The following is a 64,590-nucleotide window of genomic DNA, read 5'->3' on the forward strand; positions in this document are numbered from 1 at the left end:
TCTTCTGCATGCAGATCGGGTTCGGCCGTGAGCGCCGGTAAGCGTTTTATGCTCTCCGCCGCGAAACCAGTTTTTTTAAAATCGGACACAGAGTACTGCATGTTCGTGTCTGGTTTAAAAAAAACTGGTTTCGCGGCAGAGAGCATAAAACGCTCACTGGTGCTCACGGTCGGACATCTTTCAAACCCATTCAAATGAATGAGTGAGAGAGTCCTGCAGGTTTCCGTCCCCTGCTCTGTTTTGTGCAGGAAACAGAAACCTGCAGAACAGAGACCGGGCACAGATGTGAACAAGCCCTGACATATATAGCACCCTACTACTACCCATATATAGTCCCTACTGGTGCTATTGCAATGTAATGCAGCTAACTGATTTAATTGGGAATTTGTGCCAATAATGCGTTTTATACAGAATTGAAAAAATATCCAAAATAGTCAACCATCAAATCTGAACCAGGACATGAATGACAATGGTAAAAATACCGATGCAAATTCTTTTATTTAGAAATTACAATAACATGTAAAAAAGAGACATTCAGATTGACCATGATCCCATAGACAGAAGTCAATGACACCCAGCATTGTTACAAGAATAATTAGTAATATTGCAGAAAGAGAGAATAACCATGTTCAGCATGGCCAAGCCCGACTGTCCCATCTCAGACCTTTAAGTTAGTGTTCATCTGGCCCTAAGCAGAAAACCTTGAGTAGTGATGTAGACTAGTGACTTGTATGGGGATGCCAGAGACAGCGGAGTACAGCACTCAGCCATCTCCTGCAGTCCCATAGAGAATAAATGCAGTGCATAAAATCAACCTGCGGTCCATTCAGACACTGTACAGGACTCATTCTTGTGATTGTTAAGGGTCCTAGCAGTCCGAAACCCCCTCCCAACCAGCGAGTTCCACGGCAAAGGGAGTAACTTGGAATATCCTTTTATACAATAGTAAAGAATACTGTTGCTCTTACATGCACCAAACTAAAGGCAACTACAAAAATGAGTGTACTAGTTACTAATATGGATTACAACCCCCTCCTCATACACATATATGCCCAGTGAGCCTGAGGGGGTTGTCTATCCACAGTCCTGTTTTGGGATAAGGTCTGGAATATTCTATACAATCATGCTGGGCTTTATATTCTGGGAAAGGGCATCTGTTACATTGTAATGTATATTTAGTTTTGTTCATCTCGGATAATACATAGTAATATAGGGTTAAATAAAGTTTCTGTTTCATGGTCTGGTCAGCACATTTTCTGTGCTAACGTTGATACATGGCGCTACGCCTTTCCAATACTGTGAAGATAGTCATGATCAGACTGTAAACCTGTCACTTATTTCATAAGAAAACTAGCTCCATGCACTGTCAATAGGTGCAGGAGAGAGGAAGCATGATACAAAAATATAAAACATTCCAAAAATAGATCTGACTCCGTGTCCCTTATACATAACCGTATACAAAAGAATGCACAAAATCCACCCCCGCTGTCCCAATATGAAGTAGGAGCCGGATAGAGTTACTGCGAGCCCCTCTATACACGACGAGGCTTCAAAGGATAAAATGCTTACATTCTGTAGGTCTATAAAAATATCAAAAATGCTTGTTTGGTCTTTAAAGGATTTTGGAAGATAATGGAGAAAGTGAATTATTTACAAATAAATTATCTATTGGTGACATTGAGAAATTAACCGAGTGCAATGCACCTATAGGAAAGAGACATGGTCGCTCCGTATGGAGGGCGGAATACTGAAGGAGGAGCAGGCAGCTGACAGATCAGTGAGATGTTCATTTATGGTTGCAGTCGCGTTCGTGTAAAGCTGTGGTCGGTCCGGGATTTATACTCTGGCCTTCTTGAGAGGCACGTCACCGAGGTTAATCTTGGGCATGTCAGCGGTCGGTGTGAAAGGGATCCTCTTGGTAGCCACCTTTTTCCCAATGGTCTCAACCTGTAAAAATAGAATTATTAGAAAACTGGACATGTAGAACATGAGTGACATTTTGGGCAAAATCCTTTTGTTTGCTAAACTATGGGGCACGGGACTGCGTATTTTGGTCCTGATTCTGATGCGGGAAGCCACGTCAGAATAGGACCAAAATGCTCCTGCCATGACTGTCGTTGGCTTCCGACAGTAGTTACTTCCCACTCCGAATGAATGGACCTAGTCCGGAGGGTGCTGTCGCGAGGCGGACGCCGGGGCTGACCCAGCTGTGGAATCCGCCTGAAGAAAGGGCAGCTCACTTCTTTTTTCCGTAAGTCGGAACATACCGCTCACGGAAAAAAGGAAGCTAGCGGTCTACATAGACCTCTATGGTGAGGGGGTGGATTCGGCATCAAAATCCGCCCCCTCTTGCCCCGTGTGAACGAGCCCTTAGGATGTGCTTTTTCCACTCCAGTCTGAATAATGCTTGTTCTATCACAGTTTGCTCCTGGTTTATGGACAACGTGCCAGTCTCATCATACAAGGTGTATCCTCCAGGGTCTGTGCACCTAAACAGATATCTATACCCGCTCCTTGCTCGCATAGATTTCTGGCATTATTTATACCTCCTTAGAGGAAAGTGGGATAAGGTGCACCGAAACTTAGGTTGTAATTTTTGTGCAAAACTTTGGACCTGGATTTTTTTCATGGCTTGTGACCCCTAAGCCATGATAAATCATCCCCAAAGTTTATTAATGTGAGCATGCATGTATATTCAAGTATGGCATCTACCTGTTTGTGCAGTGAATTAGAGATCCAGTAGCCTTTATATTATGAACATGGTCACCTTGACATTAAGCGAGCCTGTCAACTTGTTTCACGTCACGAAATCATTAACAATTGGATAGGTCACATAAAACAAGTGCAAACAAACTTAGGCACCTCAATAGCACTAGCATAGCTGAAGAAAGTAACTGTATCTCAGTCGTTCACCCCTCCCCTGGCTTTTTATCAGTAATCCCTTAACTCCCCTCTTCCAACCTGATTGACAGATTTAAGGCTTCTGACATCATACGAATGGCCGCGACGGGGAAAGTCACTGCTGGAATCCAGTGGCATTTGCACTGAGGTTATGAACAGTAAGCCCGTTGTTTATGTGATCTATCCAGCATTATTAAAGGTTTATTAGTGCGAATTATCCTGACGGACTCCCTTTAATGGCTAGCAGATGTTGGAGAATATCCAGGATACGTTTAAGCAGAGTTCCCATCTTTGGCCTCTAGGTGGCAGCGCATACAAAAGAAGTTTGTGCTGCTTCTCTGAACTAACTGCGACACAATTACGTTGCTTGAGAATCCTGTCCAAGATTAAAGGGGAAGTGTTTATATTAAAAAGTCACTAAATAATGTAAAATAACAAGTTTTTAGTGTTTTATTTGGATGATGCAGTGAAGGTTAGAACGTCATTAGGAGTCAATGTTCAGACTCTGGTGTGAGTCATGCTAAGAGGAAAGTACAGATCATTTCTGCTGATCCCTTCGGTCACTTATGTGCACATTTCAGAATGTCTGTACGGTTACACCCATCTAACAGGCTGCGTCACCCACAGGATACATTCCTTGCGTCTCACTAGTCACATTTTATGTCGAAAAATCTGTCTGTGCCTAAATATCATGAGGTTGTAGATAGGGAAGGTCAGCGATATGAACATGATACCATAATGACATGGACAAGGATACAGCCCAGCTTAGGTAGTGGCCTATTACATCAACTTTACAGAAAAAGCTTTAGCTACAGTGTACTCCTCTATGACTCAGGGGAAACTACGTAAGAAGGACATACTCATTCTATATCAGACATGAGGCACAGACAACAAATTTGGATAAATTACATGAATTACAGCAGAGGACTGCCAAGTATCAGCTCTGGCAGACCAACCCATCCTGCATGACATGGATAGTCATTCACTTTAAAGGGGTTTCCAGGCTTGTTAATTCTTAGGATAGATTGTCAATTGAAAATCAACGCCCCAGACCCCTGCAGATCAGTTGCACTCCTTGAGCGCCATATCTACTTCTCATTTAACGGCCACATGAGCTTTTCGCAACTCAGTCCCATTCAAGTGCAATACCAAGCACATTTGGTATACAAATATATGGCACTGTGCTTAGTATTCAGGAGAGAGGCCGCAGCGTTCACCCAAATGCTGAAAATGGGAGTCCCAGTTGTTAGAATGCTGCAGATCTCCAATTGCTTACCTAACCTTGGAAAATCCCTTTAAAATGGGCACTTCTCCTGGCAATAAGTTTAAAACGCACTCACTATTGCAGCCTGCTCTCTGACTACATAAATAGCCCTACCAAGGACAGAATATATCCCATAATGCTTGGTTATTCTATGGGGACTAATGTGTACCTGAAAACCAATGTTCTGCAGCTCCCAGTGAAGATCATCCAGAACCCGTCGGCCATCGAATATGAATGCAGGCTTCAACATCTTGGAATGGATGCGCTGGAAATCCAGTTCCTACCACAACAAAGACAAGATTATCAGCTTTCATATTTCCCTCTATGAGGATGTAGATGTACAAATCCTTTAATATTTTTTTGCAAATTTTTTATGGGAAGACTCACCTTAAACATGTCCCATTCTGTACAGATGACCATAGCATGAGCCCCCTCACAGGCCTCATATGGATCTGTGGAGATATGGACCAGCTTCTCCACTGAAAGAATTAAAAAATACATTAATCCTCACTAGGTATGGTAACAAATGTGAAAAATCTGGAAATAATTCAGCGTAATGTCCTACATAGTAATAACATGTGTACTAATGATGTCAGGAAGGAGCAGCCAAACACATGGGAAAGATCAAAGCCTTCAATAACTAGAAATAAACAGCAATCGTGACAATAGAGGGCTTCTAACCTCTCCCATATGTATGGCTTCTATATGGAAGAAGCAATTCTAGCTGCGGCAGTCCCAGATTACTTACCTCGGTCATCAGCAGACACTCCGGGCTGGGATAAGTCCATGACTATCTGTTCTCTTGGTACCTTGGGGTCATATATGTGCAGCTTGGCACCTTCATCCATTAAGTATTTACTAATGTAGATACTGGAAGACTCTCTGTGGAAGAATACAGAAACAAATTCAGACAATACTAGTTACATCAATTGATCCAATTATATGACCGGGTGCATCTATATACAGCCAAATAAAGGCGCTATACAGTCAAGAGGTCGGACGTTGGGTTGTCTTTCCTATACCTGACCTCAAATACCAATCTCAAAAATTTCAAGGGATGGCAAACAATACGTACAGGGACTACATAGAGATTTATGGTAAATTGCTTTAATGGCATGCTACAGCACTTGCCAGATAGACAAGGCCGGAGCCTTAGTGTCTAGTAATGTCACTTACCTTGTGTCGCCGGTGTCCTTCTTGAATGCAAAACCTAATACAGCAATTTTTTTGTCTGCTACCGTGTTAAAGAGACAATCAATAATCCTGGAGGTAAACCTTCTCCTCTGGTAGTCATTCATGTCAATGACCTGGTACGAAAAAAAGAATATAAATTGTGATGCAGGTTGTGGTGTAGACATACAGACACTGAATGCTGATGTGTAGTCCAAGCAGGTCAGAATGATACATTGTACTCTCCAAAGAACAATGTATAGTCATACAAAATTGGGTTTAAATTCACAATACTTCACTATAAAACTAATGGGAGTGAATGGCAGACATCTGTACGTACCTGTTGCCAATATCTTGCAACTTCGTGCAAATTTAAAACTTCACACAAATAAACTAAGTTCAGGACGTCTTTTTGGAAGCAGCTACCACCAAAACCTATACGTACACAGAACATTAGGTTATACATAGGATTACACAGAGCGGATATATATATATATATATATATATATATATATATATATATATATAATCATTATTCCATGACTGACAACAAGATCGACTATAGACCAGTGACCTATACCTACATCCACCTTCCTATCTAGTGGTCTCCTTACAGGATTTGGAACGCACTGAAGTTACATAGTTACAGGATATTCAGTATTATGGAGCTGGAGCTAAAAGGGAAGACTGGCCATTAACTTTAGTGCAAGTCTATGACCTGAATGAAGCCAATGGTGTGATATTCCGCAGCCCTGTTATTTAGCTATTGCTTGGGGGACAACAATGCAGTTTCTTAGGCCAGCCATGCACTGTGGTAGATGCTAGATGAATGACAACTATTCCTACCAAACCCCCAGTAAAGAATACATGTATTCCCAAAGGGGAAAGGAGAATAAATTACACCTCTGGTGGTGGCCATGAAAACAAAAGGATCAGGCATATTGAAATTTATCAGCCCGATCCTTCAATCCCACTGATATCTGCTGTTGAGGGAGAGCTGGTAAGACATATACACATCAGATGGTCTTCCCGTCTTCCCAAAATTTGCAGGTTTGGGCAGCATTGACCTACGGTGTACAACCACCATTAGAGCTTGTGCTATTGTGCAATCAAAGATCCACGTGCTGCCCTTCCACTCCTTCACTAGTATAAGGGAAAGGAGTCATATTGTGACCCTGAGGGTAACTTCTTCAAAAAGATTGAGCAATACTGCTGCATAGAGATGAGCGAACACTGTTCGGATCAGCCAATCTGAACAGCACGCACCCATAGAAATGAATGGAAGCACCTGTGACGCTGACTTTGCCAGCGGCTGGCCGTGTTCGCTCATCTCTACTGCTGCACTCTCAGGGTCACATTGCGACTCCATTCACTTACATTAGTGAGAATCACAGGATGACATGGTGATCTTTGGACACGTGACAGGAGTCTCCAGGACATGGAGTTCACAATAACTGGTAACATAACACGTACCCCTACAACCTGACACTAACTCTTAGTAGAATAGATTCCTGCATGGGATAACTTCACATTTTAAGCCTTACAATACCAGGATCAAAATCACCCACCTGGAAGTGTCTATTGTACAGAATGACTAATACAATATATACAGTACTAGCTGGTACCCGCGACTTCGTCTGCGGTGATTGTAGCAATGGGTATATACAGGCACGGGTAAGGTTTTCGTAGTGTGTATAAGGTATGGGATATGAAATGTAACTTTGTATCTTGTTTTTGCTGTAATTCTGAGAGCACATGAGACTTTTGTGTTGAAGTTAATTTGTATTAGAGCTGCTATACGGTGTTGTGAGAAACTTTACATAGTGACTGTGGGACAGAAGTATTTGAAGTTAACCCTTTCCCGCCAATGGCATTTTTTGATTTTCGTTTTTGACTCCCCTCCTTTTAAACCCCATAACTTTTTTATTTCTCCGCTCTCAGAGCCATATGAGGTCTTAATTTTTCCTGGGACAAATTTTTCTTCATGATGCCACCATTATTTATTCTATATAATGTACTGGGAAGCAGGGAAAAAATTCTGAATGGGGTGGATTTGACGAAAAAATGCATTTCTGCGACTTTTACGGGCTTTGGTTTTACGGCGTTCACTGTGCAACCAAAATGACATGTGCCCTGTATTCTGTGTTTTGTTATGATGCTGGGGATACCAAATTTATATGGTTTTATTTACATTTTGACCCCTTAAAAAAATCCAAAATTGTGTTAAAAAATTTTTTTTTTGAAAAGTCGCCATATTCCAACAGCCGTAACTTTTTTATACGTGTGTGTACGGGGATGCATAGGGCGTCTTTTTTTGCGGGACCGGGTGTACTTTTTAGTTCTACCATTTTCGGGAAATGTTATTGCTTTGATCACTTTTTATCAGAATCAAAACAGTGAAAAAACGGCGGTTTGGCACTTTTGACCATTTTTCCCGCTACGGCGTTTACCGAACAGGAAAAATATTTGTATAGCTTTGTAGAGCGGGCGATTTCGGACGCGGGGATACCTAACATGTATGTGTTTCACAGTTTTTAACTACTTATATATGTGTTCTAGGGAAAGGGGGGTGATTTGAATTTTTAATCCTTTTTATTTGTTTTTATTTTTTTTTAAACTTTTTTTTTTTGCATTTATTAGACCGCCTAGGGGTATTGACATGGGTGGGCGGTGTCGCGGATTGTCAGAGCGGTGGGGGTTGGCAAACATGGCTGCTCCGGAGCGTTAAAGAGAACCTCCTGGAGTATCGGTAAGGTGAGGGGCAAAGTGGTAAAGTATATGTATATGTGATTGTGTGGGGTTAGGGGCGAGGCTGCAGAGGGCAATATGAATTTTGTGGCTTGCTATGGTCCAAAGTGTGTGAGATTGCAGAGATGGTGGTGTGAGTTTGGGTTTTGTGGGGGTCCTGGCACAAATGTATGTGCGCTATTGTGACGAAAAGTAGCCTATTACGCAATCGGGTGTATTAGCTATGTTTGTGGAATATTTCAGCCAAATCGGTCGAGCAGGTTTTGCATGATTGAGTAACAAACATCCAAACACACAAACCCACAAACATCCAAACTCACAAACTTTCACATTTATAATATTAATAGGATTCTTAAAGGACATACTTACCGACACTGGCTTTAAGGAATTTATTTCCAATTCTCTGGTCCATTCCAATCGCCCTGGCCACTTCTTCCACATCTGCACCAGTTGCCTCACATAAGGCACTGATAGAGTTAATACTGCTGATCCTCTGAGCAAGGAAAGCATTAGCAGCCTAAAAAAGGAACGAAAATCAACTAATGACGTTAACATATCACAAGGCCCCCTGCCATTTTCTCATGTATGTGTATGCACTTACCAGCTTAGAAAGCTCAGAAGACCAAGTGTTGGTTGTTATGATCTTCTCAGAAGGGACCCAGTGTTCATAGACCGCACACAGAGCACGCACCGCTTTCTGTCCCTCAGGGGTCTCATCTCCTCCAATTAAGACCCTGTCAGGGTTTTTAAGATCCTTGATAGCTGTTCCTTCCGCCAAAAATTCTGGGTTGGACAGCACCTTGGGTGAAAGGGAGATCAAATGATTGCTACAGGCGAAATCAAAGAGTACTGTACTTGTGCAACCACTGAAGCTGGCGAAGGGTGTGACGCATATATGTATGCTAGCTTGTCGCCTTTGCCAAAGCCGCAATATTTTGTGCAAAATCATACTGGAGTGACATGCCACAATATGACATGCCCCTTCTACCCGCGGATTCCGTGGCCAACTCAGCCACAACATCTGTGGCGCGACATTCCCTCCCGATTAGGCCCAATCATTCGGGCATAATCTGGGGCGGGATGCCGTCGCGGCTAACAGCACGGTATGTTCACATGCAGAATCCATTTTCCGCCATGTGAACATACCCATAGAAGTCAGGGAAAACCTAGGAGGATGTATGCTGGATTTTAAAATAGTCTGATATGAGGATTCATTGTTAGGGTTACCTGGAGATTAAGATTGGGTTTTGTGTTGGCATCAAAGATCCTGCGTATGCTCTCTGCAGCTCTCACAGGCACGGTGCTCTTCTCCGTCACAATTTTGTACCCATTTGAGTTCTGCACAATCCTTCGGGCACAAGCTTCAATGTATTTAAGATCTGCGGCTCGCCCTTTTCCCATACCATATGTTTTTGTTGGGGTGTTCACCTGCCCAAGAAAAAGTTAAAGTTCAGAGCTATTCTAAATTATGCAAACGTCAAATAAATTTAGAAATATGGTGTCAGCAAATAACAGAGGAACTCGTCTGGCAGCATTCTGTCTTATATATTATTTCACCCAAGGGTTATGTACTTTTTTTTAAACTCGTCTTATTGAAGGAGAAGTAACATAACAAACGATGCAGACAGGCAAATACAGGCAAATAAGTTCAAAAATAAAATACAAAGAAAATTTCAAACAAACAAGCAAAGATCTGCCACGACGCCGACCCACCGCGGTCCACCACTAGTACACATACAGGAAAATGCAGCAAGGAGCAAAGCAACTCGACAGCTCCTACTCAAGGTGCAAAGGCGCCCAGCACATGGAGGGAGGAGAGTACTGGGTAGCAGGAGAAGCACACCATGCTCCCCAGACCTTAATGAATTTCTGGGGGCAGCCCCTACCCTTATATATAATTCGATTAAATGGGAGGATTGAATTGACCAGTCATCGCCACTAAGATACCGATGGAGAGGCTCTATGAACCTATGGGAAGCTCATGACATGCATGCTCGGTCTTATAACATTAACCTAATTGAAGAACCCAAATGATTCATTGCAATATGTACCTTATTAGAATAGAGGTCTGGAGGGGGGGGGGGAGGCAGGAACGACTCTGCTGGTATATGGATTTATATATCAGCGGGTTTGGCTTTTACAGATCTGCCTTCTCCATCCTCATCCAGGAACCCCTATGTATTCACACACCATAGCAACACTTTAACAGGGCCTATATAAAATTAATTTGTTCCCCCCCATCCTTGTGCATACACCATGTAACCTCTCTTATAGATTAATGTTGGGGCCCCCGTATTACTTACAGAAATGAACACAAGATCGGCTTCTTGTATGGCTTTATCAATGTCCGTGGAATAAAACAGGTTCTTCCCTCGGCAGGACTCAACCACTTCTTTCAGTCCAGGCTGCACAAAAAAATTTAAAAGAAAGTTATATAAAGGTAAGAAAATCCCATCTTATAAGAACGTTACAAAGAACAGACCGCGGCTCAGAATATCATTGAAAAATCTGGTTGAAATGTCACTCAGTTCAGTAGTGATCTGTATGGAGATTTAAAGGATTTATCCAGTTGTTTGGTTTTTTTTTAATATGGGCCTAATAACAGGATGCATCAATACAAAACACTTCCTAATGTATATCCTATTGAAATTCAGACCCATTTATCCGATTTATTTTATGGTCAATGAGGTTTCATTTACAAGCCCACTACTCCTCCCAGCAAGCAGTTCAACCAGCAAATGAAACGGCACAGCAGAAGGTGACACCAAATGTGGGAATAATTTATTAACTGTGTTTTCCTTGCAGGGGAGAGTGGAGAAGGGAGGGGTACACAGGTACAAGAATCATGGGAAATGTAGTCTGTCCACAGAGTCACTGCATGTAAATAACAACAATACAAGGAGCAGCAAGTAAAATAAAGCCCAGCAAAGGGTGCACAAGGGAACAGTGAGGATTTATCAGTATTTTGGAAGCTGGATAACCCCTTTATGAGGGGGTCAAATTCAAGGACAATGAATTGTGATCTGGATCGTATAAGCCTGGGTTCATATACAATGGTTATATTGTATGTGCAAGAGCCAGACACAACCGACCACAATGTTATGCACTGGTCCAGAGTCCGAGGTCAGTAGTAAAATGTACGGACACATCCAGTCTTTGGATATAAAACTGATCCTATTAGAAACTACGAGATCTGTAAGTTCTGTCCTCAGTTTACAGCTAGCATATTGCACTACACTGGCTGGATAGACGAGACACGGGCCTAGCAAAGATGTAGAATGCAACTGGGAAACAAAGATCTACTTTATGTGACTGTAACCTTATGACCTTTACTGAATGATGAATTATTCATACTGCCTGGAAACATAAGGTTCTCCAATGTGAACGTTTCTGCATCTACAGTAACTATACTATTTAACCACTAAACTGCCATCTGATCTGTCGGGAAACAATGTATTTGATGCTCTAGGACACTTCCTGTAATCTCTATGTGGGGGGGATTTACAGCTCTGAGCTCAGAAGTGCCAGCTCAGCAGAGGAAGTGAGGGATATCTGCCCCTAGAGGTCAGTGCCAAAACTGCAAGCTATTGTACATAATCACATCTACCGTGCTTCTCCAAAAATAAGACAGGGTCTTATATTATTTTTTTGCTCCGAAAGATAGGTTAGGGCTTATTTTTGGAGAAACATGGTAGCAGTGGATATATAAGGTACGTAAAGAGTAGCTGGGTGATGATGTAGAAGAATACATGCATCTTGTGTCACCCCCTCTACCTCATAGATTGTAAGCTCTTGCGAGCAGGGCCCTCAGTCCCATTGTGTGAAATGACTTTCTTTGTAATGTATCTTTTTGTCTGTATTTGAACCCTACAAATTGTACAGCGCTGCGGAATATGTTGGCGCTATATACATAAAATTTATTATTATACGTTACTAATAAGAATAGCAACATGAATAAATCACTTGTATCACGTTTTTTGTAAATGTGCAATTCCCCAACCTTAAAGCCGAAGCCCCATACTGCCGAAACACAATTTTTTTGTTGCAGATTTTGCCCCCCTTTTTTTTTTGGAGAAGTATAAGAACTTCCTATATATTTCCCGTTCCTTTTGCAGCCGTTCTTGGCCTCAGCTAAAAAAAACCCCACGCAACTAGATCTGCAACAAAAAAAGTTGCGTCTCCGCAATGTCAGGCCTTAGCCTAAAAAGGGTTATGGTGGGATAGAAAATTATTCTCAGTGCATTCCCTGCTGTACAGAGGAGGGTCTCCCATTAACCCTATAACTAGCTTTGTAGTGGCGCCTATGTCCAGACTCTTCTGTTGCGGGTCTGTGTGATGTCACTAACAGCGCTCTCCTCCTGCTGCTTGTACATACAGTAGTGCAGCGTCAATATGTCAGTGGGTGAGGCTGAGGAGTAAAGCCCCCTACCCTGCTGTGCTCTATAAAGCCAATTATTGGGGTGCTGGGACACCCTCTTCTATGCAGTAAGTTTACACAGTGCAGTATAGGCTCTGCAAAAAATGTTCTATCCCTATATTGCTCTTTTAACCTTATAATTTACATTACATGAGTGGTCTCCATACACTGGTGGTGATGGGTTTTATTCCCGTTATACGCTGATGTTAATCACTATCACAGCACATTACATGCTGCCATGCTTAGTCGGTATGAAGAAGCACATGAGCTATTACAGAGGCGTTTGGACAGAATTCATTAAGATTGTTTATCTCTTGAAAGATCTTGTGCCCTCTGCACCACAATGTACACAGAGACTATTGTGAACTGCTGTGAACTTCACCGGTACTTGCGGTGGTTTCCTGGCCTGTACAGGTGAAGCACGGCAAATGGCAGTAATATAGTGTAATATAGTAATATGTGTGGTTATTGCAACGCTGCCGCAGCATAAGAGACTACAGATTGTATAGCCAATGCTTTGTCCTGTACATCTAACATAACAGAGCATGTATATACAATGGCAGACGGTGCATAAAGAAGTGCTAAAGTTCACCCAGTGATCAGGTTACATACGCCTCCATATAAAGCATACAAAGACACTGCTGTATGTACACACATATAGAACAGAAAGCCAATGGAACCGTTGTACGGTAGATCTAAGGACATAAACCTCGCACATTGAAGAGTCCGTACCTCATAGATGGGCAGGGTGTCAGAATTCCAGGCATTTATTCGAGCCTCGTTCACATCCACCACTGTCACCCTGATATCGGGGCACATATGAGCGATGACACTGCATGTTGGACCCCCAACGTATCCGGCACCAATGCAGCAGATCTTCTTAATTTGAAACATTGTGATCCTGCAAAATAACCATCGACATCATATTCTTAGTACACGTGTACTACTGCAAATATAAGGATACTGTAAGTATAAATATAAGGCGGACAAGGACCTCTAGGACTGTACAAGTTAAATGGTGACTAATGCGATATTACTGCATGGGGCTTTAATACAGAATATTACTACAGCCATTCAGGTCTAACTGTAGGAGAAAAATCCAGATTGACTACCAAGCCCAAGAACGGGGAAGATTTCCCAAACTGATGACTGATCCATACATCACTGGGTCAATGATTCATGTAGAAGAAGAGACAGACGCTACCAAAATCTTGAAAGAAACTGATGGCTGAGTTTTGAGTCCCATAAGTGTGGACTTAGACTAAAGCAGACCCTACAGATTACAGTAATGTTAACCAAAAATGCTAATGTCTATGGTGGGATCCCAACATTAGGTGGTGATAAGCCACTGCCAGAACACATGCATTCTCATCCAAACCAAGTGTGCAAGTGTATGGGGATGTCAAGAAAGCTAGCCATCAGCCAAATGAACATTTTCACTCATGGGTTTCTACTGTGCATAACCAGCCTTAAAGAGGATTAAGCTATTTATGGTCTATCCTCAAGACAGGCCATAAATACGCCCACAAGCTGGGCCCCCAGACTGATCAGCGGCATAGAGCTGTCCTATACACAATACAGGACCAGAGACCGAAAGCTCTGTCCCCTGTATAGCGGCTAGTGCCGTCATGACAGCTCAGCGCTCATTGAAGTCAGTGGGACATGAGCTGCAGTGATGGCATCCGGTCACTATACAGGGGAAGGACGGGCACTCCAAAATACCAGTGCGGCTCTTGGCCCCCACCACCAATCAGGCATAAATAGCCCGGACAACCCCTTTATAATGCAACCACACAGCACCAAGCCTGTACTGAGATACTTGGGGCCCTAAAGGTGCCTATACACATTAGTCTAAATGAATAAAATTTATTAATAGGAGATGCACATGAATTATTAAGGATTAATATTATAGGAGGTCCCGTATACCAGAAGTGAAGTCTACGCTAGTAGATCTGTTGGGTGAATGTATCCGCGTCCCAGCCCTGTTCTCAAAACCGGCAAGTTGGCCAGAAAATTGAGTAACACATAACTTTTCTTTTTGGGCGAAAATGACCAACCATCAGAAACCTATGATTGTATATACACAGTTATACGAAGAGCTGTCAATCTCAGCAGGACTCTCATTGTCTGTACTAGGAGTCTGGTCAATTCTATAACCTTATATATCACAAAGCCTGGTGTTTCTTTTCTTCCTCTGTCCTATCCAACTATCAGATAGGGCAGAAAAGAAAAAGATATACATTATATCGCCCAACAGGTTCCTTTTATCTACACAAAGCATTGTCTTGAGACATGATCTTTATCTAGCAGTAAACCTTTAAGACTTAGCGAATAAACCTCCTTGGATTCCTGCTTGGTCTTACATTACCATTAATCCTATTACAAATGCAATCCTACATCAAGAGGTAGACGCCTACAGGGATTGTGGGACCCCATGCTGTCTATTACTCAAAGACCCTGGCCATTAGTACTGAGCCCCCACCCCCAGCTGATGTATACGTTACACTCACCAGTATCTCTATCATTGTGTGGGTTCAGTAGAAGGAAATGTACGTCATAAGAAGGAGGGGGGACCCTGGGGAACATTGTATACTGAGGCTGTGGTGTCAGCAGTCAGCGTGAGCGCTGTACTACAGGGCTTTCATGTCAGGGGCCTGATATATTACATGGTACATATGGTATGTGGCGTGATATCGTATGTAACTGAGGCCTTATAACACTGAGAAGTGAATGTGGATATGACAATTGTAATACAGAACATAGGGGGGGGGGGGAGACATATGGCTACGTAACCCCTGCTGTGCCACAGACTTATGTAGGAGGTACGTAAGGGGTCAACTCAAAGGTGGTGAAACATATGTGCGCTGCATACAATGAAGGCAAAGACTTCTCAGAACAATCTGGGGTGCCATAGACAATACTATTCCCAGTTGCTTAGTTTTCTCACTTTCTGGGAAAGCTGGGTACCTACTAGCATTCAACGTTTTAGAGTCGAGACAAATCTTATACAGAATCACCATGGCTGGATTTTGCATTCAGACGTGTAGGAAAGCTGGATGACAAAACAGGCCAAAACAGCGGTCACCCAGCTTTCCTAGTAACAGATATCTAATGGCTGACAGGGCCTATGTGTATAGCAAAATCAGAATTGTAGAAAATCAAACGCATACAAATAATACAATAAACTAGTATGAGGTATCACTACTAGTAAGATGGCGCAGTCATGTATAGGAGCATGAACACAGATGTAGTGTCAGGAGCCCCCAGACGTGCAGACGGCCTCGTCCGTGCAGGTAGTAAATGGCTCCTTTCATCCGCTCTGTGAATAGGAAGCATTCAGAGGAACATTGGGACCTCATCCAGTGTAAGCACATGGGATAAGGGACGCTATGACGGCAACTGATACCAATGGCTGGGCAGTAAAATACTCTGATAAATGGATGCAGGGTCACATTGCAGTCTGTAGAACTACAAGTCACACAACTGCCTGTTACTAGTGAAATCTCATATCACATAAGATATAATAAAACCCCAGAAGAATATCTTAAAGCCCTTGGGCCCCAATGAAGAATTTGTAATAGGGCCCCGCTTATCATGTATATTATAGTTCTAGGGTCTTCTTATTTTATGAGAGGCCTTTGGGTCCCGTCAGGCTCCAGGGTTGTGTAGTAATTGTACCTTTACACCCCCTACACCTATGTCCCTGGGTGACCCCATAGCAGTGATGACATTGGACAGCTTTTTGATTCGAGAAACTAAATGGTTAACTTATTAGTCTTTGATGTGGGTTGCATCACATTCCACCTGGCATATAGCTATGGCTGAGGTCAGGGCAGGGCATCATGTCAGTGGGCACATAGGAGGGAGAGCCGTGCATGTACCCCTGACCTCCAGGTCTAGATACCCTTCTATGCGAGTGGTTATCCTTTGGATGGTGGTAACTCCTAGTAAAAAAAATTAAGAAAAATCCTGACCAACCCTTTGGTACCCATTCCCTTCAATGGCTGTTGGCTATTCCTCCTGAATCCCTTATATACATACACACTTAGTTCATACCAAGAGTGCATGTGTGGAATAAGCCTCTGCCCCTACCAACAGCTTCCACCCCAAGAGGAAAAACATTGGGTGTTGAAATTCAGCATGAATGAGCCTTCAGTATATTGTTTGCAAATGCAGATAGTATATGAACCCATTGATTTCTTCGGCCCCATTCACACGACCGTGGTGGTTTTCAGTATATTATCCACTATTGCAGAGATAGACATCTCCATGGCCCCATATACACGTCCATAGTATTTAATGATCAGTGTCCTATCCATAGAAACCATCTGCAAAATATGGGCAGGTCCTATACTTGTCTGTACTCGCAACGCAGGCTCACAGATACAAGTGAAGGGAATCGTGCCGGTCTTTTAGTGGATCCGTGATCGCAGATGACATTGATGCGGAATACGGATCCATTTTGGCAGACAGTAAAAAACACCACCATCGTTTACATGAAGTCTTAAGGGAATGTCGGGAGCCCCCCATACACATTATAAAGGTAGTGATCACTTGTAGTGATGTACAGTGGTCCCTTGATGTTCGTGGGTCCGACCTTCGCGGAAGGGCTATACCACGGGTTTTAATATTAATAGAAGGATACTCCGTTGTTTTTTCGAACACCACCAATCATCAATATCATCAGAAAAGTGATGGTGAGTACCCATATCATTCATATCATATCATATTCTGTACTGTACTGTACGTAGACTATTTTGGATATGAACAGTATTGCAGGACATGAGATTAAACACCGCATCTCCACTTCGCAGAAATTTGACTTTCGTGGGCGGCCTTGGAACGTATCCCCCACAAAAGTCAAGGGACCACTGTACAGATAATGTACCGTCTGAACTCTGGCAGATACTAATCCTATACGTATAGCCAGTTTACAAGACGTTACTCTGCAGGGTTTATCAATAGATTCTACTGTAACTATCAGGCAGCCACTATTCTCCATACACATAACATACTATACCATCATGTCTTCTATACAACTCCCTATTCCGCTCTCTTAAAGGGACCAGTGACTTATAACAGAGACCTCATTGTAAGTACCGGATGATCCCTCATCACCTGGACCCCACACACCCCCTACTCTTAGTCACTGACTATGTCACATCCATTACACATAGCGGGGGGCACATATGGAGATTGTGCAATGTACAAATCAAGTTTCCAAAGTAAGTGCCCCCCTGTAAGGCCCCATTTCCTGGTGCTCATGAGGATGTGATCAGACAATCTGGAGACAATTATAAGTCACTGTAATACAGAACAGATGGAGAGAAGAACTTGTCTGTATCAGACTGTATCTGGCAGCCAGGTATATACACTACATGGATACAGTGTATACAGATGAGCATGTAGCAGAGCTGGAGCAGTGTGACAGAGCAGCAGATGAGTGCGCACTTACCTGGAGAGTGCAGTGCAGGTCCGGGCGCTCAGTCTCACTCACTGCCGGTGCCGGGTCTGGGCTCCTGCTCCTCATACCCAGATGATAGACCCACCCCTGGGGAGGAGAGGAGGAGGGCTGGGGGGCTGAGAAGGTGATGAATGGAGGCTCCTGCTCCGGATGTAGATGGCGGACCCTCCCATAGACGACACCGAGCATGTGTGCACTGCCCCCGGCTACGTCTGCTGCTGCTGCTAGACTGCAAGCTCCTGGGCCAAGTCACTGCAGCTCGTATTAGGACAGAGCTAATAAGAAGGAAGAATCTTGTATTACTTATAATATACACTCAGTCATTCCTTCTACACACTCAACTATCAACAACAAAATCACTGGCATATAGAAAGTGTAAGGGATTGTTCACACAGGACAGATAACTCTGCAGTGACATCACACCTGGTGGGGGAGATACAGTATTTGTGCTCTTGTCTCTGCATTGTAATGCTTCTTACTAGTGCTCGAGTCTCCTTAAGAGACCGCAGATTCCGCTTAAAATTGGCAGAAGTCTTTTCTCTCTAGCGGTTTCAGTAGAAAATCAGCAGAAGTCAGACCCCCATTATAGTCTATGGCAGTGATGGCGAACGTTTTAGAGACAGAGTGCCCAAACTGCGACCCAAAACCCACTAAATTATCACAAAGTACCAACACGGAAATTTAACCGTAATACAGTGCGGATCCACAATTGTGGAGAAATACGTCCCGCAAAATACAGTTGTGTGAATGGGGCTTTACAGAGCGTTCAATGATACAAACAATTTTGTATTGGAAGGTAGAGGTCTCTGCATTTGGTACTTCTGAACTATTAATGTTTTCTATTTACATCGCACAGGATCTGTTTTATAGTGAGCGTGCATTGTTATTATAAAACAGATACTATGTGATATAAATAGTGAAAGGACCCCAGACAGTACAATCTGCTCCACAGTGATCCCCAAACAGTACAATCTGCGCCACAGTGGCCCCTACACAGTACAATCTGCCCCACAGTGGTCCCCAGACAGCACAATCTGCCCCACAGTGATCCCCAGACAGTACAATCTGCTCCACAGTGGTCCCCAGACAGCACAATCTGCCCCACAGTGGCCCCTACACTGTACAATCTGCTCCACAGTGATCCCCAAACAGTACAATCTGCGCCACAGTGGCCCCTACACAGTACAATCTGCCACACAATGATCCCCAGACAGTACAATCTGCTCCACAGTGATCCCCAAACAGTACAATCTGCCCCACAGTGATCCCCAGACAGTACAATCTGCTCCACAGTGGTCCCCAGACAGCACAATCTGCCCCACAGTGATCCCCAGACAGTACAATCTGCTCCACAGTGGTCCCCAGACAGCACAATCTGCCCCACAGTGGCCTCTACACTGTACAATCTGCACCACAGTGGTCCCCAGACAGTACAATCTGCTCCACAGTGGCCCCTACACAGTACAATCTGCCCTACAGTGGCCCCTACACAGTACAATCTTCCCTACAGTGGCCCCTACACAGTACAATCTGCTCCACAGTGATCCCCAAACAGTACAATCTGCCCCACAGTGATCCCCAGACAGTACAATCTGCTCCACAGTGGTCCCCAGACAGCACAATCTGCTCCACAGTTGTCCCCAGACAGCACAATCTGCCCCACAGTGATCCCCAGACAGTACAATCTGCTCCACAGTGGTCCCCAGACAGCACAATCTGCCCCACAGTGGCCCCTACACTGTACAATCTGCACCACAGTGGTCCCCAGACAGTACAATCTGCTCCACAGTGGCCCCTACACAGTACAATCTGCCCTACAGTGGCCCCTACACAGTACAATCTGCCCTACAGTGGCCCCTACACAGTACAATCTGCCCTACAGTGGCCCCTACACAGTACAATCTGCCCTACAGTGGCCCCTACACAGTACAATCTGCCCTACAGTGGCCCCTACACAGTACAATCTGCCCTACAGTGGCCCCTACACAGTACAATCTGCTCCACAGTGGCCCCTACACAGTACAATCTGCCCCACAGTGGCTCATACACAGTACAATTTGCTCCACAGTGGCCCCCACACAGTACAATCTGCTCCACAGTGGCCCCTACACAGTACAATCTGCTCCACAGTAGTCCCCAGACAGCACAATCTGCCCCACAGTGGCCCCTACACAGTACGATCTGCCCTACAGTGGCCCCTACACAGTACAATCTGCCCTACAGTGGCCCCTACACAGTACAATCTGCCCTACAGTGGCCCCTACACAGTACAATCTGCCCTACAGTGGCCCCTACACAGTACAATCTGCCCCACAGTGGCTCATACACAGTACAATCTGCTCCACAGTGGCCCCCACACAGTACAATCTGCTCCACAGTGGCCCCTACACAGTACAATCTGCTCCACAGTGGTCCCCAGACAGCACAATCTGCCCCACAGTGGCCCCTACACAGTACAATCTGCCCTACAGTGGCCCCTACACAGTACAATCTGCCCTACAGTGGCCCCCGCTTAGTATTATTCGCTACACAGTAGGCCCTCCCACACAGTATTATATGGTCCAGAGTAGGTCCCCACACAGTATTAACTGCTACTTAACTAGTATGCAGTCCCACGAAGAGCGTCATCCTTTTTTTCCTTCTGACTGCAAGCACTGATGACTTATGTCAATGCACATGTATGCAGTCAGTGTAGGCCATGATCACGCAGACCCGCGGCCTACACATACAGCCAAAAGCAGCGATCGCTCACTGTGAGCAATTGTGATAGTGACCAATCAGGGTGACAGTGCATGTGTCTGCGCGCCCTCTCTGGCACATGTAATAAATTTAAAAAAAAATCACCTAAATATAACACATAGGTTGGAACAAAACACAATAATGAAAACGCGTGCCATAGGTTCGTCATCATGGGCCTATGGGTTCCCCTGAGCACACAAAGGACAGAAACCCAAACACTAGTGTGATCCTAGCATACAGTGTGAAATTCTCTATGAATTCCAAAAATTTCACAGGTTATAGTGTATTGTGGGACTGTGCATTTTGGTAGGGTCAAGATGGACCTGTAGAGGGGGAAGCTAGACGTCAGCAGAGAGGGGTATGTTGTACTGTAGGACAAACATGTAACTTAGGCCTAGTTCACATCTGCGTTCGGTATTCCATCCACTTGGAGACCCCGCAAACAGAATACCGAACGCATTAAAAAGCGATGAGCAATGAAAGCACATGGACAAAAAGGTGATATAAATGTAGACAAGACAGTCGAAAGATAGACTAAATTTATCCTCCAGTCACTGTGATAAATGTGTCAACTGTTTTCAGACTGTCCGTGTTTACATTGGCTAACTCTTAGTAAATCTGGGCCATTGTATTTCCTTTGGTCTACAGATCTACATATATTGTTGTTTAACTTCGTCAGCCCCCGCCTAGCCAAGACAAAAGGCCCAGAGAAAGTTGTGAGATGACAAATCGGCGGGTGGTAAGAGACTAAGGCCAGAACAATACAGTATGTTTAGCAATCAATAAATAAGACACAATGGGGCACATAGAGCTTTGCACTGTCTAAGGCCGGGTTCACACCTGCACCATAGTCTCCGTTTGGAGAAACCGCCGAAAAAATTGGAAGAGAGAAAAGTCTGGCCGATTTCAGTTTAAAAACAGCGGACCCCATTATAGTGAATGGAGTCTGCCAGTGTCTATGTATAACCGCTGTTTTAGCGGTCTGGTCCACTGTCGTTCGGATTCGAACAACGGAAACCACAGCGCCATTGTGACCCGAGTGTAAACCTATTTTGAAATCTATCATACGGACCTTCATAAATCAGTCTCACTTTCCGATACGCCAAAATTCTGTGTCATTTTTCTGATGCGTCAAAACAAAAATCTTACATCAAAAAATCTGTGCCCCTTGTGCATGCACGAAAATTCTCAATTCAAGTCTCAATTGAATCTTCAACTAACTTTACACCATTTTAAACTCGGTCTACTTTATACAAGAAAATCTGCGCCATATTTGTTCTTCTCCATTTCATAAATGTGACGTAAAGTGAGACTCTTCTAAACCACATCCTTGTGGGTGCCTGTTGTATCTTTCTGGTCTTTCTGGAGCATACTGTTCATAAATATTTGAATGGTATTGCCTGTAAATTTTGGGGCAAATGTAGACCAAGACCACTTGTGTCGCCAATAATACCTCTTAGTGTTGTTTGTGATGTCCTACAAGCTCAAGTGTGATTGCCGTAATGTTACAGAGTAAGAGGAGCACAGTAGTGCCCAGTAGGTGGTATGTGCACCTTGGAGCAACCCAAAAGATGGAGCAAATATTATAAATATCTGGCGTCTTGGCTGTTCAGTATAGACATGCATCAGAGTGGGGGGCAGGAGGAATCTAAGGCCCGGTTCACATCTGCGTTCAGTATTCCGTTCAGAGAGTCCGCTTGGGAACCCTTCTCCCGAACAGAAACCTATGTGCATTAAAAAGTGGTTAGCTAAGAAACCACATGGACCCCATAGACTATAATGTGGTCTGTGTGGTTTCCCCTTGGTGTTTGCACGAATCATACGGAGAGAAAAGTCCTGCAGGCAGCACTTTTCTCTTCGCATGATTCATGTGGAAACCATACGGACCCCATTATAGTCTGTGAGGTCCATGTGGTTTCTTAGCTAACCTTTTTTTTTAATGCGCATAGGTTTCCGTTCGGGAAAAGGGTTCCCAAGCAGACTCCCCAAACAGAATACCAAACGCAGATGTGAACCGGGCCTATGGTGTAAAGCAATCAATAATGTGAATTTACTTTACGTTGTCCATACAATTCCGATCACACATTATTATGCGAACCTCTGAGAATTAACTAGCCAATAAGGATACATATCATGTTCTCCTATAAGACGTATATTAGTGAGCGCTTAGTCTAGTCTGGGGCTGAGTTGTCCATATTGTAATTGTATTAGTGGGTCAGTAGATGAATACATGCGGTGAGGTCCCATGAACCACTTTAGGGTCTGCAGTACCACTGCTTGTTTTCATGTCCATATACCGTACATATATACTGTATCCATGAGGATCAGGTTCTACATCATGCATGTATCAGTCCTTGGCAGGCATCTTGTCTGCTCGTCTCTAGTATGTGCTTTTTACTCCTACTCAGTGTTGTCAAATAATCTGTCCGAGGGGAAGTGAGTAACGTGCTGACCTTTTCTGACAGTCATCCAGCTTCACCCATTACTGTTTTTTTGTTTTTGGGTGGAGATGGCCGTTACTATGATTTCTAAGGCTGGGTTCACATGCTGCAGTCTCTCTTGATCTTGCTGCAATCCATATAGTAACTTGGATTTCAGTTAAAGGGGTTTTTAGCGATGATGATGATGATGATTATATTTTTAAGGCTCTGTTATTTCAATGGTGCTGTACATGAAAGATGAACATTGATACATACAAGAACAATAGACTAACTTAGTGACGGACTGGCACAGTGGGGTAGAGGGCCCTGTCCGCAGGTGTTTTCCAATCTCGGAAAACCCTTTTAGACTGTGTGCATTCAGTGCAGTCTATAGTGGCAGCATAATGGGGGAGATTTATGCGTCTCCTACCCTGCAGAGCAAAGTGACCTGTGTTGCTGGATGTAAGGGCACACTATGTATATTATTGCTGTGTGGTCCAAGCGTTGCAAGCTGTGGGAAACCTACAAGTGAGCTGAAGCAGAACCACATGATTTCAGGTGACTTATTGCTGCAGCTTAGATTGGGGGGGAATAAGGTGCACTTAGGGGGCATTCACACGGAGGAAAATGGTGCTGAAGTTGGTGTGGAATCCACGTGAGATTCAATGCTGAAAAAAAAGCCTCCCATTGACTTCAATGAGATCCTTTTTCTGCTAACAGAATCAGACACAGATTCCACACCAACTTCAGCACCATTTTCCTCCTGGTTTATGTCAATGTAGAAATGATTACCCAACAAATGGACAGAGACTCCTGGTGGGTGAATGAATCAGTTATGTAAACAGGGCGATGTGCTGCGACAAATGCAGACTGTATCGGGGTAACAATTGGATCATCCCCGTGCAGTGCGGACAATCTGCTGCATTTAACCAGTGGGCAATGAATGTCCTTCCCCAGCTCCCTTGGTTGGCATGCGTGTAAAGGGGCCTTTAGTCTTTCACAAGTAGAATGTAGTAGGTTGAGAGAAAATATCAAAACGTGAAATAACACCCCAAGATTAAACACTTCTTTATGATGTTTTTTTTTCTAACTACATAAGCTCCGCCATAGGAACCTGCGTCCTTTGCTCCAGTTCTGAAATGGGAACTCTCCTTTGATGTTCACACGTTGCATAGACATCCCCTGAAGAATGTCATTATTTGGTGCAGTACTTGCACAACCAGTCTGACAATCCCATACATACAACCATGACATGAACATAATGTTTACTTGGTGTAAGGTACAAAATATCCATATATACTGTATAAACAGAGTACATTAAATAGTAGTTCCCTATTACATTGCATTATTAGGGGCACTTCACTTACCCATACGAGTGTAATTATACTGATCATACCTAGGGTTGAGCGATCGTGTTCGGAAAAGATCGGATTCTGATCGGCGATCGAGAAAATTTCACGATCCCGATCTGAATTCCGAACACGATCATTTTAGGTGGGATTGAGATCGGTGATTATTTCCCACAATGCTTTGCTACTGGCCAAGCATTGTGGGAAAAGCTAACAATGTTAGCCTTCACACTGAGTATACGTTCCGCTCATTCTGAGCGGAGTGTAAACTCAGTGTGAAGGCTCCGCTGCGGTTCCATAGGAATGAATGGAAGCAGCCGGCACACAGGCTTAACCCCTTGTGCGCCGGCTGCGTCCATTCATTCTAATGGGAGACTAGCTAACATCTCTATTAGCTACTTACCTGAAGAGATGGCTGGTCCGGTGCCCGGTGTTCTCGTTCTTCTTTGCCTCGCTGCCCTTCCTCCCAGGTTAGTGTTAAAGAGCTAGGAAGAAGGTGGGGCTTGTGGCTTAGAGTGTGGGCGGGTACAGGACGGGGAGACGTGACGTCTCCCCTCCCAGTACCCGCCCACACTCTTCTAACCTGGGAGGCAGGGGGCAGCGAGGCAAAGAAGAACGAGAACACCGGGCTGGACCATCTCTGCAGGTAAATGGACACCAGGGGGGACTAAGTAGCCAGAGGATTAAAAAAAAAAAAAATTCTCTGGTTACTTAGTGATTAAAAAAAAACTCACAGGGGCCACACGGTGGCTCAGTGGTTAGCACTGCAGCCTTGCAGCACTGGAGTCCTGGTGTTAAAATCCCGCCAAGGGCAAAAAACCATCTGCAAGGAGTTTGTATGTTCTCCCCGTGTTTGCATGGATTTCCATCCCATATTCCAAAAAAAGACATACAGATAGGGAAAAATGTACATTGTGAGCTCTATGTGGGGCTCACAATCTACATTTAAAAAAAAAACAAAAAAAAAAAAAAACTCACTACACAGCATGGATTCTAACAATTAAAGCGTTCAATTGTTAGATTCCATGCTGTATAGTGAATAGGATTGTTTTTAAAATCTGATCTCCGATTAGTAAAAAAATCCCATTGACTTGCATTGGGATCGGAATTGGGATTGAGATCGTGTTCGAATGAAAAAAGATCGGAAATCGGATTTCAAAATCGATCCTGAAAAGTCAAGATCGGCTCAGCCCTAATCATACCGCCATTGTATAAGTGACTGGTTTTAAACAATCCCAATATATTCTCCTACTGTCCCGATCTCGTCCTTTACACCAGAGCCCCATACTAGAATGCAACGCAACATCACCCAAAACCCATGTTTATGGAGCATATAACAAGTATACATAGATGATGCCTAATGTTTCAAATAAAAAAAATTCAATGTCTGTAAAAAAATTCAATTGAGACTGTTCATTCCTAAGGCTTTATGTTGCACAGGAGATTAAATTGTCTTGCCCACAGAAAAGCTCCTATGAAGTGTCTTGAAGTGACTTCTCTTCCTTTACTCATTGAAACATACCCACTTAGCAGAGTATGTTTGTGTGAGGATGAGGCCCCACGTTGCAGAAACACAGCTTTTTTTGTTGCAGATTTTGCTGCATTTATTTGAGCCAAAGCCAGGAGTGGATTGTGGAGAAGGCAGAAGAATAAGAGCTTTTTATATATTTCCCGTTCCTTTTGTAGTCATTCTTGGCTTTGGCCCCCCCAAAAAATGCAGCAAAATCTGCAACAAAAAAAGCTGCGTTTCCGCAACATGGGGCCTCAGCCTAAGGCATTGATACCCAACAGGGCTGCATTGGAAACCCGCTAGTCATAAAAAGTAGAATACCAGTTCCACATAAGCAAAGCTATGATGCTGTTGGTTTGGATGATGAAGACGGCCCTGAATTTCCATCCATATTGCAGCATATAAAGATGCCCATATTACATTCACATGAAGTCTGCCTCTGCATTTCTATATGAAACCTGCCCTATGCAGAATGTATACAGCCAGCATTGTTTGATCCATGGTTTATTGTGAACTAGCTATAACCCGCGACTTTGTCCGCTGTCCCCTGCAGCACGACCTGTGTCCTCCCACGGCCCTTTCCTTGCGGCCGGCACTGGGCCCTCCCACAGCATCATGGGCCGGGACCCAACGGCCACGCTGCTGCACCTCCGGCCCCCTTTAGAGATCACAGTCACCTCCTACATCTACCCCGTCCCCCCCACCACCAACCCGTGACCCCGGTTACCCTCCCCCCCCCCCCCTATTCACATGTGCAATCTGGCACCCCTCCCCCCTACTTACCTTCTGCCCTCTATCACTGGCACACATGCAGATGAGGTTTCAGCCACTTCTACATGAATGTGCACCCTTAGAGTATATCCTCATATACTGAATAGCACTAATAGTGAGCAAAATCATGCCTATAGCAAAAATCTTGGTTTTCCTACTGGCATTATTATGGATCACAAGTATTTTGCCAGTCGTCATGATGAACTCAGCATCTTTATATTTTTTAAGGACAAAAAAAGTCAGAAGAGCAAAGTGTAATGATTGTTTATTAAGTCAATAGAAAGTGCATAGTACAAGCCCTTTACTCTGTATTATTTGTCATCTACATGGCACAATCAGCAGGTTCGGTTTGGCAGAATTACTGGAAGCCACTGGAATCATCCATTAGATACTGTTCACAAGGATATATTTATTATTGAACACAGCGATACAGTTGCTACATACAAGGTGTGCAGATATGGTTGGAAGTAGACAATGAGGTGGGATCATTAGTTTTAGGTTTCCATAGAGAGCAATGATTCATGATGATACCAGAGAGCTGCGTCATCGGACCGGGACTAGAAAGGGATCGGTTACAGCCATGTTCTTCTGTTGATGGGTTCAGCCTTGGCTATACAGTAAGTGAAGTCAGCTCCCCGCTTACGTATACTTTCATCTCTATGGTCTTTGCTTTAGTTGGCTTGGTTTAGGCTAGTTATTAGCCAACTTTAGGGCAGTGGTCTCAAACCTGCTGCAAAACTACAACTCCCAGCATGCTTGTTATATTTCTACAACAGGTCGGGGATCACTGACATGAAGACTGTATACTATACTGTATATTTCCTTACGACTATACACATGTCAGGTTCAGGATTCATTGATAAATCATCAATATCTGATCAGTGGGGGTCCAACACCAGAGACCCCAGCCGAGCAGCTGTTTAAAGAGACCACCCCATTCCCTGTGCTGATGACATCATGGCACTCATTGAAGTAATGCCACGGAGATGGAATATCAAGCACAACCCTTACACAATGTGCATTGCTGTTCTTGGTATTCAATGGAAAGGCCATAGCACTCATTGAAACACTTGCAGCCCCTTCAAACAGCTGATCTGTAGCTGCCCCTGGTGTCAGACCCCCACTGATCACATATACTATATATAGATGACTTTTCCTTATTGTAGTCATCAATAAGTCCTGGAAAACTCTATCAAATAGACATTAGCCTAAAAAGCCAATATTGGCTTGTTCTCTATCGAGAGGATATCTGATGAAATGTTGGACGTTTTGTACAGGTAGGGTTACCTATACAGTTTGGCACGGCGCTGAAGTGTTGACCCAGTTTCATAACACCATTGGACCAGGCTATCATGTTCAAATGGCAGTAATATAGCCTCATTTATACTAAGGCCACAAAATCTGGACTCCCTGTGGTGCAAGTGAATGCATTTTAGATCACCATAGATCCTGATACTACGATCTGCTGGAGTTTGGAGGAGCCCAAGGATTAAAAAATAAAAAATATATGCACTTTTTGTTTGTTTTTTTACTGAATACCATTGTCTGGAGTAGCACATATAGACACATACAGGCCAAAGGGGACACTTTTCACCTTTGTCAGCCAGATGTAACACTATGGACAAGTTCTGGGTGTATGTTGGGAGGTTTTACAGTGTAGATTACAAACACTATGTGAACAGAACCTTCATATTAGAACAGCCAGGTAGGAAAGATGATTTCTGTAGTGCTACAACCATGTACGTTACAGTTTATGTAATCACAAAACGTACCAAAGTCATTTCGGACTCTCACAGTGATATGTATGGAATCAGAAGTTATATAAAAGCAGAAAATATAGTGGAAGAGGCCTCCACCTGTACAAGGAGTAGGTGTCGGGCTTACTAGCCACAACCAACATCCCAAAAAACAGATAATTCTTTGGCAGATCCTCTATAGTATATCACTACACAACAGAACCATTAGTAAATTCTGCTCGCTCCACAAGCTTGTAGGCTTAGAAGATTATAATATATATGGATTAATGTAAACATAATGGTTGTAGGTACGTGAAAAACTGTCAGTATATGGTCACACTAGAGGGAAGAAGACTTAGGGTTGCGAGTCAAGTCTATAACATCACGTCCTGGGTATGGGGTGTCCAAACTACTCCCTATGACATAGGAAAGAGGGACAGGCTGGTGGATTTCAGCATACCTGGTTATTTTTATTCCATATCAATACGCCCCTTACCCCATCCATAACACATGCAGGCTCAGTCAGGTCAAATGACTACGGGTGTACAAATATTCAGCCAACAGCTATCTAATGTCTATGGCGAGCTTTACTATAAATGGTGTGAATGTATAAAAATATATTTTTATTAGGGGTGACAACTACATGAAGCTGGTTTCACTATGTGATGCTTTTGGTACATGAGTAGATGACCACACTTGCTCCCCTAAATAATAACATATATGATTTTGTTCACTGACTGTCATGAGAGGGACAGATGTCCAAATAACCTTTGGTTGGAGGTTAATTCATGTCTACAGCCAACGACACGCTTGTCCCCTTCCTGATCTTTCTCAGATTACTGCAGGCCGCTGTTGCCTAACCTTGGTGTTCCTGAAGAAGTGTCTGGTCATGCCAATTACAGTTACCATTTTGTTCCTTCACCTCCATTGTTCATCATAGACAAACCTCTTTGTGTTCTTGGGGTACCATAAAGAACCAGCACATCTTAGGGGTGTTCAGCAGTGAGGGGGTGCATGAGGAGATATACGCCATAACGTAAGGCAGAACCTCTACCTATGGGACATTCAACACCCAATGCCTTGGCACTTCAGCTAACCGTATTTAGTGAAAATTAATACAATTATTTAGTAATAGGTTGTACAAACTAAACAATATGTAACAATAAAGACAGGATTTGGCAAATAACCAGGCAACTGGACTTGTCTGACAACTAGAGGATTACCACAATATTCAAGGTTTATGTCAGCCTGAGTCAGGAAGAAGGGGCTGGAGTTATATCACATATACACACCGTATGGACAAAAGTTTTAGGCCTACTACAATACTGGAGCCTTTATGCCACCCCATGCTATATTGATTTGGTCCCCCTTTACAGCAAAACAGCTTCCACTCTTCTTAGACTGATCCATGTCCGCCTAAAAATCCTGACCAAAGAGACGGCTCCCATTGAAATCAATGGGAGCCGGTCAGTTTAATGGACATGCTCCTTCTTCAGACAGAGTCGCCTTGCTGCATCCGCCTGAAGACAATCCCTCCTAGGCCCATTCATTGGGCCTAATCCGGAGTGGAGTGCGCGACCGGATACCGCAGTCGCAGTTACCCGTTTATCTCTATATAAATAGCTCTGTTCTATATACACTCACCAGCCACTTTATTAGGTACACCATGCTAGTAACGGGTTGGACCCCCTTTTGCCTTCAGAACTGCCTCAATTCTTCGTGGCATAGATTCAACAAGGTGCTGGAAGCATTCCTCAGAGATTTTGGTCCATATTGACATGATGGCATCACACAGTTGCCGCAGATTTGTCGGCTGCACATCCATGATGCGAATCTCCCGTTCCACCACATCCCAAAGATGCTCTATTGGATTGAGATCTGGTGACTGTGGAGGCCATTGGAGTACAGTGAACTCATTGTCATGTTCAAGAAACCAGTCTGAGATGATTCCAGCTTTATGACATGGCATTGCATTATCCTGCTGAAAGTAGCCATCAGATGTTGGGTACATTGTGGTCATAAAGGGCTGGACATGGTCAGCAACAATACTCAGGTAGGCTTTGGCGTTGCAACAATGCTCAATTGGTACCAAGAGGCCCAAAGAGTGCCAAGAAAATATTCCCCACACCATGACACCACCACCACCAGCCTGAACCGTTGATACAAGGCAGAATGGATCCATGCTTTCATGTTGTTGACGCCAAATTCTGACCCTACCATCCGAATGTTGCAGCAGAAATCGAGACTCATCAGACCAGGCAACGTTTTTCCAATCTTCAATTGTCCAATTTCGATGAGCTTGTGCAAATTGTAGCCTCCGTTTCCTGTTCTTAGCTGAAAGGAGTGGCACCCGGTGTGGTCTTCTGCTGCTGTAGCCCATCTGCCTCAAAGTTGGACGTACTGTGCGTTCAGAGATGCTCTTCTGGCTACCTTGGTTGTAACGGGTGGCTATTTGAGTCACTGTTGCCTTTCTATCAGCTCGAACCAGTCTGGCCATTCTCCTCTGACCTCTGGCATCAACAACGCATTTCCGCCCACAGAACTGCCGCTCACTGGATGTTTCTTCTTTTTCGGACCATTCTCTGTAAACCCTAGAGATGGTTGTGTGTGAAAATCCCAGTAGATCAGCAGTTTCTGAAATACTCAGACCAGCCCTTCTGGCACCAACAACCATGCCACGTTCAAAGGCACTCAAATCACCTTTCTTCCCCATACTGATGCTCGGTTTGAACTGCAGGAGATTGTCTTGACCATGTCTACATGCCTAAATGCACTGAGTTGCCGCCATGTGATTGGCTGATTAGAAATTAAGTGTTAACGAGCAGTTGGACAGGTGTACCTAATAAAGTGGCCGGTGAGTGTATATAGCTCTGTTCTACCTCATCCCAAAGGTATTTAATGGCGATGGGGCTGGCGTCAGGGCTGTGTGGGCCACTTAGGTTCTTCTACAACAAACTCAACTTGTAGAGACCTTGCTTTAGGCACTGGGCACCATCATGCTAGAACAGTAAAGGATCTTCATTCAATGGTTACCCACAAAATTACAGGCCTACAATTGCACAAAAAGTCTTGGTATACAGAAGCATTTAGATTTCCCTCTATTAAAACTAAGGGGGGGCAAACTCTCCCCATGAGACTACCAAATAAAGACGTGAGGTTCATCACTCCACAGATCACGTTCCCACCACCCCATTTAACGCTTGTTATTCTGCTTGGTGATGTCAGGCTTGCATGCAGAGTCTCGGCCATAGAAACACATGCTATAACGGCACAATCTTTGCACTGATGTTAATGTCAGAGGTGGTTTGGTACGCTGCAGCAATTGACCCCACTCTGTAATATTACATTGCCTGTTCCTTTATGGCAGAGTTGCTGTGGTCTGTAAACAGTTCCTCCACTTTTCAATAGTACCATGTTCAGGGATGGTGGAATATCTAGGAGGGACACCCTTATCACAATGGTGGCATCTTGTTACAATACCATGCTGGTATTCATTGAGTGACCCATTTTAGCCAAGACGTAGGGCTAGATGTTGGAATTTACACCCCCAAAGGAGGTGAATAAGAGCGGTGTCCTAAAACTTCTGTCCATACAGTGTGTATAGATGCACCAATATAACAACATTAAATGTTTTCATCATTTAGGAAATGTATAACCCTCAATCCTATGAGAAGTCACTGAAGAATATGTATATAGCTTCATAGTAAACAATGACATACATACGTGGTATGACAAAAAATCATTATAACGCATCTACAGAGTTATATTAAGGCTGATAAGTCCAGACACAGGTATTAGCGGGAGGAAGGTTGCAGTGTTAGATTTGGCCTACATGTAAAGGAAAAGAGTTATTGTACTGCAAGGAAGTCTGGAACAAAACAAGATGCTCCGAACACCCTCGATCTGCTAGGGATCTCAGGATATGGAATGCCGATAGGGTTGTCCGCATCGGTAGAAAGGAAAGAGAGAATAATCATCCGTTTCAGAGTAGTCTGGCCATTCTGGATTTATTTGGTCGTGCAAATCTAAGTATGGAATCTGGTGGAGGTGGTGCTAGTCTACTGGTGGTGGTGGTGCTAGTCTACTGGTGGTGCTGGAGGTTCATGGCCGCGGTCCTGGAAAGAAAAAAAGAAAAAGTTAACTGATTATACAGCGAATTGCTATATACTGTGTCACCCCCTCTCCATCATCAGTCACTGGTTATATGTAATATCTGTAGAAACATCACATTCTGTTGTCAGATCCTGACAACTATACAGAGATGATGGGTGCTGTATAACCATTGATATGTACGGTTCTCTGTTCAAGAGCTTCTTCAGCAGCTGCAGCATGTAGTTATGATGTATTCCAGCTGCTACAAAATAAGATTTTAGCCATTGTAGAAATATACATCACAACAAATTCTGTAGATAGTGTCAATGTAAATCACTTTCATATAATAATTAGAAAATTTTCCACTATCCGTTCTCAGCAACTGATAGAGAGAATGGAGCAGGAAGCAGACAGCTCTGTTCTCTATGTAGTGGCTGAACGGATGTACTGCAGCTTAGCTCACATTCTGTTCAGCAACTCCTGCTCCATACCATGCTGCCTGCAGATTGGGCTGTTTTTTTCAGGAGGACCTATGACAGATTTGATGGCCTATCAAGGTAACTCATGGTCGTGTTGTGGGCGCCCACACCATCACTGCCCTGGGACATTACAGGGTTACTGTAGTTAATAGTAGTAGCCTACCTATTTCTAGCACACAGAAGAAAGCAGAAGTGCATTCCAACACATTAGATGTGAAGTTACAAAGAAAGCAGAAAGGACGGACAGGAAAGTGTCCCTGTGATGTAGATCATGTGCTCTCTGACCACACCGTTCTCTGATATATCACACTGACTCAGTGGAGAAAGTCAAGCCCTGCATGTGGATGATCCTTGGAATTAAGAAGATCTTTCTTTTTCTTCCAGGAGTGGCAGGATGGGGCCCATAAACTGCTGGTGAGATACAGAAGATCACAAAGGAGAGGTATGGTGATCTAAATACAGCCACGTCTCAATGACTGTCATTGTCAGCCAGATACGTTCCACTTTACGACCGATCTAAGTTTATTTAAGCATGCACATTTTTCTCATAGCTCATGGTCATTTACCATAGCATTTAATAGGAAGGCTAGAGGAATAGATTCTACACAGATAGTTGTAAATACATTGCATTTCTTATTATATTCTGCTCCTGACTTAAGCTATGTTCACACGGCATCATTCGGATTCCACTTCAGCTCCAAGTTCCACCTTGTTTTCAATGAGAGGTAGAGATTGAAGGATGACGCTAAAAAAAAAAAAAAAATAAGGCCACAGGTTCTGCAAGACGCTCCTTTGATTCGTCCCATTAATCCAAGCCAGTGAAAACTGCGGCGGAAATCCTACCTCAAATTCCTCTTCTATTTTCACTGTGTGAACAGCCTCGTGCAACTAATAGGCTACAAGCAGACATAGTAGAAAGCTTTCCCCAGAATATAGCATTGTGAAAATAGGGCATGCTCCAGATTATTGTACTTTATTGCATCTTTACTACAAAGTGGGCACCAGAAAATTGGAAACAGATCTTCTATTACTGAAAAGGGCCTTGCAGAATAAATCCGCATTCACAGATGATACTAAAAATTGTAAGAGAAGCCATCATCTAACACAATGCCACAGGTTTGTGGTAAGAAGACACTTTTCAGAATGCAAATAGTCAGTTATGCAAGAAGATTTCAGCTCTGAAGTCTGCTGGATTATGAATGCAGCTAATGTTATCTATCAACGCCATTAGGCTCTAATGAAAATATCCAAAGTTCCTGATGGAGACTACAAATACTGATGTGAGCAGAACCAAAAACACTCAACGTAGGGTCCTGAACTTACGTTATGGGGACTAGTGGGTTTTCCAGTTGCTCTTGATCCTCGGAGACTCCTGGGTCTCAGTAGATATAAAGTGAGACCGATGACAAGCCAGGCCATGGCGATCATGGCAATACTAATTCCACCATCACTAGAAGGATTGGGTCCTGGTACTGGAGAACAGATAAAGACAATTGGATTAAATCAGTTCTTGTAACAATAACCATTAAAGGTTTCAGCCAATAGTGTAAGAGGTGACATAATAGAAAGGCAAAACAGGCTAAAACGTAAGAGAGTAAAAACCAGAGCGGCTTCTGTTCTAGTAGATTCATCCTTGTAGCACATGAACAGCCTACTGGTCCGAATGGTTGGCAGGTAATACTACAAGAACCAGACTCCACAGGGTATTGTGCGGCTCATCTCAGTTTTATATATTATGCTGTTATATACGTTATTCAATAAACTTTATATATTTGTTTTTATGCTTTTCTCCATTTCTGTCTTTGGTGCTGGCACACAAAGGGCATAATGTTACGTACAGGAGGTTGCTAGTTTACCAGATAGAGTCCGTTTTTGGTACAATTTACATCCATATGCTGTTGCATTTATTGTGCAGACCTCCTTTATCTGGTCAATAAATAATGGACACCGCTGTTCGATCTAGAAGATCAAGAGTCAATATGGTGTTTGGAGACCTAGAAATGTAAGCTTTACCCCCTGGGGATACTCCCAAGTCTGGGGGGAACTAAGGACTTCTGTGGCCTGGTTCTGCAAATCTCCTTGAGCTTTATGAGAAGAATAGCTCTGGACCAAAAGTCACCACCTACAGCAATGTGCTGCAAACTGTAAAAGGACTGTGCCGATTGGCTAAAATAGCATTTTGGAAATGTACCTGTGATGGGCAGTGTATGGGCTGGGCAGGTACAGCCACACACAAAGTTACCTTATAGGTCCGATGTTTGGAAGCTCCTTTTTGAGCTCCCCCTTCCAAGCAATGCCTGTGATATCAGATTCAGACTCCTGAGACGGAGGACACTTTTCCCATTCCTTTTTTTGACTTCTACTGTATTATTTTATCCCGATATTCTGTGATCCTGCCATGTATTCTATACACTCGTTCGGTTCCCATTTCTGCATTTCATAGTAGGGTCTGCGAGTTCCTTCCTTTTGTGGCAGTGACATCCCTAGAAAGGTTACACCGGCATTGTCTCCTTCCAGTTAGCCCTTGCCATCTACGCAGTAAGCTACTTATTACTATTTGGGGTAGACCAGATGACACACAATGTAGTTTGTGCTTTTACCTAGTTTAGGACACTTAGATAGATTCATTGCTGTATTTTTCCATCTTGATGTTACAGATTGTTCTGACATACCTTGACTTGGTGGAAAAAAAAAATAAAAAAAAAAATACACACACACACACACACACACACACACACACACACACACACCTCACAACATTTCCAAATACACCTTTTTTGAGGTTTTAGAAACCTATCCCTAAGGGCCTTGGCCGTGAAATCATTAAAATTGACAGGCAAAGAGTAGCGTGTTCACATTCCTGGACGCACCTACACGGCCAGACACAAACCTGTCACCAACATTCACTACATAGATGGGCAACAACAAAGGCCACTTCAACATAGGGCTTGTCCACAAATAAATCAGTTCCAGTCTTTAAAAGTTGCACTTTGCAGCCGCAGGAGATGAGGGCTAGTCAGAAGGACATCACTTGCCCAATACAGGCTACTATTGTTAAACAGACCCAGGTCAGCTCTCAAATATAAGGGCAAAGGCAAAAAAATAGGTGCAAGATAATAAGGATAATCATAACTGGTATTTTAAGACCATAGTTGTGTGTGGGTCCATGGAAACCGAATGGATTGCACATGGACGTTCTCTCGTCTTCCTCACTCCATTAATAGAATAGGACCTGCTCCATATTTTGTAGCTCAGACCAACGGCCCACCCATATGGACCTGTAAAAACTACATAGGCAGAAATGAATGGGTCCATATGCCATCCATTAAAGGGATTCTACCATTTAAACCTCTTTTTTTGTGGATAAGACATCGGAATAGCCGCTATTCGTCTCTTACCTTTAGATGTGATCTCTGCCGCGCCGTTCCTTAGAAATACTGTTTTTTACTGGTATGCAAATTAGTTCTCTCACAGCAATGGGGGCGGGCCCTAGCGCTGAAAATGCGATGGGGGTGTCCCCACTGCAGCTCGAGAACACGATCCTGCGACGCCTCTATCTTCGGCTGGATCCTCCCCTTCTCTGTCGTCTTCCTCCTGCGTCATCTCCGACGCCTGCGCAGTTGGCTCTGCCAGTGAGACACCAGCAGAGCCAAGTGCGAATGCCGTCTGGCGGCCATTTTTGGGAGGCCGCTCCTGCATTGAACTACAAGAGCAAGAGTGGCCTCCCAAAAATGGCTGCCGGCCAGCATGTGCAGTTGGCTCTATGGCAGAGCCAACTGCACAGGCGTCGGAGGTGACGCAGGAGGAAGACGACAGAGAAGGGGAGGATCCAGCCGAAGATAGAGGCGTTGCAGGATCGTGTTCTTGAGCTGCAGTGGGGACGCCCCCATCACATTTTCAGTGCTGGGGACCGCCCCCATCGCTGCCAGAGAACTAATATGCATACCGGTAAAAAAAAAAAAAAAACAACCAGTTTTTCTAAGGAACGGCGCGGTGGACATCACGTCTAAAGGCAAGAAACAAATAGCCTTTCTAAAGACTATTCCGACGTCTTATCCACAAAAAAAGAGGTTTTAATGGTAGAATCCCTTTAATACAGGCTCATAACGGATATCACACCAGACTAAAATTATGATAGTAAACATCAGGCCGAAAGTTGTACGACATGTCTTCCAGTCAGGAAGAGCCATTTTAATGTAAGACATGGATAGCACTGAGGCAGAGGTATCCCACCACCACTTTTGTACATTTTCTCCCTATAAAATTTGTTAAAAACAAAAAACGAATGTATATTTATTTATATTATATAAAGATATACATATTTAATAAATTATATATTTAAAATATTTATATTTAATACTATACTAATATAAATAAACACACACTTTAACAACCCATCTGTACTAAAAATATGGACATTAATAAAAATAAATAAATAAAATCCTGGCCATGAGGTGGTTAAGATAAAAGTATAACATTTCTATGTGCTCCGTACATACAAGACCTAGCCTGCAATTTTTTTTTTAACCAAAGATAGGAACCAAAACAATTCAGACAGAGGAAATCAAGGAGGAATTTCCCAGAGACATCTTCATATCTATACTGGGGCATAGAGAAAATAATACAAATTGCATAGAAAAGGGTAGTGGTATCTGTGTAGTTACTCAGAACAAAGACGAAACAATTTTTGTTATGTGTGTCATCTGGCATTTATACAGTCATGTTCTTTTAGTAACTATTATTGACTCTTTGAGCTTCACATTCGCTGTAGATGTCATCCCAGTCGTGTAAGTACAGGTATAAGCTGCACCCCTGCAGACTGCTAGTCATGGAGAACCCGTTATAAAATGGTTAACAGCCTGACGACAACTACCGATTATTTCTATCGCCTGCCACCATCCACCTGTACCCAGGAGACAAAAGTGAATTTACAGTCAGCTCACGGGTATGTCAGTGATGTCACTAATACAAGGAGTTCCTACCACGAGATTTCATAACAGGCCTGGAAACCAGTAGATCTAGTTTGCCCTCCATTCTGGTGGAAGGTCTTACATTCTGGAGCGCACCTTTATTCTGACAAATATTTGACTAGTATCATCCATGCCCTCCACGAATGACACATGAATGGGCACAGAATGGGCAAGGAAGGTTTCAGCACTGAACTAGGACTAACCCCAAGAAGAGACATTGGATGACAATAGACACCTGTAATCCAGCTTGTACATGTAGGAACGGCGATCGTAATGCTACCAGATTTTTGTTACCCTGTTCACACTATGACAAAACAAGAACAATTCAGATAATATGGGTGGGGGTCATAGACAAACTGCCAATTTTAGAATCCCCCTTTGGTTAATATAAACCAAAGGGGGATTCTAAAATTGGCAATATATCTTCTTATAATATACGATTTCTAATATTTTCTAAGTATCTGGTGTATAGTTTGTTGCATCTAAGGTTCTATTTCAGACAATAGAAAAAATAAATCTATTTAGGTTTCCTCAGTGTTCTACAGTAGGAGAAGGGATAATACCAGCTTCCCCAATGCTCACAGGTAGGGGAAAAAGATCGGATTCCGATCGGCAATCGAGTACTGTATATACTCAAGTATAAGCCGAATTTTTAAGCACAGTTTTTGTGCTGAAAAAGCCCCCCTCGGCTTATACTCGAGTCAAGCAAAAAGAATTTTTTTTTTTTTTTTTTAAATATTTTTTTGGGGTGAGGGCTATGAGCAGCCGCAATAGTAATGTATAGAATCTCCCATAGAATAGTGAAGAAAAAAAAAGAAGAGAAGCTTTAAAAAAATTAATAGAAAAATAAAAATAAATAAAAGTTGTAAATCCCTCCTTTCCCTAGAATATATATAAAAGTAGAAAATGACTGTGACTCACAAACACATTAGGTATCCCTATGTCTACTGAATATAGGGGATCTGCAGTGCTCCTGTTCCGTCCTGAAGGGGTTAATAGGAGCACTGCAGATGCCCTCTATTCAGCCAGGCTAAATTCTACGTGGGGGAAAAAAACCCAAAAAAACTCAGTCTTTAAGCTCAGGGAAGGGGCAGACAGACAACCAAAACACCCCCTCCCCTTCCCCAGCATCTACTGCACCCAAAAACCATTTTAATTTTTGAAATTTTCCAGTAGCTGCTGCATTTCCCCCCCTCAGCTTATACTCGAGTCAATAAGTTTTCCCAGTTTTTTTGTGGTAAAATTAGGGGGGGGGGGGGGGGGGGGTCAGCTTATACTCGAGTATATACGGTAAATTTCACGATCGCGATCAGAATTCCAACCCGATCTTTTCCAGCAGGATCGAGATCGGAGGTTATCTCAAGATCGGCTCAAACCACAAGTGACTTTTCCCATAGAGAAGCATGACTAGGGTTGAGGATCGGGATCGGAATAAATCGGATTCTGATCGGCGATCAAGCAAATTTCACAAACGGGCTGGAAAATGATCGGAAACCCTACTCACAGGTGCTATGGAGGACAATGCCTGCCTCCATGATGGGTTAGGGTATTTAACTGGGCTATGGAGACGGAGTTGTGGAGTCAGGACCGATTTTGGGTGAAATGGGAAAATAAAAAAAATGTTACAGTCTCCGGCTTCAGAATAAAATTATTATACAATTATTATTATTGTAGAACTAATGATATACATAGTTTGTTCAATCACTGGCTTTTTAATGAACACACACACACATACACACACACACACAGTTATCCTTCCTTTTACATATATTATACATGTGGACAATCTCATGAAGTCAACTCCGACTGGCTTATTGGAACACATCTGGCTTGTTCATAGATCAGAGGTTATAAAAGGGAGTCTATGACCTCCCCAAAGCATATTCAACGGCCACCATTACCGTATTACAGAGCACATTACTGTGATAAACAACATACCTTTGTTATATATTGTCACTTTTGTCGATTTGGAGAAAAACAACTTCTGAAGAGGAGGCAGTAGGTGCACTGGGGGCGGGGCTTCAGCCCTGTGAGCACTGCACTTTGTGCTCAAATAGAAGGAATGATGTTATGATAGTGGAAGGATCAACTAACTAAACAGGCTAGTGCAGGATGCAGATGGCAGGGGCCTTTGTGCCAAGAGCAGTGCTCCAGGGAACTGAAGACCCGCCCCCAGTGCACCCACTGCCTCATTTCCATTAGATTTCGCAGTTGTTTTTCTCCAAATCTACAGAAATAACACACATAAGAGATACGTGCTCTGTAACACAGTAGTGATAGTGGAATATGCTTGGAGAAGGCGGTAAACTCCTTTAAATGGCAGCTGCAGAGTGTAGCATTACATGCTGGCTTTTCAAATATATATGTTACAGGCAATGTATGAAAAGCAGGTAGTCTATAGAATACCTAGGCATTGTATAGAATGCCTGGCGTTTTTAGGCAAGGTATGAAATGGGAGAATCGTTACATACTTTGCCTACGCATTATATAGAATACCTAGTCATACTATAGAAGGCAAAGTATGAAAAACCAAACCTAGAATGAGAGCGCCATTTCCCAAAAATTGCTGAAAATACAATGAAAGTTGTACAAAAGCCAAAATGTATTAAGGGCCAAAGCAAATGCTGTTTTTGGCAGCATTCCCTTTAATTTTGGACAGTTCCTCGTCGAATCATTGTTTCATGTCCTTCTCCAACCCTCCAGCTTGCTCCTCCTTCCACATTTTCATGGACAGTCACGAACAAAACTAAGTCTAAGCCTGAGACAACAGTAGAGACCGTCGTATCGCGTGTGCGCAGGAGGCGGCTTCATGCTAGAAGCGCGCGATCGGAGATGCTGCTAGTGCCTTGCCGAAGAGAGAATGTCACCTAGTTCATACTTTGCCGCTTTCTCATTTGGTATTGTATAGAATGCCTAGGCAATGTGTGAAATGACGAATAGTTTATACATTGCTGGATAGTTGTAGGCATTCTATAGAATGTCGGATTTCATACATTGCCAGTAATATCTTCAACCCCTTTGTCTGCATTTGCTCTTAAAAAGTGGATTATAATTTCAGACAGTCAGGTTTTTTTTTGCAAATCCAGTAATATACTCACGTTCTTGTAAGCATTCCGTGTCGGTGCAATAAGACTGAGACTGCCTTAGCTGTATGAAAGGAGGGAAACACAGGGGTTAAATAGGATCTAGAGAGTTGTAAATGATAGATTTAATAAAATTAACATAGTTCTGGAGAATAATATTGTTATAAGATCCTAGTGCACTTCCCAAAAGTAGTGCTCTACCTTTGAAGTACAACAAAAGGGGTTGTCCCAATGGGACACTGATCCCCAGACCTCTTAAAGGGAGTGGTCTTTTGCTTGGATTAGGTTTGGTCCTCAGCAGACTCCTAATGATCACCTGACCACATCGCAGCTTACTATAAAGCTTATCTACCAATGAGCCGCAGGTTACAGGCTTCATAAAACAGACAAGCTCCAGAAACTGCAGGGAATTTTTAGTTTACCTTCAAATTTACAGATTTTGCAAATTAAATATGAAAAAAAATATTAAATCTGATAATATGCTGGCGATAAAATAATAATAAAAAAAAAAAATGTGTGTTACCCTTACCAAATTTATCAGTCTTCGCATTGCATAGTCGTGGGAGCAAATGCACTCACAAGGATCAAAATTGCCGTCCGCCATCTTCACAGCGAATGTGTCTACAGGAACCTGCGAAAAGCAATGGAGGTAAACGCTTTATGATCAGAATGGGATGTGAAATTGCATACAAAATCTAGGATCTCCCCTGACTGATATTGACAGCATGCACCTAAACTTATCAATGGCTCAGATGTCCCTGACGGAGCATATGGAAAGCTGATGTCTTTAAGAGACGACCCCTGTAAACCACCCATGACCAGTGACAGCTGGCCGCTCTCACATCTCCTCTGGAAATGCTCTTCTTCCAGGAAAATTAAGGATTTGGGCAAGTTGGCTGACAGCGCTGTGGATTATGTTGGTGCTATACAAGTAAGAGAAACAAATAAAATGTGCCCAAGATGCCCGAAATGAAACTGCAATTTTATGAAACTGTGAGGTCTATTCAAACCCCAAAGTTTAATGAGCAGAGGCCCAGAGGAGGTGAGTAAAAACAAGGTTATTCCCCTCTCCTAGGCTCTTTCTTCTCTTCGGCACTACTACTTGTCATCAGCCTGTGGTTGGGTCTCAGCAGTCACGTGGTGTCGCAACGCTTGCATCTATGTACCACAACGCCACGTGACTACTGACACCCAATCACAGGCCTCAGCAGTACTGGACCTCAGTCAGAACCACCAAAGACAGCAGGGAATCTCACCAGAGCCCAGGAGAGGTGAGTAACACTATTTTTTCGTTGATCACTTCCCGTGCGGTTCTCTCAGTGATTAGTCATACTGTAAAAGGGTGTGGTTTAAGGGGGGGGGGGGTGTCCTAAATAATCACCATTAATTATTTTCGAATTAAAATACCCAATTAATCCCAATATTGATTTAGGTCACAAATTCTCAGCCCTATTGGTCATCACATGATCCTGTAGCTTTCAATGCTGAATCCTACAAATCGTACATCTGCAGCTGTACGTACAGAGATATTCAAGTTCAGACATTTCTTTATTGGTCATGTTTTTCTTTTTACTAAATTAAAAGAAAAAAAAAATTCTCTATTTTGCGGGAATATTCACATATTGTGGTTGAGTCGCAGAATACAAGCTCAACATTACACAGTAGCCAAAAGAAATAAAAATTCACATCCTGTTTAAATGATCTGCAAATCCTCCGAAACGTTACGACGTCACGAGAATTTAAAGAAGGAATCCTCAATCTGTGACCTGTATGCTCCCTCTAGTGGCAGAAATCACACATACACTGACTCAGTATACTGTATGTTGTCTACTGGCAACCAGGCTATAGAAGGCTATAGAAGCCCTGCGGCTAACACAACATTTAACCCCTGATGGGTACACGGATGGAAAGGTTTATAGTATGGTTATAGTTTGCATTGCATCCATGGGGTCTCATGCTGTATTTTCTATTGGTTTCGTACAAGTGGCTTATACGACTACTACTGGAACGCAAATTGATACTTGAGGAGTCATATAGTTTGCATAGGGATCTATAGCTATGTGTAGATACATATATGTATATAAACCACTCACACACACGTAGATGGTCCGCAACATTAGGATAATGGAGAATTGTCATAATCCTGGGGGCCTGCAAGTCCCCCTGGAGCCTCCTGTACGTGTTCGGTGCTCCATTCATTGTTATGGGGCTGCTGAAACTGCAATATCTGGCAGCCTCCTAGAAGTGAATGGAGCGGCGGCGCCATTTTTTGAACCTTCATCATCCTGATTGCTGGGGGTCCCAGAGGTCGGACCCCCATTGGTCTGACGCTTATTCCCTGTCCGTAGTCAATAAAATCATAGACTTCTATCTGGAGAACATTTCTGACCAAAATCACAAATCCTTGCAGCTATTAAAGACCTAAGCGCCTGATCTGAAGGGATTCTCGGAGTACAGGACAGCAGCGCCGCGGCAATACTGTGCACTGCTTTTTAACAGAATCCTTAATCTCATTCTTCATAGTATATCTTATTTCTGGGTCATCTTCTCCAGTCCATCCGGAGACTCTGTGCCCTTTAAGATCCGCTCATGATTTCATCAGATGTTTCCACACTCGAAGGGTTTACACAGGCTGCTCCAATGAGAGACACATACGTGGAGGAGCACAGCACTGAGCAAACAAATGACCGGCCAAGATTTACCATCAGACTCACATGAGGAAATAGATGAACACCCAAATTTCCTGGTATAATGCATTTGTCTTATTAGAATAATAAACAGACTTTCTGCATCGTATACTTACTTATACTGAACTCCGTAAGGGTCTACAACGACTTGTAAATAAATCTATGCAAAGGAGGCAAAGTAGTGTGACCCTGAGCTGCAAGGAGAAGACGCTGGGAGAGATGGATCAGGGCTGAAGTATACAAAGAGTGGAGTAGCTGCCTATAGCAACCAGAGCACATCCTTCATATTCCCTCCTAACAAATAACTAAAATATATACACACTATGTGATCAAAAGTATCCAGACACCCCCATAAACATATGTTTTTCCTATTAGGTGCATTGTGCTGCCCCCTACTGCCAGGTACTCCATATCAGCGACCTCAGTAGACATTAGACATGGTGAGAGAGCAGAATGGGGCGCTCCGCAGAACTCACGGACTTCGAACGTGGTCAGGTGATTGGGTGGCACACATCACGCAGATCAATGCCAAACGATGCCTCGCTTGGTGTAAGGAGCGTAAACATTGGATGACTGAACAGTGGAAAAACGTGTGGAGTGACGAATCACGGTACACAATGTGGCGATGTGATGGCAGGGTGTGGGTATGGCGAATGCCCGGTGAACGTCATCTGCCAGCAGTAAAATTCGGAGGCAGTGGTGTTACAGTGTGTTCGTGTTTTTCATGGAGGGGGCTTGCACCCCTTGTTGTTTTGTGTGGCACTATCACAGCACAGGCCTACATTGATGTATTAAACACCTTCTTGCTTCCCACTGCTGAAGAGCAATTCGGGGATGGCGATTGCATCTTACAACACGATGGAGCACCTGTACATACTGCACGGCCTGTGGCGGAGTGGTTACACCACAATAACATCTCTGTAATGGACTGGCCTGCACACAGTCCTGACTTGAATCCTATAGAACGCCTTTGGGATGTTTTGGAACGCCGACTTGGTGCCAGGCCTCACCGACCTACATCGATACCTCTCCTCAGTGCAGCACTCCGTGAAGAATGGGCTGCCATTCCCCAAGAAACCTTCCAGCACCTGATTGAACGTCTGCCTGTGAGAGTGGAAGCCGTCATCAAGGCGAAGGGTGGGCCAACACCATATTGTATCCAGCATTACCCATGGAGGGCGCCACCAACTTGTAAGTCATTCTCAGCCAGGTGGCCGGATACTTTTCATCATATAGAGAGTGTGTGCGTGTGTATATATATATTCTAATAAAAAAGAAAAGAGAACTAGAATCTGAATGGTTACTAAAGGCAATTGCACCAGTTTTGATAAATCTCTCCCATTGAATTTATCATATCTGAAAATATATTACATGCCATATATCGGGGTCATAAGTATGAAAATTCCATAAAATCTCCATAGGGAGCACAAAGCCCTGCTCATTGTAAGGATATGAGTGTAAAGCTATCCTATTTGTAAAGAGTTTTGCAGTAAGAAATCAGCAAAGAAGAAAAACAAAAGTATCCCAAACTGTGTAATATGATAAGACCCCTGTTCCCCTTTTAGTCTACAAATGTAACAGACCATAAAGGAAATTTACATAGCAGACAGAATTTGGTCACATTCACAAAGTGTCAAGTGCTACAAGCAAAAAGTATGAAAACTAAAGTCTGAATAAGGTAGTAACAATATTCCAGGAAAGTAGCCACGAAGGCTGTATATCCTGCTTATTCCCCATATAGAGAGTGTAAGGACCAGACAATGGCCCACATTTATTAGTCACTTTACACCAGTCTAAAGGGATCCTATCATTGGATACCCTTTTTTTTTTCTCCCTAACACGTCGGAATAGCCTTAAGAAAGGCTATTCTTCTCCTACCTTTAGATGTCTTCTCCGGGCCACCGTTCCGTAGAAATCCTGGTTTTTGTCAGTATGCAAATGAGTTCTCTCGCACCACTGGGGGCGTCCCCAATGCTGTGAGAGAACCCTCTCCAGCGCTGCCTCCATCTTCATCTGGAACGTCCTCTTCATACGTATTCTTCCAGGGGTTGGCTTGATACTTTTAGGCCTTGGGCAGAGCCAACTGCACATTCCCACGGCCACAAGAAAAATGTCTGCTTACACAGTAGGTAAGCGGCCATTTTCTTGTGGCCTTTGAGCACACACGGTCGGCTTTGCCCTAGGCCCGAGGCCTAGAAGTTTGAAGCCAACCCCTGGAAGAAGACGCGGTGAAGAGGACGTTGCTGAAGAAGATGGAGGCAGCACTGCAGAGTTCTCTCACAGCATTGGGGACGCCCCCAGTGCTGCGGGAAAACTCATTTACATACCGACGAAAAACTGGATTTTAACAGAACTGTGGGGCGGAGAAGACATCTAAAGGTAGGAGACGAATAGCCTTTCTTAAGGCTATTCCGACATGTCAGGGAGAAAAAAAAAAAATGTTTTTAATGGTAGAATCCCTTTAAAGCTGGGGATACAGTATACGTGTGGTGGATGGGATTTAAGCACTGCCCCCAAAAAATTTAAAAAAATACCTGCAACGCTAATTATCAAGTTAATTAGTGCTGCAGATATTAACCTTTCCAAGGCAAAGACTGTGACCCCATAAGAAAGTACCCCCATGCAGCTAAATTTTGCTGAGGGATGACTCAACTTAGGGTGTATCCACATGGAGAAAAAAAAATATGACCCAACCACACCATGTGTCCAAGAACCATGGAAAAACCACACTTGTTTTTTTGCCACAGTTCTGCAGTTTTTTTTTTTTTAAATGATCTTCAGGTATGCCGAGTATACTACTGCCGCACTATATCCAAGTTATATGCCAATTACAATATTATAACGCACTCAGCCTGTCTCCATATAAATCCATGATAAACAAAAGGAAGAACATTAGTTCCCGATCACTGCCCATTGTAAACATTGCCGTGATCAGCCATGATGCTTATATATAGGCATAAAACATAGCTGCACATGTCTACCTGTAACCAGATGTACCGCTGATAGTATGCATGCTATATGTGGGCATTAAAATCTAGCACTAAGATGTGTTAATGGGAGTCTGTCAGTGCTAACCTATGATAGTGCCAAGCAGGGGCCTTTACTAGGAGAAGACACGTCGTACCTATGTAACCAAAATAGTGCCATGTAGGGGCCTTTAATAGGGGCAGACGTACCTATGTCACCTGAAACTGATGAAGCAATAGAGAATCTTTCTTATGGATATATAAAGCAGCCTACAAGCGGACCAGGACTGGACTGATTTGCCTAAAGACAGATGCAACAGCTCCAAATGTTCTATGTCCCAATGCCACGATTACCATTTTCAGCCTGCGTTACATCTATCTATAGACAAATCTGACACAGGCCCGGCCTCATTTGCAAGCTGATTTGCAGAACCAGAAAAAGATGACGATCTCCATACGCATCATTGGTGTTTGGCCTGAACGGTAGGTTTATGCTATTTACTATTACTGGATTGGGAGCCATTTTGAATCTGATAAATTGCCTTTAAATGAACCTGGTAGTGACCAAAAAACTACAGAAGCAGCAAGATCAAAGTTTCTGCCCACTCAGGACTGGAACGCCAATCCTGTACTTGGCTTACTATAGGGCAGAATATCTTCCTAAACTAACCATTACTGGGACCCCAGCATATCCGATAGGTTAGGGTCACCGGAATCAAACAGTGGTTTTCCTTGAAAATCGCTGGCTCTGTTGTCGAGAAAAAAAAAAAGAAAAAGAAGTGACATCTCAGAAACGGAGGCGCCGATTCACAAGGGGAAACATTGTTAGGTGAGGGCGACTGAAATCGTGGGCCTGTGATGATATATTGGATTGGGGGGGGAGGGAGAGAGACTCCCTTTAATGTATAAGATGCGTCGTTATGGCTGACGTATAGTGAAAGTAGATTGTAATAATTCTCAATAGGCGCACATTACAAATATGGCGTAACTTTAGACACCAGTTAAACCACACTCCTTTTATATGTCAAAATTTGCACTGTGTGAAATAGGCTTTTCACTAATGAAACCGGTTCCCGGAAGATAAATTGCATCATTCTTATTCTCCAAGTCCAAACAATTGCATGCAATAAAACTTGACCAAAAGCAGTGAGGCTGGCTTCACACCAGGGTTGGCTCTCCGTTTGGGGATTCCATTCTCCTCTCCGCTTGAAAAATGTGGAGTGTAGAAACCGGGCAGACCCCATTATAGTCTATGGGGTCCGCAGGTTTCTGAAGGTAACCGCTTTTTTAAGCGAACTAGGTTTCCGTTCGAGGGGCCCCAAGTGGACCCCCGAACGAAAACCCAAACACATATGTGAAACTAGCCTCAAGCTCCTAATAAGCGAGTGATCTAATTTCTATGACTATAAATAAGTAACAAACTATGTATCTAATTAGATATAATTGTATAATGTAATTAAATAGGACCTTTCACCTCCTGGGGCACATGCGGTTTTATATAGTACTAGAAAGTCAACAGTGCGCTAAATTCAGCGCTCTATCTGCTTTCATGTTCTGTGTACCCGGTGAAGAGCTATCGTGTCGGTACTGTCAGAAGGGTGTTTCGAACAGTCAGTCAGGAACGCCCATCCTCACAGTAGCGTCTATTGACGCCAAGTCTATGGACGTCTAGTCTATGGACGAGTAATATCAGGAGTAGGGGAGGCATTCCTCACTGCTCAGCATCATCACTGGGCGGTAAGCAACGCTCTCTCTCACACTACGGTGCTATGACTGACTGTCAGAAATGCCCTTCTGACACTGAAGAGCTACGGTACCGGCACCAATAACTCTTCAGCGAGGGCACAGAAAGGGAAAGCTTTCTAGCGGTATATTACACCGCCATGTTCCCCAGGAGGTGAAGGGTCCTCTTTAAAATAATTCACCATTTTATTCTGGAACTGCAGTCAGTAACCTTTTTCCAACAGATTCCAACGTTCCCAAAATTGGTCCCTACTAAGAACCCCTGGAAAACAAAGCCTAAACAAATGAATAACTCACCTCTGGCCTCCTCTCACCAATATGGCTGCAATAATAACATATAGCAAATACTTATACATTTCTACATTCCTTGCCCCCCCGGTCACAGTATAACTTGGGGAGTCCTTGCCATTTAGGAGTCTCCAACCACGGAGTTCGCTGCTGAATCAGCTGTGGAATCCATAGTAAGATTGAGTAGGCTTATTTTATCCGCGTCCTGTTTTGATCATTGTTTTCAATGGGTGGAATCTGCAGATTTTGGTGCAGAATGCACCAAGTTGGGGCTAGGTTCACACTTAGGCTGGGGCTCTCCAGTGTTTGGGTCTGCTGGGGAACCTAAACAACAAAGAGCAGTCCGCTTAAACAGAGGTTACCCACAGATCCCATAGACTGTAATGGGGTCTGTTGGGTGTCCGTCAGGTTTTCGCCGTTTTTTTATTTTATACTGAAGCCAGCAGAGAGAAAATTCCTCTGTACAACTATAAAGATTTGGGGTTTTTAATGCGGTCATGGACGGTCTTACATCAGGGCTATTTGGGACACTGCGGGTTGTTTAGTGTCACTTTATTTCTTCCTTTAACTGATCCACACCCAAATTTGAGTATTTCTTTTTATACCAGCAATAATGTGAATTGATAGATTGGAAAAATTGCTTGTTCATGGCTATATTCAGATAAAACGCCCACAAAATCATTATACAAAAGATATAGAATTCCCAAGGAGACAGAAACATTCCTTACACAGTTCAAGACAAAACAGCTGCAGCTCCCACAGGAGTCCTATAACAGCTGTACAACCCTGATCCTGACGTAACCGTTCGGTTCCTACCTTACAGACGTACATGTATTAGAGTGGATTTAACACAAGTAAACATCATTAAAAAAAATAAGAACATTTCTTCTGCGACTCGCCCCAGACTGACACCAACTCAATTACATAGACTGTAAGCCCTCGCGGGCAGGGGCCTCTACCCCACTGTGCCAGTCGGTCACTGTTAGTATTATATCTACCTGTATATTTTGTGTACTGTATGTAACCCCCAAATGTAAAGCACCATGGAATTAATATAATAATGTAAAGCACCATGGAATTAATGGTGCTATATAAATAAACAATACTAATAAAAGAAGTTATCCGCTATTCAGATTGGAGAATGCTGTCCCAGTAGCAGCTAATGTGTAAGGGGGAGAGGGCTATCCTGAGGGCAGACGTCAGGTGGGGGATGGATTGGGCAGTGGAATTCAATATACCTGATTCTTTTGTTTTCAATGGAGATAATCCAGTGCCAGAGAACACATGCACCCATAGATGAAGTGACAAAGTGTATGTTGGGGGAGGCAGAAAGAATGTGACATGCATGGCCGCCCTAAAGGTGCTATGAGGACAAAGACAAGCTTACCAGTGCCTTCGCTCATTCCTCTGCCTCCCGTTCTAGGCCACATGACCGACTCCTCTCTACTCTATGTACAAGCAGCAGGAGTAGAGCAGAGTTGGTGACGTTACTCTGAGCTGAAGCGACAGCAGGAGAGGCTCAACTCAGGGACTGCACTCTGCAAAGTAATAACTGGGGACTGCACAAGTAAACATTTTATTATTTCCATATAACCCCTTTAACTCCAACTTGCCTAGAAGTCCTTGTGTATTCTTCATTTTACTGAATACAAACCCCTCGTCACCAAGTCCTGCAAGCAGTGCTTTTCTCTTCGCATCTTTCATGCGGAAACTGAATGGAAACCACACAGACCTCATTATAGTCGTGGGGTCCGCAGGTTTCCAAAGGTAACCGCTTTTTGATGCAGATTAGGTTTCCGTTTGGGAAGTCCCAAGCAAAGTCCCTGAACGGAAACCCATGCACTGATGTGAACCAGGCCTAAGACTGGATGCACACGGCCATTTTATGTCCATACTATATAGTCTAATGACCTGAACTAGCAGCATCGTGAGGATCTATCATGTTGGAAGCTCAGCTCTAAAAACCCTCAAACATCAATTATCAAAAATGAATAGTTACGCATATCCCCGGGACAGTCATGTGACCGCCCCAGGGACAATTTATGATTATCCGGTGACGATCCGTTTTCCTATTTCTGGAAACTGATTGTCACCATTACCCTCACCTTCGCCCCATCCACTACATTATACTTACCATTCAGGCTTCTTCCAGAGGGACAGCGCCTCCTGTAATGATGCGGCCTGTGCGCACCGCCACCGGTAATTCACCTCTACTGCGCTTCCACGCATGCACAGTAAAGATGATTCATCGCTGCTGAGGACCAACACAGGGGAACAGTACAGGAGGAGCCATCGCGCTGATCAAAGCATGGAGGAGTAAGTATAGAATATGGGTCGGGGGCTGGGCTGAGTAGGTAGGGAAGGGCAAGATAGCTAGAGACAGGGGAAGGAAAACCCCTTTAAACCCATAATCAGGATGGGTGCTATGGATATGTGATGCAATGTGAATTTAGCCTAAGATCATAGAACTCCTGAAATACGTCAGCTGACATAGTGACAGTATATTCTTCACTAGAACGCCCCGGGTGGTTTTTCTGGTATGGTATACAGAAGTAAACGGGTAAAATGTCAGAAAACAATATGGCATGCACTCAACACAAATGGCAGGAAATGTAATGTAACGCACTATAGGCTGTAATATCTGACGGGATGCAAAATAATCTTACAAAGGCTGAACAGGAGAAAACAGGCCATGAAATAATTCCCAGCCTGAACCTAGTCTATAGTACAGCAGAGCCTTGGGGATGAAGGACTCCTAGCCTCATAGACCACCAGGTTACTTGGAGTCTGGGTCTCCTGACTGGGTTTGGGCTGGAAAATCCAGCTGATCCCAGTGGTCAGACCCCCACCTATCCAGAGAATGGGGGTCCCCTGCACCCTTTTCCTCACCTGCAGCAGATGTTGTGGATGAGACTGGCACAGATAGCTGATCTCTATATTGGGCACTTTTTGGCGATCACAGATAAATAATAGGCTTGCACAACCTCTGGTCCATTACAGGGGACCCCTGATGTTGGGGATTGGTGGGGGTCCCAGTGATCAGACACTATGGTGTACACAGATCATAGGTTGGGCCACAAGTTCAGGTTGTAAGGACTCCATACAGGGCTATAGGTTCCAGCTGGAGGCCACTAGGTGCCATCTGAGCCGCAGGATGCCCTCACACCTGGCATGGCTACAAGGCAGACAGGACATCAAATTCTGAGTGCTGCAATAGACGCAATAACTAAGAAGGGAACAGACAGGGCACAAGCAACACTGCAAAAAGCAAACCGGGCGGCGAGTAAGCCAAGGCTACCACTAGCACTGTATGATGTGCCCGAGCACTGCACTGCACCATAGCCACACACCCCAACCATGTCCGACCAGTACCGGTGCATGCACCCAGAGCCCTCACCTATGTGCGCTGTCCGGCCGGGAGCCTCCAGTCTGCAGCACCTGCTCTGTTTTGGTCCGGTTGTACACGTCATGCTCGTCCACAAACCCGGATCTCCCCGGGCGTCCCCGCCCCAAAATAAGCGCCTGCGCGCCCCCGCTGCCTCCGGCTGACGCGCGTTCACGACCCTCCACGTGATGCGCCTCGGTGCGCCAATCCTGATTGAGAGAGAGGCGTGCAGGTGGGCGGGGCTGAGAGGAGCCAATCAGAGGATGCCAGAACCGGCTAGACAGAGCTGTGCTTTATTGTGTGGCCACTAGAGGCCGCTGTGGATTGTGCTGCTGTATTGAGAGCGGTATTATAATGTGTGCGCCTTGTAGGATCCTGTCCTGTCCATAAGAACAATGTAATACAGTGCAAAGGAAAGAATAACAGCTGAGCTAAAGGACAACAGGACATGAGAGCGCCTCATAGGCTACCATGGGGGCCTGCAGAGAGGGCTCCATGGCCATGCTGGCTGCTTCTCTATGTGTAACCCCTTCTTACTCCTCCCTCCGCACAGTATAATGCCGGCTTATTGCCCCCACACTGTGGAAACGGAATACCGAACGCATTGACAAGCGGTGAGCAATGAAAGCACACAGACCCCATAGACTATAATGGGGTCCACGTGCTTTCCGCACAATGTCTCCACAGAACGCGCGGAAAGAAAATAACTTCATCAACTAATTTCCTCTCCGCATGACTTGTGCGGACACTGACAAGAAGAGCAATTATTATTATACATTTTTTTTATTATTGTTTATTTATATAGCACCATTAATTCCATTGTGCTGTACATTATTATATTAATTCCATGGTGCTTTACATTTGGGGGTTACATACAGTACACAGAATATACAGGCATACCTCCCAACTTTTGAAGTACCGAAAGAGGGACAAAATGTGCGGCGCGCATAGCGCGCCGCAGCAATTTAGCCCCGCCCGCTTTTGTGTTGACCCCGCCCACTCGTTAATTTTTCATGTGCCCGCACACAGTATAATCCTCCTACAGTCACCCGTAAATTATATGTCCCCCCTCTATCTCTCCCCCTGTTTCATATACACCCTTCATCTGCCCCCAGTTTCATGTCCCTCTTCCATCTCTGCCCCCAGATTCATGTCCTCTCCATCTCTGCCCCCAGATTCATGTCCCCACATCTCTGCCCCCAGATTCATGTCCTCTCCATCTCTGCCCCCAGATTCATGTCCCCACATCTCTGCCCCCAGATTCATGTCCCTCCATCTCTGCCCCCAGATTCATGTCCCTCCATCTCTGCCCCCAGATTCATGTCCCTCCATCTCTGCCCCCAGATACATGTCTCCCATCTCTGCCCCCAGATTCATGTCCCCCATCTCTGCTCTCAGATTCATGTCCTCTCCATCTCTGCCCCCAGATTCATTTCCCCACATCTCTGCCCCCAGTTTCATGTCCACTCCATCTCTGCCCCCAGATTCATGTCCTCTCCATCTCTGCCCCAGATTCATGTCCCCACATCTCTGCCCCCAGATTCATGTCCTCTCCATCTCTGCCCCCAGTGTCATGCTGTCCTCTCCTTCATCTGCCCCCAGATTCATGTCCCCACATCTCTGCCCCCAGATTCATGTCCCTCCATCTCTGCCCCCAGATTCATGTCCTCTCCATCTCTGCCCCCAGTGTCATGCTGTCCTCTCCTTCATCTGCCCCCAGATTCACGTTCCACCTCCACATTAAACTTACCTTCTCCTCCGCTCCCTCGCCGCTCTCTGCCCGCCTCTCTCACTGACACATGCGGCTGAAGCAAGGAGCTGACACAGGTCAGCTCCTCGCTTCGCCGCTACCCATCTCTCTCCCTGACACACGCAGCTGAAGCTGCTCGCGTGCTCGTGCTGCGTCTCTCTCTCGCTGACACATGCGGCTGAAGCGAGAAGCTGACCTGTGTCAGCTCCTCGCTTCGCTGCTGTCGCCGGCTCCTGGCTTGTACATCGCGTCTACAAGCCAGGAGCCGGCGGCAGCGGCGAAGCGAGGTGCTGACACAGGTCAGCTCCTCGCTTCAGCCGCATGTGTCAGCGAGAGAGAGAGACGCAGCGGCGAAGCGAGCACGCGAGCAGCTTCAGCTGCGTGTGTCAGGGAGAGAGGTGGGCAGCGGCGAAGCGAGGAGCTGTGTCAGCTCCTTGCTTCAGCCGCATATGTGTTCAACTCAGATCTGCGTCCTCTGGACGCAGATCTGAGTTGAAATCGGGACATACCTCCCTCCAACCGGGACCGCGGGACATGTCACCCAAATCGTGACTGTCCCGCGGAAATCGGGATGGTTGGGAGGTATGTACAGGTAGATATAATACTAACAGTGATCGATAATACCGACAGTGAACAATAACACCGATAAGCCTGTATCGGTCCACAAATCACACAAATATAACCAGGGTCGGACTGGGGTGTCTAGGGCCCACCAGTGGAATTGTTTCTAGGGGCCCACCACCAGAACCCTGCAGACCAGCAATGCCGAGACAGGGCAGCTAAAGGTAATACCATTTCGGGAGCCATGCTGCTCACCTGCCATACAATGTGCAACAACATACTACCTAAACCTACTGCTACACTCTGTATGGAAAGTGATCAGCATGGCTCCTAGAAATGTCACCATTACCTGCAGTCACACTGTCCTGGAAGAGCTGATCTGCAGAGGTCCTGGCTGTTGTATCATCACAGATGTAATATTGACGGCCTATCCTAAGGACAAAAAGCGCCTTCACCTGTCCCCATTGTCCGCCGCCAGTGTCCATTTAGTCTTGTGCCGGCGCCTCCATGCTGGGAGTCCTGCACCTCATGGGACCACTGAAACCAATTAGATACAGGATTTACAGAAATAAGGCCATGAGACTGAACAGACACAGGCAGGAGGATAACGGGGGGCTGGGGACAAAAGCTCAATGAAAAACACTGCGTCTCACTGTTGTGCCTAATCCTTAAAGAGGACCTTTCACCATTTGGGGCACATGCGGTTTAATACTCTGCTAGAAAGCAGACAGTGTGCTGAATTCAGTGCAGTTTTTACGTTCTGTGCCCCGGGTGAAGAGCTATTGGTGCAGGTACCATAGCTCTTCACTGTCAGAAGGGACAGTCAGTCAGTAACGCCCTTCCTCACAGTAGCGTCTATTGCGCTGTACTGTGTGAGGGGTCTTTGCTTACCGCCTAGTGATGACGCTGAGCGGTGAGGAACGCAACCTCCCCCCAGTACACGTCTATGGATGACCATTATCAGGTGGGGAGGGGGCGTTCCTCCCCGATCTCACAGTACAGCGCAATAGGTGCTGCTGGGAAGAAGGACGTTCCTGACTGACTGTAAGAAACTCCCTTCTGACAGTGAAGAGCTACGGTACCGGGACCGATAGCTCTTCACCGGGGGCACAGAACAGGAAAGCTGCACTGAATTCAGCGCACTGTCGGCTTTCTAGCGGTGTATTAAACCGCATGTGCCCCAGGAAGTGAAAGCTCCTCTTTAACATCTCAATATACTGTACATCACACTATAAGGATAAGACCTAACACAGCATCCCACAGCCAAAAAGCGCTGCAGGAAAACCCCCGGCGGCAACATATCAGTTTTCCTGCAGTGCTTTTTGCAGAAACTCCACAGAGGTTTGCTCTGAGGACTTTCTGCTTCCATTATACCTATAGGGACACTGTAGGTGTTTCCGTAGGTATAAGTGCTGCGATTTCCAAAAACTGCAACAGTTACCTACACACTCATACATATACATTCATATATACTCACTCACTCATATACATATATATATATATATATATATATATATATATATATAGTTAGCATAGCATATACACATTTATATACATTCATATACCATATACTGTATACTATATATACTCACATATATACATACACTCACACATTATTATAGCATACTGTATATACATACACATACCTGTATACAAACATACAGTCCTCACACAGTATACAAGACACATGCTTTAACCCTTAAGTACTATCATGGTGTCTATCATAATGATATGTGTATGGTAGTGGTGTATGATAGACACCATGATAGGACTTAAGGGTTAAACAAATATACATATATACATATTAATTATTACATTTTACCAAAAAAAAAAAAAGAAAAAAATATACTCACATTTGTGAAGCAGCAGCAGACTCCTCTGTCCCCACACGGTCCGATGTAAGCGATGACTCACTCTGAAGAGGAGGGGGAAGGGGGAAAGTCCGGGCTGCAGAGAGATCGCTTCCTAAGACTGCAGGGATAGCAGCTGACCCTGGTATGCTTCCCATGTATGAATAAAGAAGCATGGCTGCCAGCAGTTTCCCAGGGCCCCGACACTTACACAGAGGGGCCTCCTGCCAGGGGTATACTATATTAATAGGGAAAGTATAGCACTGGCAGGACTCAGGAGGCCCCTCTGTGTAAATGTCGGGGCCCTGGGAAACTGCCGGCAGCCGTGCTTCTTTATTCATTACAGCGCTGCCTGCAGCCTGGGGCCCCGAGCTTACTGATCGGGCCCCTGCCACTAGCAGTGCTCAGTTTATCAATGCAAATGCACTGGACAGGGGCCCGAACCAGCCCCTGACATCCCGATCGGGCCCCTGACCAGTGCTTCTGCATTGAGGAAATGAGCACTGTCAGTCAAGGCTCGGGGCCTACCGGGGGATTCCCCGGTTCCCCGGTGGGCCAGTCCGACCCTGAATATAACAACAGTACAATACAGAAATAAAACAATATCAGGCAATAAAGTCAATAAAAAAGAATCCACACAGAAAAAAAACAAACAAACACCAACAGAGAAGAACACGACGAGACAGGAGAACAAGAGGGCAAGAACGACAAGGGAATACCAACAACAAGGTAGAGGAGGATCCAGAAAGTAGCCTATCACAAAGGCTGAGTGACCCAAAACACGTCCCACAGGTCACTGGGAAATCAGAAAAAGTGCCTGGCGTGGCCACATGACCGCCCCAGGGATATTGTGGGATAATGAATCTAGGGCAAAACATGGACATATCATCAGTATGGTCTGTTAGGTTATTTGTGAAGAAACCCATATATAATACAGTATATTCTAGTGGCAAGGGGCGACTAAAAATGCACCTCCAAATGCCTTCCCTTTGATTACCTTTTTTTAAGGGGTTGTCCAGGATTTGGAGACTTTAAGGGCAGCTTTAGATGGAGGTGTAAAATAAAAATAATGGACATACTCACCAGTTCCTGGCACTCCTGTTCCTGTTTCCCTGTTTTTTTCTCAAGTCAGGACTCACAGCGGTGGAAACCATGAGGCTCACAAAACCACTGAGACCACTCAGTGTCCTCACATACGTGACTGGGACCAGTGACCGCTGATGCCACTGATTGGACTCAAAGCTCATGAAAGCCTGGCCTGAAGATGGAAGCCCAGAACGAGATAGAACGGAAACAGGTAGTGAAGAACAGAACACCAGGGATAGGTGCGTATTCCTAGTTTTAAAATTTATATCCACCCCTGCAACCACTGTAGTTGCTCCAAATCCTAGACAACACTTAAGATCTGTAGCCTATGAGGCTTCTGCTTTATGATATACAGTCCTATGAAAAAGTTTGGGCACCCCTATTAATCTTAATCATTTTTAGTTCTAAATATTTTGGTGTTTATAACAGCCATTTCAGTTTGATATATCTAATAACTGATGGACACAGTAATATTTCAGGATTGAAATGAGGTTTATTGTACTAACAGAAAATGCGCAATATGCATTAAACCAAAATTTGACCGGTGCAAAAGTATGGGCACCTCAACAGAAAAGTGACATTAATATTTAGTAGATCCTCCTTTTACAAAGATAACAGCCTCTAGTCGCTTCCTGTAGCTTTTAATCAGTTCCTGGATCCTGGATGAAGGTATTTTGGACCATTCCTCTTTACAAAACAATTCAAGTTCAGTTCAGTGTGATGGTGGCCGAGCATGGACAGCCCGCTTCCAATCATCCCACAGATGTTCAATGATATTCAGGTCTGGGGACTGGGATGGCCATTCCAGAACATTGTAATTGTTCCTCTGCATGAATGCCTGAGGATTTGGAGCGGTGTTTTGGATCATTGTCTTGCTGAAATATCCATCCCCGGCGTAACTTCAACTTCGTCACTGATTCTTGAACATTATTCTCAAGAATCTGCGGATGCTGAGTGGAATCCATGCGACCCTCAACTTTAACAAGATTCCCGGTGCCAGCATTGGCCACACAGCCCCAAAGCATGATGGAACCTCCACCAAATTTTACAGTGGGTAGCAAGTGTTTTTCTTGGAATGCTGTTTTTTTGGACGCCATGCATAACGCCTTTTTGTATGACCAAACAACTCAATCTTTGTTTCATCAGTCCACAGGACCTTCATCCAAAATGAAGCTGGCTTGTCCAAATGTGCTTTTGCATACCTCAGGCGACTCTGTTTGTGGCGTACGTGCAGAAACGGCTTCTTTCTCATCACTCTCCCATACAGCTTCTCCTTGTGCAAAGTGCGCTGTATAGTTGACCGATGCACAGTGACACCATCTGCAGCAAGATGATGCTGCAGCTCTTTGGAGGTGGTCTGTGGATTGTCCTTGACTGTTCTCACCATTCTTCTTCTCTGCCTTTCTGATATTTTTCTTGGCCTGCCACTTCTGGGCTTAACAAGAACTGTCCCTGTGGTCTTCCATTTCCTTACTATGTTCCTCACAGTGGAAACTGACAGGTTAAATCTCTGAGACAACTTTTTGTATCCTTCCCCTGAACAACTATGTTGAACAATCTTTGTTTTCAGATCATTTGAGAGTTGTTTTGAGTAGCCCATGATGCCACTCTTCAGAGGAGATTCAAATAGGAGATCAACTTGCAATTGGCCACCTTAAATACCTTTTCTTATGATTGGATACATCTGGCTATGAAGTTCAAAGCTCACTGAGGTTACAAAACCAATTTTGTGCTTCAGTAAGTCAGTAAAAAGTAGTTAGGGGAATTCAAATCAATAAAATGATAAGGGTGCCCATACTTTTGCACCGGTCAAATTTTGGTTTAATGCATATTGCACATTTTCTGTTAGTACAATAAACCTCATTTCAATCCTGAAATATTACTGTGTCCATCAGTTATTAGATATATCAAACTGAAATGGCTGCTGCAAACACCAAAATATTTAGAACAAAAAATGATTAAGATTAATAGGGGTGCCCAAACTTTTTCATAGGACTGTAACTAGTGCAATGCAGTGACGCCATTGTCGCACTCTGTGCTATGCCGCAGCGTACTACAGGTTGGAAAAGACGTGTGGCCTACGCACCTCCGTCCATTTTGGAACTGGATGCAGTAATTGGGTACTACACTCCTCCTATTCCCATAGGTATTACTAGTGCGGGCTTAGCTAAGGATGTGCCTGCCAAGGGTGAGGGAAAAAGAACACTGGATTCCTTCTTCCCAAACATCAGCAGCCACCAAGGAATTTATAATACTTCAATGGGCCCAGTAAAAATAGGTCAATAGTGGATAATAATATTTAGTTATGATTTCAATAACCAATATTAATTGTTCCCTTATTTTCACCTTTTCCTAGCGATTATCTGTATTACACAATATGACAATGTATACTTAGTGTAGGATAATAAAACATGTTTATTAACTAACATAAGACAATACAAAGTCAACATAAATTTAGAATGCAAATTAACAATAACCTATTCCTATATTTAAGGAGAGCTGAGCGACTTAGAAGAGAGGAGGAGAGGTGAGGAGGAGAGACAGCGCTAGGTAGCTGTATTAGGGGAAGGGATATACTAAGTCTGCCTGTGTTGGAGTAGTCAGATGGTCTGCGCTCAGGACCTTCTAATCTCTTCTATATCCCCTGAAGCCTCTTTATTTTCCATATTATAGCCATTGAGTATAATGGGGCCCATCCATCAGATAGTTGTTCTTCTGCATTGGAATGTCTTTGTATATTCCCAGATATGGAAAATTGGCCTTTTATCCTGACTTTTGGTTTGGCCCCAGACACCAAGTCTTTGTTCTCGTACACAAAAGAATTAGATACGGATCAATTCACTGTGTACTCTATCCCACCTCCTGGCAGACCCAACATAATACCTGGTCTTTACTGTTCTGGTACATAAAAGAACTAGTAAATAAAGCCATATTGTCACTGTGGGGTGTATGACCTCCGTCCACACCCGTATTCATCCCTCCTGGGCGAGTACAGGAATCTTAGAAGAACATGATGTTTGGTGAGTGTACCAGTTCTATCCACCGTAATATAAACTTTATATTCACTGTTTTACCACTCAACTGCCAACCCTGGAATACCTCATACCCAGAGTATAATAATCGGAGACCCAGGGGGAGAAAGCATGAAAAAACTCTGTTGCTCACCTATCTCCTGGCTCCTACACTGTCGGCCTCCACTGTAGTCCATCTTCAATGACGTCAGACGTCACATGACCCGGGACGCAGGCCGGGGTCATGAGACGTCAGACGACTACGCCGAAGCCTGCCCGGATCATGGAGAGGTAAGTAACAGTGTTACAGTGTTTTATGTTTCTTACCTCTCCCGGACCTCCGATCATTATACTCGGGGGTCTGAAAAGACCCCTGAGTATAATGATAGTGTTTGTGGGTCCCGCGGTGTCACTTACCGTTCCCGGCCCTGCAAGGATCGGTAAGTAAATAGGGCCGTTACCGGCTGGAATAACTCCAGCTGGTAAGGGCCTATTAAGAAAAATGACCAATGAATGACCAATGGAAATGTATGCCGATCAATATTTTATATTATTGATCAGTGCTCATCAGACCAACAGTCGGGCCTTGAAAACAGGCTTTTAGTTGCAGGGTACACCGAGGGCACAGCTTTATTTCGTATATAGTAAGGTCTGATGTTTTATTGGTCTCGAAGCTCCAAGTCCATCCCCTTGCAATGCTTTATAGACATGCTAGGAACATGATAAGCTAGAATAAGGTAGAATTTGCCCTTTTCCCACAATCTTTAAATTTGCAAGCTTAGATAGTGATATCCTAGGATAGCAAGCGGCTGAGATTCCAGAACAATCACACAAGGCACATGAATGAGGAATGAGTTCAGCGGCAGGCCAGCTTGACGGCTGCCGAAACGCTGGAGCAGGTGGAACATCAACACCAACAACACGCTCATTATATGGCGTCCCAACAAACTGCTGAGATGCCGGAGAAATCACAGGTATGGCGCGAGGAACAAGTTCAGCAGCTGGACAGCTTAAGAGATGCCGAAACGCCAGAGCAGGCAAACCATAGGCGGCAGAAATTTGCTGAATATAGGCGGATCATCGACGCCAACAACACGCAGACAAGTCGTGGGCAGGGGCGCTATATATACAGTCCTATGAAAAAGTTTGGGCACCCCTATTAATCTTAATCATTTTTAGTTCTAAATATTTTGGTGTTTGCAGCGGCCATTTCAGTTTGATATATCTAATAACTGATGGACACAGTAATATTTCAGGATTGGAATGAGGTTTATTGTACTAACAGAAAATGTGCAATATGCATTAAACCAAAATTTGACCAATGCAAAAATTTTGGTACCCTTATCATTTTATTGATTTGAATACTCCTAACTACTTTTTACTGACTTACTGAAGCACAAAATTGGTTTTGTAACCTCACTGAGCTTTGAACTTCATAGCCAGATGTATCAAATCATGAGAAAAGGTATTTAAGGTGGCCAATTGCAAGTTGATCTACTATTTGAATCTCCTCTGAAGAGTGGCATCATGGGCTACTCAAAACAACTCTCAAATGATCTGAAAACAAAGATTGTTCAACATAGTTGTTCAGGGGAAGGATACAAAAAGTTGTCTCAGAGATTTAACCTGTCAGTTTCCACTGTGAGGAACATAGTAAGGAAATGGAAGAGCACAGGGACAGTTCTTGTTAAGCCCAGAAGTGGCAGGCCAAGAAAAATATCAGAAAGGCAGAGAAGAAGAATGGTGAGAACAGTCAAGGACAATCCACAGACCACCTCCAAAGAGCTGCAGCATCATCTTGCTGCAGATGGTGTCACTGTGCATCGGTCAACAATACAGCGCACTTTGCACAAGGAGAAGCTGTATGGGAGAGTGATGAGAAAGAAGCCGTTTCTGCAATCACGCCACAAACAGAGTCGCCTGAGGTATGCAGAAGCACATTTGGACAAGCCAGCTTCATTTTGGTTGAAGGTCCTGTGGACTGATGAAACAAAGATTGAGTTGTTTGGTCATACAAAAAGGCATTATGCATGGCGTCCAAAAAAACAGCATTCCAAGAAAAACACATGCTACCCACTGTAAAATTTGGTGGAGGTTCCATCATGCTTTGGGGCTGTGTGACCAATGCCGGCACCGGGAATCTTGTTAAAGTTGAGGGTCGCATGGATTCCACTCAGTATCAGCAGATTCTTGAGAATAATGTTCAAGAATCAATGAAGAAGTTGAAGTTACACCGGGGATGGATATTTCAGCAAGACAATGATCCAAAACACCGCTCCAAATCGACTCAGGCATTCATGCAGAGGAACAATTACAATGTTCTGGAATGGCCATCCCAGTCCCCAGACCTGAATATCATTGAACATCTGTGGGATGATGTGAAGCGGGCTGTCCATGCTCGGCGACCATCTAACTGAACTGAACTTGAATTGTTTTGTAAAGAGGAATGGTCCAAAATACCTTCATCCAGGATCCAGGAACTGATTAGAAGCTACAGGAAGCGACTAGAGGCAAAAGGAGGATCTACTAAATATTAATGTCACTTTTCTGCTGAGGTGCCCAGACTTTTGCACCGGTCAAATGTTGGTTTAATGCATATTGCACATTTTCTGTTAGTACAATAAACCTAATTTCAATCCTGAAATATTACTGTGTCCATCAGTTATTAGATATATCAAACTGAAATGGCTGCTGCAAACACCAAAATATTTAGAACTAAAAATGATTAAGATTAATAGGGGTGCCCAAACTTTTTCATAGGACTGTGTACATTATATATATATATATACCGTATTTTTCGGACTATAAGATGCACTTTTTTTCCCCAAAATTTTTGGGGAAAAGAAGGGTGCGTCTTATAGTCTGAAGGTGGCGCCTGGCATCCGCTGTAATAGAGAGGCGGAAGCCGGCAAGTGATAGACGCCGGGGCCTGAGACATCGCTGCGCTCCTCTGCCTGCATGAAGCCAGCAGCGGCAGGGGCTCCTCCGTCCCCCCGCCGCTGGCTTCATGCAGGGCAGGGCAGCGATGTCTCAGGCCCCGGCGTCTATCCCTCACCGGCATCCGCCTCTCTAGTACAGCGGATGCCGGGTCAGTATCCGTGGCCCCTTCTTCCCCGGGGCCGGTTCCCACCGGCCCCGTACCTGTAAAGATGCAGGCCGGCTCCTGCGCGGCGATATCGCAGGAGCCGACCTGTTCGGGTGACAGCCGGGAGCCTAATGAGGCTCCCAGGCCTGTCACTGCTGTATTAGTATTGCGGCTGGTCTCTATGACCAGCCGTAATACTAATAGACAGAATGTCCCATAGACAGCAATACACTTGTATTGCCGTCTATGGGACTTGCGATCAAGTGACCGCAGGCTCAAGCCCCCGGGGGGAATAAAGTAGTAAAAAAAAAAAAAAAAAGCTTTAAAAATATGAAATAAATAAAAGTTCTAAATCACCTCCTGTTTTTTTTTTTTTTTCAATACAAGGTGATCTAAGCAATAGACATTCCCCAAAATGGTATAACTAAAAAGTACTTCTAGCCCCGCAAAAAAAACGCTTTATGCATCCCCGTACAGCTGCAGGGTCACCTGTCAATGTGGCCTTGCAGCTGTTGCAAAACTACAACTCCCATATATTAAATATTTTACCATTTTTTGCTTCAAAATTTTTTTTCCCTATTTTCCTCCTCTACAACCTAGGTGCGTCTTATAGTCCGAAAAATACGGTATATACAGTCCTATGAAAAAGTTTGGGCACCCCTATTAATCTTAATCATTTTTTGTTCTAAATATTTTGGTGTTTGCAGCAGCCATTTCAGTCTGATACATCTAATAACTGATGGACACAGTAATATTTCAGGATTGAAATGAGGTTTATTGTACTAACAGAAAATGTGCAATATGCATTAAACCAAAATTTGACCGGTGCAAAAGTATGGGCACCCTTATCATTTTATTGATTTGAATTCCCCTAACTACTTTTTACTGACTTACTGAAGCACAAAATTGGTTTTGTAACCTCAGTGAGCTTTGAACTTCATAGCCAGATGTATCCAATCATAAGAAAAGGTATTTAAGGTGGCCAATTGCAAGTTGATCTCCTATTTGAATCTCCTCTGAAGAGTGGCATCATGGGCTACTCAAAACAACTCTCAAATGATCTGA

The 64,590-nt window shown here is 44.0% G+C and overlaps 2 protein-coding genes across 2 annotated transcripts; both read right to left on the reverse strand.

The window, feature by feature from the left end:
* Positions 1 to 533: 533 nt before the first annotated feature.
* UGDH (UDP-glucose 6-dehydrogenase) lies at positions 534 to 18,026 on the reverse strand. Its single transcript, XM_075261384.1, has 12 exons — positions 17,956 to 18,026; positions 13,233 to 13,401; positions 10,387 to 10,488; positions 9,311 to 9,511; positions 8,685 to 8,882; positions 8,453 to 8,600; positions 5,676 to 5,770; positions 5,342 to 5,472; positions 4,914 to 5,047; positions 4,553 to 4,644; positions 4,335 to 4,445; positions 534 to 1,947 (listed from the first exon to the last, which is right to left on the reverse strand). Exons 2-12 carry the CDS (start codon positions 13,392 to 13,394, stop codon positions 1,837 to 1,839), a joined length of 1,485 nt encoding a protein of 494 aa, XP_075117485.1. The 5' UTR covers positions 13,395 to 13,401; positions 17,956 to 18,026; the 3' UTR covers positions 534 to 1,836.
* Positions 18,027 to 30,471: 12,445 nt separating this feature from the next.
* Positions 30,472 to 52,290, reverse strand: SMIM14 (small integral membrane protein 14). The gene is made up of 5 exons (XM_075266463.1): positions 52,195 to 52,290; positions 41,643 to 41,744; positions 41,129 to 41,177; positions 34,384 to 34,532; positions 30,472 to 32,604 (listed from the first exon to the last, which is right to left on the reverse strand). The coding sequence occupies exons 2-5, from the start codon at positions 41,715 to 41,717 to the stop codon at positions 32,566 to 32,568; spliced, it is 312 nt and encodes a 103-aa protein (XP_075122564.1). The 5' UTR covers positions 41,718 to 41,744; positions 52,195 to 52,290; the 3' UTR covers positions 30,472 to 32,565.
* Positions 52,291 to 64,590: the final 12,300 nt, after the last annotated feature.

The sequence above is a fragment of the Leptodactylus fuscus genome, chromosome 1 (genome assembly GCF_031893055.1).
Source record: "Leptodactylus fuscus isolate aLepFus1 chromosome 1, aLepFus1.hap2, whole genome shotgun sequence".
NCBI lineage: Eukaryota > Metazoa > Chordata > Amphibia > Anura > Leptodactylidae > Leptodactylus > Leptodactylus fuscus.

Bases quoted from the DNA above. Each gene is read 5' to 3' on its own strand.
- UGDH (XM_075261384.1), bottom strand. From the start codon at position 13,394: ATGTTTCAAATTAAGAAGATCTGCTGCATTGGTGCCGGATACGTTGGG. The intron at 9,512-10,386 runs GTAAGTAATACG...TTTCTTGGGCAG, and splicing joins CCGATCTTGTGTTCATTTCT to GTGAACACCCCAACAAAAAC. The intron at 4,645-4,913 runs GTAAGTAATCTG...TAATTCTTTCAG, and splicing joins AGTGTCTGCTGATGACCGAG to TGGAGAAGCTGGTCCATATC.
- SMIM14 (XM_075266463.1), bottom strand. From the start codon at position 41,717: ATGGCGGACGGCAATTTTGATCCTTGTGAGTGCATTTGCTCCCACGAC. The intron at 34,533-41,128 runs GTGAGTATATTA...TCTGTTCTCCAG, and splicing joins CACGGAATGCTTACAAGAAC to TACCAGGACCCAATCCTTCT. The intron at 32,605-34,383 runs GTAAGTTCAGGA...TTTTCTTTCCAG, and splicing joins AACCCACTAGTCCCCATAAC to GACCGCGGCCATGAACCTCC.